Genomic DNA, 60,948 nt, shown 5'->3' on the forward strand with positions numbered 1-60,948 from the left:
CATTAACAGTGAGAGCGAGAGGAGCAGCGGGGCCATTAACAGTGAGAGAGCGAGAGGAGCAGCGGGGCCATTAACAGTGAGACAGCGAGAGGAGCAGCGGGGCCATTAACAGTGAGAGCGAGAGGAGCAGCGGGGCCATTAACAGTGAGAGAGCGAGAGGAGCAGCGGGGTCATTAACAGTGAGAGCGAGAGGAGCAGCGGGGTCATTAACAGTGAGAGCGAGAGGAGCAGTGGGGCCATTAACAGTGAGAGAGCGAGAGGAGCATCAGGGTCATTAACAGAAAGAGAGCAAGAGGGGCAGCGGGGCTATTGACAGTGAGAGAGTGTGAAAAGTAATGTGGCTATTAACAGTGAGAGGGTGCGAGAGGAGCGAGAGACCATTAAAAACTGCAGAGAGAGAGGCAAGAGATCATTAAAGACTGCAGAGAGCAGTTGACTAGTGAGTAGGATTGGTGGGTATTTCTAGTCTTTAAAGTAAAAGTAAGGTCTTTAGTTTGTGTTTAGGTCTTTGGTCTTTTTTTCTTTTGTTCTCTTTTTCTTAAAAATAGCTTGTTAAGTATAAGATCGGTACTGGTGTGCAAAAAAATTACAATAAAGTGTAAAAAGTGGGGAATTCTTCAAGTGTATAGAGCAAGGATAGCAAAGTAATTAATTAAGTAATTAAGTAAAATACGGTAGTGATGGTAGGACGGGTGATGTGTTGCTGCTGCAGCATGTGGGAGATGCTGGACACCAAGGTGATCCAGAGTGAACAACATCTGTAGTAAGTGTTTGCAAATCAAGGAACTTCGGATCCGAGTTAAGGAACTGGAGTCTGAGTTGCAGAGATTGCGCAACATCAGGGAGAGGGAAAGTTCCCTTGGCACTTTGCTCCAGGAGGTGGTCACACTCCTCAGATTAGGCAATTCAAATTTGGTCTGTGATCAGGGACGAGAGGATGTGACTTCAAGTGAAACCCAGGGGTTAGTGTTCGAGAAGTCTTGGCCCCTACAACTGTGCAACAGTTATGAGATTTTTGCAAGCTGTGTGGATGAGAGTGGGGACTGCAGGGAGGATGAGCGAACTGACAACGGCACTGTGGTACAGCGAGCCATTCAAGTTGGGGGAGGAAATAAGAATGTAGTAGTGGTAGGGGACAGTATAATTAGGGTGATAGATACTGTTCTCTGCAGCCATGAAGGCTGTGTTGCCTGCCTGGTGCCAGGGTTAAAGACATCTCCTCAGGGCTGGAGTGGAACTTGGAGTGTGAGGGGAGGGATCCAGTTGTTGTCGTCCACATTGATACCAATGACATTGATAGAATTGGAAAGGAGGTTCTACTGTAGGAATATGAACAGTTAGGAGCTAAATTAAAAAGCAGAACCTCAAGGTAATAATCTCAGGACTACTACCTGAGCCATGGGCAAACTGGCATAGGGTAAATAAGGAGCTAAATGCGTGGCTCAAAGATTGGCATGGGAGGAATGGGTTTCAGTTCATGGGGCATTGGCATCAGTACTGGGGTAGAAGGGAGCTGTTCTGGTGGGACGGGCTTCACCTGAACCATGCTGGGACCAGTGTCCTGGCGAATCGAATAACTAGAACTGTAGAGAGGGCTTTAAACTAAATAGGGTAAGAGTGGGCAGTGGAGAGAGGATATGTAGGCTAACAAAGCAAAAGGATATGGAAGCATTGCAGGCAGCTATTTAGGTATTGATAACAAGAGTATGACAGGAAGGGAGAGAGTGTACAACCATAAAACACCAAATAACGTCAAAGGAAGAAAAAATGATAAAAAGGCTAAATTATTGGCTCTTTACTTAAATGCACATAGTATTTGGAACAAAATAAATGAATTAACGGCACAAGTAGATGTTAATGGATATGATCTTATAGCCATTACGGAGACTTGGGGCGAAGCTTTACAGCAGCGGGATTTTACGTTTTGCTGAAGACAATGAGATTTAGAATGTCTTGCTGCATTTTACAGCCCCATCCCCACTGAAATGGGGCCGTAAACTTCTGCCCATGGTTACAAGGAGATCAAAGCTGCGAACTAAATATTCAGGGGTATGTGACTTTTCAAAAGGACAGGCAGGAAGGAAAGGGTGGTGGGGTAGCTTTGTTAGCACGAGGTGGAATAAGTACGATAGGAAGAAATGATCTTGGATCAGAAGATGTAGAATCCATATGGATGGAGATAAGAAATAACAAGGGAAGAAGACACTGGTGGGATAGGTCCCCTAACAGTAGTTATACTGTAGGACAGAATAAATCAGGAGATAACGAGGGCATGTAAAAATGGCAGTACATTAATTATGGGTGACTTTAATCTTCATGTAGATTGGGAAAATCAAATTGGCAGAGGTAACAATGAGCAAGAATCCAGAGGTTTTGCCCTTGGTGGGCGGGCTCGATGGGGCCAGGTGGGGACAGTCAGAAAGCTGACCGCCGCCCGCGATCAGGACTGGACCACAATTTCATGCTGGTGAGCCAATTAAGGCCTGCCCAGCGTGAAACGTGAGCAGCAGCGCTCAGCGCTGCCTGTGTGTGTGGGGGCAGGGGAGGGAGAAGGATGAGCGAGAACTTCATGCATGTGCACGAGTGAGCGCTTGAAAAATCTCCCCGAGGCACAGAGCTGCCTCAGGGAGATGAAGCATTTTTTTTAAAAAAATAAAGATTTGAAAAATGTAATAAAACATGTTCCCTCATGTCATTCTGTCACATGAGCAGGGACATGTTATTAATTAAATTTTAAAACTTTTATTTTATTTTCATCTGTTTTTGGAAATCTTAGTCCGCCCATGGATGAGGTTTTCAAAAAAATGCAAAGGCCGCTTGGACTTTTCGCCTGCCCGCCAACCATAAGGTTAGATGGGCCGTGAAAAATTTAAGTTAATTGATTGTTTAATGGCCTTAACAGGCCTTTTAGTTGTCGGCGGGCACGCTGCCAACTCCAGCGCATGCCCGCCATCCAAACTATTGCGCGACTGCGTGTTGACGTCAGCATGCTTGGCCAATGTCAACATGTGTCATGTCACATTCGAACGGTCAGGCGGCACCCGCCCGCCAAGCTAAAAATTTTACCCATAGAGTGTATTCGGGACAGTTTCCAAGAACAATATGTTGTGGATCCAACCAGGGATCAGAATATTTTGGATCTGGTAATGTGAAATGAGGCAGGTTTAATAAATGATCTCCGAGTGAAAGATCCCCCTAGGAAACAGCGACCATAACATGGTAGAATTTAGCATTCAGTTTGAGAGTGAGAAACTTGAACCGGAAACAACTGTGTTAAACTTAAATAAGAGTAATTACAAGGGAATGAGGGCAGAGTTGGCCAGAGTGGCCTGGGAAAGGAGTTCAGCAGAAAAGGCGGTTGATAAACAATGGCAGACATTTAAGAAAATAGTTCAAGACTCACAACATAGGTATATCCCAGAGAGGAAGAAGGATTGTAGTAAGGGGACAAGCCAACCATAGGTAACCAAGGAAGTTAAGGATAGTATCAAATTGAAAGAAAAACATAAAATATGGCAAAGATTAGTGGTAAGCCAGAAGATTGGGAAGTTTTAAAAACCAACAAAAGATGACCAAAAAAAAAAGAGGGAGAAAATAAACTTTGAGGGTAAACCAGCACGCAATATAAAAACAGACAGTAAGAGCTTCTTTAAATATATGAAAAGGCAAAGAGAGACCAAAGTGAACATAGGCCCCTTAGAGAATGAGGCTGTGGAAATAATAATGGGGAACCAGGAATTGGCAGAGGAGTTGAATACTTTGCATCAGTCTTCACGATAGAGGACACTAATAGCATTCCAAAAATACTATATAATCAAGGGCAAAAAGGGGGGAGGAAATAAATACTATAACTATCTCTAGAGAAAACATACTAGGGAAACTAAAGGCCGATAAGTCTCCTAGACCTGATGGGTTGCATCCTAGGATATTAAAAGGAAGTAGCTACACAAATAGTGGATGTACTGATAGTAATCTTCCAAGAATCCTTAGAATATTGGAAAACTGCCAATGTAACGCCCTTATTCACAAAGGGAGAGAGACAAAAAGCACGCAACTATAGGCTAGTTAGCTTAATATCTATCATTGGGAAAATGTTAGAATCTGTTATAGAGGATGTAACAGAGCATTTAGAAATGCATAATATAATCAAGTAGAGTCAGCATGGCTTCATGAAGGGGAAATCATGCTTGACACATTTACTAGAATTCTTTGAGGGGGTAACAAGCAAGATAGATAAAGGGGAACCAGTAGATGTAATGTATTTGGATTTCCAAGAGATGTTCAATAAGATACTGCACATAAGGCTACTTAATAAGATAAGAGCCCATGGTGTTGTGGGTAGCATATTAGCATGGATAGAGGATTAGCTAACTAGTGGAAGACAGAGAGTTGGGATAAGGGGGGCATTTTCAGGATGGCAACCTGTAACTGGTGGAATGCCACAGGGATCAGTACTGGGGCCACAATTATTTAGAATATATATTAATGACTTAGATGAGGGAAGTGAATATACTATCAACAAGTTTGCGGATGACACAAAAATAGGTGGGAAGGCAAACGGTGAGGGTGACACAAAGAGTCTACAAAGGGATATAGACAGATTAACTGAATGGACAAAAATTTGGCAGATGGAATATAATGCGTGAAAATGTGCGGTTATGCATTTTGGCAGGAAGAATAGAGGAGCTGAATATTATTTAAATGGAGGAAGACTGCAGGAAGCTACAGCACAGAGGGATTTGGAAGTCCTCGTGCATGAATCCCAAAAAGCTAACATGTATGTTCAGCAGATAATAGGGAAGGCAAATGGAATGTTGGCCTTTATTTCAAAGGGAATGCAATATAAAAATAGGGAAATTTTGTTAAAACTAAACAAGGCACTAGTTAGAACACAACTAGAATACTGTGAACAGTCTTGGTCCCCTTGTCTGAGGAAAGAAATACTGGCTTTGGAGGTAGTCGAGGGAAGGGTCACTAGGTTGATCCTGGGTAGGGAGGGATTTTCTTACGAGGAGAGGTTGAGTAGGTTGGGCCTGTACTCATTGGAGTTTAGAAGAATGAAAGGTGACCTTATTGAAACATAAGATTCTTAGGGTGCTTGACAGGGTAGATGCTGAGAGGTTGTTTCCAATTGTGGGAGAGTCTAGGACCAGTGGGCATAATCTCAGAGTAAGGGATAGCTCATTTAAAACAGATGAGGAGTAATTTCTTCTCTCAGAGGGTAGTGAATCTGTGGAATTCTTTACTGTAGAGGCTGGATGTTAAGAATATTCAAGGCTAAGAAAGACAGATTTTTAATCAGTAAGGGAATCAAGGGTTATGGGGAAAAGGCAGGAAAGTGGAATTGAGGATTGTCAGATCAGCTATGATCACATTGAATGATGGAGCAGACTCGATGGGCCGAATGGCCTACTTCTGCTTCTATGTTTTATGATCTTATGGTCACCAGCTGCAACCTTTCTGATGCCATGGGCACCCACGTAAGTTTTGAATATGCCTTGTATCTGTGATACATTGTCACATTCATGACAGCTCATTGACATGTAGTGCATTCACCTCAGTAAAGCAGCAGAGGGACCCAGCCAGTGCATGCCATAAAATAAAATGACTCAAGAGGAGATAGCCCTGTTAGGGTTATTATTTTAAAAATTCTGCAGCAAATGGTTGCAGCCATACCAGTGACTGGAACAAATAATTATAAAGATAGATAATTAGAATTTAGTTTAACCACCTATCTCAGATTCCATCCCAATCCCAAAGTGGTATTTACCAAATTGTATATGTATGCATTAGTCAGATTAATTATAAATCAGTCAGCGCACATGGCACATTTGAGACTCTCAACTGATGTGAATTCAATTCTCTGCGATAGCTGATATCCCACAACTGAATTTAATGTACTGTAGTCACTAGAGATAAAGGCTAGTGTCTCAGCTCACTATCCATTTCCCTTAATGGCTTGGACCATTATCTATGACTGCTGGATAAAGAAATCACAATACAATAGTCATTTATTAGAATGGTGGATAGTGCCAGACCCAAGACTTTAAGACTTTACTATTGTTTTGCGCGGATCAACTATTAGATTACTGTCTATCACACACCATGCAGTGAGTCCAAACATTTCTCATTTCTTGTCACTTATGTCAAGACTCATTTCTTTCTATTAGCTTCACATTCATATTTGAAACAATGTCACTTTAATGCCAATTCTCACCACTCCTCACTTTTATTTAAAAACACAAAATTTTCAGGTACATTTTCTCACTTTCATCTCCCATGAGCCAGCTGCTGAATGTTTCCAACTCCCTTCAAAAAGCCAAAATAATAAAAATATCAGCTTCTCATTAAGAAAATGTGTCCTTTTCAGTCACCCAGGAAGGTGCTGGTGGCATAGTGGTATTGTCACTAGCCTCATATTACAGAGGACACCCCCCCCACCCCCAACCCCAGGTAATGCTTTGGAGACCTGGGTTCAAATCCTGCAGGTGGTGAAATTTGAATTTAATAAAATCCTGGAATTAAAAGTCTAATAATGACCATGGAGTGATTGTCATAAAACCCCGTCTGGTTCACTAATGTCCTTTAGGGAAGGAAACCTGCTGTCCTTACCTGATCTGGCCTACATGTGACTCCAGACTCACAGCAATGTGGTTGTGTCTTAAATGCCCTCTGAACAAGGGCAATTAGGGATGGGCAATAAATGCTGGCCTAGCCAGCGATGCCCATACCCGATGAATGAATATATTTTAAAAATGCCATCCATAAGCGATAACCATTAGATGACAACAATTTTCATGTTTCAAAGGTAAATGGGCATAGTTTTTAATTGCCTTTTTGTAATTTATTAACATATCGTTCATTTGAAACCTGAATTGAGGATGTAACTTTGTTTTATCCCTATGAATCCCAAGCCTCTTGAGCAACCTTGATTTTAATCACTCCACCATCGGTGGCTGTGCCTTCAGATGCCTGGGTTCTAATCTCTGGAATTTCCTCCCTCTCTCTGCCTCTCTATCTCTCTTTCCTCCTTAAAACCTACCTCTTGGACCAAGGTTTTGGTCATCTGTTCCAATATCGCCTTATGTGACTCAGTGTCAAATTTTGTTTGATTAAACTCCTGGAAATCACCTTGGGACATTTTGCTACATTAAAGATGCAATATAAAAACAACTATTGTTGAATGACGGTTGATTAAAAATAAGTAGATTTCTGTGCTTGTTGTGTAAGTGAGAACCATCCTTCTTCTTTGCTAGAGTCAATCTCTGCAATAGAATTTTTAATCAAAAGTTTTTGAAAAATGCTGCTTGGCCAGAACAATTTCATATCGAAGCAATAGTAAAGAGAGGGAAATATTTTTTCAGTGCAATAGAGAGCACATTCATTAAAAATTGTGCCCTCAAATTCTATACATTTGGAATTACACATCTGGCTGCCAGCTACATTGATTTATTTCAATTTAGTTAGAAAAGCCTTTAGGCTGAGAAAATGATCTCAACTCTGAGATTAATTGTGCAACTCTCATCAATTTATGACAGGCTGCGTATATCAGTATCCAGTCACACATTAATATACTCCATCTTATTCAGCGCACTGAGAAGAACATGAAGTGTTTCATTTATATGCAATAGCAAAATGATAGTTTGAGTCCCAATGTTAAAAGTTGTCACATTCAGCTGCTTCTGACATTTTAGCACCGGTCCATTATTTCGATTGTTCCAATTTTACTGAAAGTATGATTATACTGGCAAAGTCTTCGTAAATTCTCCAACATAATACAGATTCAAACTGACAGGATAATTCTAATATCATTGACAAGATTAAATAATCAGCCTAAGAAGTTGTCTGGGCGGATCAGAGGATATACGCCCTGTTTGCTGTCATATTGAGCAGTGCTGAGCATGATCTGGATTCGTAATGAATTAATATCTGGCTTAAGGAAATGGCACGAATACAGTCAGAATGCTGTAAATATTTGTATGCAATTTCAAATTTACCCAATATTTTACATAGGTTTAAATTTTTAAAGTGGAAAACTAATACAGAATTCTAATCAAAGCTGAAGAATATCATAGCTTGTCACAACATTGTGGCATTGTCTACAATGCGTACATTCAATTTAACAGTATCACTAACTATCATCATGATAATTATGAACCAGACTAACTGATTAGTCAGGCTAGATCAATAGGTAACAAGTGGGAATATTATAATTAAATAATTTATCAGCTTTAATACACTTCAGTTTCCTGGAAGTATTATTATTGATAGATGTCAATATTTTTCTACTGTTATCCTTATTCCTCTTCTTTTCTCTCTCTTCTCTGCCCAATCTAGTGTCCTTTTTAATATAGAAGGTCAGATATTGCATTGGAAACCATCAATGTGCATTCACGAGTGACATGTCAGGGGAAGTGACAGAAGGTAACTCTCACAATGGCCTAGGGGATGATGCACAGCCCAGTCATTAATGTATCGCCAATGTAACGTTGAACCATCAGATCAAATAGACGCCATGTTTGATTCTCAGCCAGGCAGCAGACAGAAGTGACCTAAGTTGCTTCAGAAATGTGGAATGAAAAAAAATCAGCCAGTGCTCTTGCTCCTGATTGCTATCGTGGGACTCTTACTGAGAAACTTTGCCATTCGAATAGTTTGCCGACACTATTTACATTCATACATGAAATATGGCTATTTGTGTGGGATATTAGAGGGCTGCTGGTACTCAACAACAACTTGCATTTATATAGTGCCTTTAATGTAGTAAAACATCCCAAAGCACTTCATGGGAGTGTGTTAGCAAAGAAAATTTGACACCGAGCCACATAAGGAGATATTAGCACAGGTGAGGCAGGTTTTAAGGAGTATGTTAAAGGTGGAGATAAAGAGGCAGGCAAGTTTAAGGAGGCAATTCCAGAGCTTAAGGTATAGGCAGCTAAAGGCAGGTCTGCTAATGTTGGAGCAATTAAAATGAAGGATGCTCAAGAGGCCAGAATTGGAGGAGCACAAAAATCCTGGAGGGTTGTAGGGCTGGAGGAGATAGGGAGGGATGAGACCATGGAAGGAGTTGAAAATGAGAATGAGAATTTTAAAATGGAGGCATTATCAGACTGAAAGACAATGTCAGTCAGTGAGTACAGAGGTGATGGCTGAACAGGACTTGCTGTGAGTTAGGATAAAAGCATTGCAGTTTTGGATAAGTTCATCCTTAGAATTGTATCCCAGATTGAGTCAATGTCTTAGCGAACCAGAACCGACTTAATTGGGCCACTTTGGGAGATGTGGCCTATATTTTCTCCCTGTTGGCATTATTAGTGTGTAGCAGGACTTCTTGGCCTTGCTGTGACCATGACCGATTTTCATGGATCAGGATCATTAAGTACATAGGGTAGGCTCCCAGCAGGATCCTCACTGCCAAGGGAGAGGCTATCACTGCAAGTCAGGAAACTTTGGTCAGTGCAAAGGTGGAACCTCCACCACAGCACCAGAACAAGTGGAGGGCACTTAAAGGAGGGATGCAAGGGCCAGGGAGGGAAATCTGGCCTCACAAAGGTCCCTGGTGTCTGGGGCAGAAGGCAGGAGAATTAAGTGGCTTACCCAGCTCTACTCCCACCTTCATTTACATACAGCAGGCAGGAAAGAGGCAGCAGGAAGCCTATATAGTTCAGGATGCAGATGGGGAGGAAATGTGAACTTGGCTGGGACATGGCATTGAAACTAACTTTCCTGCCTTTTTCGGTATTATCCATCAATTTGAGGTGGGATAGCAGAGTAGAATCGAGCCAATATAATCTAGCCAAATTTAGGATGTCATTCCATCCATTATACTGCTTAAATTCATAGGTGGTGATGGGTAGCTTGATGGGTTTGTACTAAATAATAGGTTTCAGAGTTTTTACATGGCTGTGGTATTTTAGACCAACATTACACTCGAACATAGGGTAAATTCAAGTGAGTCTCAGGGCTGCTGAACTATCTCATTGACACTGGCACAACAACAGCCTACAGTAGAGTGCTGCTTTGGGTTGCATTAAAGTGTTCATGTTGGCATTTGATGAGAGAGAGAGTTTAATGAAGACGGAAGGAGGGTTCCTTTCATTGTCTACCTTGCCTCAGTAAGAAGAGCAGCATCCTTGGTAAGAGGGACCTGGTGAGTATTTCTTCTGTCCTTAATATTCCCTAAACTTGAGGAAGTTATAGTAAAGGGCCAAGTGGAATGCTCCTTCTGTGCGGTGTGGAAGTCAGGGACACTTCCAATGTCCAGGGGCGACCATGTGTGCAGAAAGTGTGTCCAGCTGCAGCTACTCAAAATCCACATTTTGGAGTTGGGGCTATGGCTGGAGACACTGTGGAGCATCCACAAGGATGAGATCTTTGTAGATAGTACAGTGAGGTGGTCACATCACAGTTAAAGAGTGCACAGGCAGAAAGGGAATGGGTGACCGCAAGACTGAGTGAAGGCACCAAGCAGGTAGTGCAGGCATCCCCTCGGTCCATTTCCCTCTCCAACAGATTTTCCATTTTGGATACTGCTGGGGGAGATGGTTTCTCAGGGGAATGCAGCAAGAGCCAAGACCATGGCACCACAAGTGGCTCAGCTGCATGGTTAGGGGCGAGAAAAAAGAGAGAGCAAAAGGGGATTCTATCATGAAGGGAACAGATAGATTTTTCTGCAGCTGCAGACATGACATCAGGATGGTATGTTGCCTCCCTGGTGCCAGGGTCAAGGAGGTCACTAAGCGGCTGCAGGACATTCTGAAGGAGTGGGTGAACAGCCAGAGGCTGTGGTCCATATCGGTACCAATGACATAGGTAAAAATAAGGATGGGATCCTGAAAGTAGAATGTAGGGAGCTAGGAAATAAATTAAAGAGCAGGACCTCAAAGGTAGTCATCTCAGGATTATTCCCAGTGCCACATGCTAGTGAGATCAGGAATAGGAGAACACACCGGATGAATTTGTGGCTGGAGAGATGGTGTAGGAGGAAGGGATTTAGATTCTTGAGGCATTCGGACCAATTCTGGGGAAGATGGGACCTATACAAGCTGGACGGGTTTCTCTCCAGAAGGATTGGGACCAATATCCTTGCAAGGGTTTTCACTAGTACTGTGGGGGAGGGTTTAAACTAGAATGGCAGGGGGGAGGGGGGAGACACAGGAGAAGGAAACAAAAAGAGAAAAGTAGAAAGCAACACTGGAAGGCAGAGGAAACAAGGGCTAGCAGCAAACAGGACCATAGTACAAAAAAAAGTGTAAAAATGTTAAAAAGACAAGTCAATAGACAGTGTATCTGAATGCATGAGCATTCACAATAAGGTAGACAAATATAGCGCAAATAGATGTAAATGGGTATGATATGATTGCAATTACGGAGATATGGCTGCAGGGTGACCAAGGCTGGGAACTAAATATCCAAGGATACTCAATATTTGGGAAGGATAGGCATAAAGGAAAAGGGGGCAGTGTGGCATTGTTAGTTAATGATGAAATCAGTGCAATAATGAGAGAGGATATTGGCTCAGAAAATCTATATGTAGAACCTGTTTGGGTGGAGCTAAGAAGCAACAACAGGTGGAAGTTGTCTATTAGGCCTCCAAACAGTAATGGTAAGGTAGGGATGGCATTAAACAGGAAATTAAAGATAACAAGGGTGCTATAATAATCATGGGTGGCTTTAATCTACATATAGACTGGGCAAACTAAATCAGCAATAATACTGCGGTGGATAAATTCCTGCAGTGTATACGAGATGGTTTTTTAGATCAGTACATTGAGGAACCAACAAGGGAACAGGCTATCCTAGTTTTGGTATTGTGCAATGAGAAGGGGATAATTGATAATCTTGTTGTGCGAAGTCCTTTAGGGAACAGTGACCATAACATGCTAGAATTCTTCATTAGGATGGAAGGTGAAGTAATCCAATCTGAAACTAGGGTCCTAAATCTAAACAAAGGAAACTACAAAGGGATGAGGCGTGAGTTAGCTGAGATAAATTGGGGAACTTGATTAAAAGGCATGATGATGGATAGGGCAAAGGCTAATATTTAAGGAACAAATGTACACATTGTAACAGTTATATATTCCTTTCTGGCACAAAAACAAAACAGGAAAAGTGGCCCAGCCATGGCTAACAAAAGAAATTAAGGATAGTATTAGATCCAAAGAGAGTCACATAAAGTTGCTAGAAAAAGTAGCAAGCCTGAGGATTGGGATCAGTTTAGAGTTCAGCAAAGGAGGACTAAGAGATTGATTAAGAGGGGAAAATGTATGACAATAAACTTGCAAGGAACATAAAAGCGGACTGTAAAAGCTTCTATAAGTATGTAAAAAGAAAAATAAATGGTCTAAAATGGGAGAATTTATAATAAAGAACAAGGAAATGGCAGAGGAATTAAACAATTACTTTAGCTCTATTTTCACAGAGACAGACACAAATAACTTCTCAGAAATGCTAGGGAACCAAGGGTCTAGTGAGAAGGAGGAATTGCAGGAAATTAGCATTGTAAAAAAATAGTGCTGGAGAAATTAATGAGGCTTAAAGCCGATAAGTCCCCAGGAGCCGATAATCTACATCCGAGGCTACTAAAGGAGACGGTCATGGAAATAGTGGTTAGTTGACGTCTTCCAAAATTCTGGAACAGTCCCAGCTGATTGGAGGGTGGAAAATGTAACCCCACTATTTAAAAAAGGAGGGAGGCAGAAAACAGAATTACAGAGCAGTTAGCCTAACACCAGTGGTAGGGAAAATGTCTATTATAAAGGATGTGATAAAAGGACACTTAGAAAAGGTCAAAGGGTTTAGTCAAAGTCAACATGGATTTATGAAAGGGAAATCATGCTTGACAAACCTACTGGAGTTTTTGAGGACGTACCTACCTGTATAGATAAGGGAGAATCAGTGGGTGTGGTGTATTTGGATTTTCAGAAAGCTTGTGATAAAGTCCCACATAAGAGGTTAGTGTGCAAAATTAAAGCACATGGAATTGGGGGTATACATTGGCATGGATTGAGAATTGGTTAGCAGGCAGGAAACAGAGAGTAGGAATAAATGGATCTTTATGGATTTTTTTTGGAGTGGCAGGTTCCATGGAAACGTATAAAATTCTGACAGGGCTGGACAGACTGGATGCAGGGATGATGTTCCCTCTAGCTCAGGGTGGTCTAGAACAAGGGGTCACAGTCTCAGGATACAGGGTAGGGCTTTTAGCACTGAGAGGAGGAGAAACTTCTTCACTCAGTGGGTGGTGAACCTGTGGAATTCTTTACCACAGAAGGCTTTGGAAGCCAAGTCACTGAATATATTTAAGAAGGAAATAGATTTCTAGACTCTAAAGGCATCAAGGGGTATGGGGAGAGAGCGGGAGTATTGCATTGAGATAGAGGATCAACAATGATCATATTGAATGGCGGTACAGGCTGGAAGGGCCGAATGACCCACTGCTGTTGGTATTTTCTATATTTCTATGTTAATACTTCAGTCACATATTGCAGGCTGGTCTCTTCCCATCACTTCAAATGCTCAAACATTTTGCTATTTCTTAATCTACTCCAAGTTTCTGAAATTTAGAGTTTGGAAGCTGTACTGAAACATTAGAATATTTTGCAGATATTGCCTTTTCATTCACATCCTGTTAACAGGTGCCTGATTGGAAAATGCCTTTGTCGAGAAACATTTAGCCGTTTTTTTAGTTATTGTAAGATTTAAGGTTATAAAATAAAATAACTCGCTTTGGGATACAGTCTCTAGAATTTATTGAATTCAGTCTTCAGGCAGTTCAGCGTTTTTTTATTACAATTTTTGTTTATAAAATAATGTTCTCGTGAAAAATGAACAAGGGGGTTAATTTAAAAAAAATGATAATGGATGATACCGTTAGCAGTACGGACACATTTGCTATTAAGTGATTCATGAAAAAAAAGCTCTGTTACGTCCTTTTTCTGGGCGTTTGCAAAATGTATACTTATTTTTTAAAAAAAGAAAAACGAAATTATTTGGTTGCCAACTCACCCGAAGGAACAATAACTTGTTGAATCCACCAGGAACTGCAATTGTATCAGGCCATACAGTCACGTTCTGTAATGTTACTGAGAAATGTTTACATACGAACATACGAATTAGGAGCATGAGTAGACCACTCAGCCCCTCGACATGAGGGACATCATTAAATACCGTTTCACTCACCGTCTTTTGCATCTAAACCATGAAGTCAAGAGGATAATCTCACCAATGCGAAACCAATCCGCATTGTGTTGTACACCAGTACAATCGGATTAACACTAATTCCATTTCTCTATTTGCACTTGTGCGGTTCTTTAAATGAAATATTGTTCATCTCAATCCCTAAACAACCTCTGCGCGCTGGACTTGTTTTTAATAAATGCTTAAATTTGCATGTTGTTACAAACTGTAGAAATTGCCTCAATTTCTTTGTCAAAAGAGCACAATTCCAATCGACAGTGTCAACATGAACTGCTCCTTGTTGCTACAATGAACAGAGAAGCGTTCAGTTTAACTGTGGCCACTTGATAAAGGCTGGAGACAATGATGCCCCGTTTAATAGTTACGGTCGACTACTTACCCAGCGTTCAGAAGTTGCAATCAGATGGCGTATGCCTGGTCTACATCTCTGCAGATATACCAGAGGATCACATAAAGAATCAGCAGGATGGCAAAAAGAAATAGTGCCACGAAAATGGCTTTTGTGACGGGAGATACGAGAGGATGCATGGCCCAGGATCGAGAAGCCCAGTGGACTGGCGGGCTGACAGACATCCCAGCAGCAAACCAGACGGTCAGATGTAATTTGGAACCATCACACGGACAAGTCTGAAGCCGAGTAAAGGGACATCTGATCGTCTACTCCACACAGTCACCAATCAGATATAAAAACAAAAAACTGCGGATGCTGGAAATCCAAAACAAAAACAGAAACAGAAATACCTGGAAAAACTCAGCAGGTCTGGCAGCATCGGCCCGATTCTTCAGGGAACTGAACTGAAGTCTTTCAATCAACTGACATTTAAATGAGCAGTCTTCCAGGATCACCCACTTCGAGACTCAGTCCCCATTTCTGTAATGAAGTCACCAGCTAGCACAGACACCCCCCTCCTCCTCCCCTTCTCCCCACAGCCACCACATCCCCCCCACACACAGCCCTTACCCCCTCCCCCACAGACCCCCACCCCCCTCATATACCCCCTCCCCCACACCCACCCACCCCCCTCATATACCCCTCCCCCACACCCACCCACCCCCATCATATACCCCCTCCCCCCACACCCACCCACCTCCTCATATAACCCCTCCCCCCACACCCATCCACCCCCCTCATATACTCCCTTCCCCCACACCCACCCACCCCCCTCATATACCCCCTCCCCCCACACCCACCCACACCCTTCATATACCCCCTCCCCCCACACCCACCCACACACATCCACACTCACTCCTCCCGTTGGAAAGGGATTTTGTTTGGAGAGTTTACTCATCCGTTCAAAATATGTTGAGGGACAATCGCGTTTGGAGAAAATCGTCTTCTTTCAGTCTGGATGTGGATCCTGACCGGACTGTCACAGACTGGGAAGGAATCCTCCCCGCAGCAAAACTCGCTGTGTTTACGGGATTAAACCTGGCACAGAGCGATCACACCCGGACTCCTCCACAACAGCGACCGAAGGGAAAGCCTCCGATCTTTCCGGAATCTCCTGGCCTTCTGTCTGCCCACCAACACCACCCCGCGCCCCCCAAAAATAATCTTTCATCATTAAGTGAAAAATGTCTTGATATCAGCCCTAAAAGCAGCCTTCTCGGGTTTAAACCCGTATCCCCTTGTCCTATTCTCACAATTTAATTTATAATAATGTTATGAATTCGTCCTTCCCAACCACTTATTACAATAATTCATGTACCTCTGCAAGATTATCTTTAAGATTGTTACCTTGAGAGCCATTAAGCCTACATTTCTGCAGTTTTCACGTGGTTCAGTGGGTAATGCTCCTGTTCCTAATTCAGGTGGTCATGGGTTCAACTCCAAATCTAGATTAATACCCCAGGGGAGTGCTGCCTCGTCAGGGATGCTGTCTTCATGATGCCATGTTAAACGGAGACTCTCTCAGTTCTCTTTATTCGTTCATGGGATGTGGGCATCACTGGCTAGGCCAGTGATTATTGCCCATCCCTAGTTGCCCTTGTTCAGAGGGCATTTACCAGTCAACTACATTGCTGTGGGTCTGGAGTCACGTGTAGGCTAGGCCAGGTAAGGATAGTAGATTTCCTTCCCTAAAGGGCATGTGTGAACTAGATGGGTTTTTACAACAACTGACAAAGGGTTTGATGGTCATTGGACTTTTAATTCCAGAATTTTATTGAGTTCAAATTCCACTATCTGCCAAATGCCAAAAGTTTTTAATTGGCTGTAAAGTGGTTTGGAGCATCCTGAGGTCCTAAAAGGAGTTAAACAAATGCAAGCCTTTCTTTATTTTTGTAGAGGTCTTCTCACATCAAAGTTCTTATCTGACTGGGCGCTATACCTAAGTAGTTGAAATCATCAGAGGTTGATGGTTTCAGAGAAATGCAGCTTATGCTGTTTGCCTTCTGATCTCCACATTCCTGATGAGGTTGTTTCTGTGGACTCCAGGTATTTGTTAAAGGTTTCGATTGGTCAAAGGCATTCAGTCTTGATTGAGCATGACCTGTAGGTATCCATGTGTTTGCTCCATGTGTCAGATCAGCTGGATAATCTGAGTTTGGTTACTAGTTGGATTATTGACTCCCACACATTCTGGCAAACTCAATTTTGCTGATTCGTTTCTGCTTCAGAGGCACTTGAGCTGTGTATCGAGCTTGGAAGGTAGTTCAAATTGTCAACTATCTCTGCAGTTTAGTTATCCACAGTGGTGGAAACAGGAGAATTTCTGACTCTGATTTGCCAGTTGACCTCAAGGCCTAGGTGTTGAGTTTTATCTTTGAGGTTCCACAGTGCCAGATTTGCTATCTTGAACATTACCGCAGGAAGAGTAGTGTTAGTGGAAGATAGAGAACGCTTTGTCCTAATGCTTTTAAAAAAACTTAGTGGTGTAATATGCTTTAAATCAATCATTCCCTGGACTCACTTATGAAGTACCACCAGAAGGCTGCCAGCTACTGTGGAACGCTGTGTCTCAGCAACAATCAGTATGCTCAAGAGAGAGGAAGAAAATGTTGCAGAGGGGCAAGTTTCGTTTAAAACTCCACAACATGCTGTGGTTTAAAGTTAAAGAGCAGTGAGTAACTGAAGCCCAACACACAGCTGCATCCTACTTTCCTCCACTGGCGTCTCCATGGGCCACTTTTTTTAAACTCGTTCATGGGATGTGGGCATCACTGACTAGGCCAGCATTTATTGCCCATCCCTAAGTGCCCTTGGTCAGAGGGCCATTAAGACTCAGCCACATTGCTGTGGGTCAGGAGTCAGGTGTAGTCAGACCAGATGAGGACGGCAGATTTTATTTCCTAAATGGCATTGGTGAACCAGGTGGGTTTGTACAACAATCAGCAATGGTTTTGTGGTTATCATTAGTCTTTTAATTTCTGATTTTTATTGAATTAAGAGTTCACCACCTGCCATGGTGGGATTCAAACCCAGGTCCCCAGTGGATTACCCTGGGTCACTGGATTACTAGTCCAGTCAGAATACCACAATACCACTACACCATCACCTCCCCTGATGCAATGGAAATGTAATAGGCCAGGAAATCCCTCAGCTCCTGGACCTGAACAGGAGCAGCATATGAAGGCTGGCAATTGGGCAGTAAAATCTGCCCTGCTGTCTTGTGATTTGGTGAGTCCCCAAGCCTTCCTCTCAATAGCACAAACTGGATATTGCTCTTCTTAGTCCAGCCTCTCTGCTGGGGTTAAACTACGTTTTATTTCAAGGAATTTCTGCTCTTTTCTATTCTGTCATCCCATTGACCATGTAATATTCATGGATAAGGCAGCTGGCTCCCTGGTTTCTACTAGCTCTGCTCCAAAACACAGTTGCTGCAAAGTTTGCACAAGTGGCCCAGGCTGATTCCACCACACTTTTCATGGTGGTATGGTGGGAGACTGGGAATTTAAGAATTCATGCCCATGCCATAGTACAGCACATCGCAGCATTGGCGTGCAGTGCCAGTGTGCTGCCTATGTACTCAAATCATTATAAATGTAGCATCTTTTTAAAAAAAAAATTCTTGGGATATGGGGGTGGTTAGCAAGGCCAGTAGTTTTAGTCCATCCCTGGATACCCTTGAGAAGGTAGTGATGAGCTTTCTTATTGAACCACTGCAGTCTGTGTGCTGCACAATGCTGTTAGGGAGGGTTTTCCAGCATTTTGATCCAGTGACAAAGAATGCATCATGACATATATCCAAGTCCAGATGGCATGTGACTTGGAGAGGAACCTGGAGGTGATTGTGCTCCTACACACCTGCTCCTTCATCCTAGGTGGTAGGGGTTGTGGTTTTGTACTCTATCAGTAAAATCGGTAATAAATAAATTCATGAAGATTTTATTTTGTGTGTTGTCACTGTATCGATTACTGTTTATAGCTGCAATGTTCCAGTTTGAGTACTCACACTTAGGTGTAGCTGTCAAAACAGCCTGAATTTGCAAAATAGTGCCCCTCTTGCCATCCATTTCTTTGCAGTAATAATTGAGTTCAGTAGCACAGTGGTATTAGTCACATCTGCACTTATAGGTTCTGCCTCTTTGGCAGACATTCAGAGAGGGAAAAGGGCAGTATGGTGAGTACACAAAGTACCCTGGTTTTAAAATCACTGCCGTACAAGATTTTAAATAACTTTTAAATACATGAAGCAAAAGACACCATTTTCCAGGATTTGACAGCTTTTATTTTCCTAACTACATATGAACAAAATTTAATTATGGGTCAACTCTGACAACTGCAGCTTTAAAAAGAAAAATCAATGCTTCCATTTAATAAAAAATACATAGTCTACACTGTAATTTTTCACTTGAAAAGACTAGTATAGCTTACATTCTATCCATTTATATAATTAAAGCACATTCACAGTGCCAATTTTGAATTATTTTACACCCTCGTGATTTGACTTGAGATCCATTCAGAGCTCAGAGTTAAATTAACTGAGATCAGTTTCCACTTGCTTCATATGTTGCCTTGTAATCCAGGGAGAAAGCAATAGGGAATTTAACTAATTTCAGTTAATTTAATTGACCTGATCTAACTTAACGATTACATTCTTCTTAATGGGACTTTAAAAGGCTTCAATGAATGTTGCATCATGTATACACACACACAGGCACCATCGCATTTATTGCATGGAACAATCGTTTGAGTGCTTCAAATGTGAAAAGCTATTGCACAATAAGGTGAACATAATACACAATAGTATCCATTTTACTAAAAAAAGAGACATTTCTAAGCTTTTCGTCTTGTACTTTTGTCTCTTCACATACAGTATAAATTGTTGTTTTTGCCTTATGTTGATATTCTTGCGAGTGTCCTGATGGGTGCAAGATGAAAAGTTTAGACATGTCTCTTTTTCAGCAATACTCAAGTTCTGTGCTACCAAACAACTATTCATTTTACGTTAGATAATATATTATACCTGGTAATTACATAAGAACATAGAATTAGGAGCAGGAGAAGGCCCTGTGGCCTCTTAATCCTGCTCTGCCATTTAATATAATGGCTGATCTTCGATCTCCACTCCACTTTCCCACTTAATCCCCTATCCATTGATTCCCTTAGAGTCCAAATATCTATCAATCTCAGCATTGGGTACAATCAATAAATGAGAATCCACAAACCTCTAGGGTGGACAATTCAAAAGATTCACACCCTTCTGAGTGAAAAAATTGTATTCCTCACCTCAGTCCAAACTGGATGACCCTTATCCCTCAGCTCTAGGCTCTCCAGCCAGGGGAAACAGCCTTTCCAGCACCTACCTTGTCAAGTCCTCTCAGAATCTTATGAGTCAATGAGGTCACCTCTCATTCTTCTAAACTCCAGAGTGTTTAGGCCCATTCCACTTAATTTCTCCTCCTAGGGGCAACTCTTTCATACCTGGAATCAATATTTGTGATCACACTTGCAGTGAATACCTACATTCAATGGATGTGTGGGACTGGAATACTATTTCCCTCATTGTCCCTGGCCTGTAGTCTTGTTCAACATGACTCTATGTTGGAAAATTGAAATCAATTTCATATACTGTCAACACCAGCTACATAAGATTCACAAAATGCATTTCTCGTGAGTAAAGGACATTAGTAAACAATCATTTCATAGTCCTTATTAGACTTTTAATTCCAGATTTTTATTGAATTAAAATTCCACCATTGACCATGGTAGGATTTGAACCCAGATTCCCAGAGCATTACCATGCGTCTCTGGATTACTAGCCCAGCAACAATACCACTACATCATCACCTCCCCATGTTGCCCAATCAGAGGCTGGCAGCACTCTTGTGCTTCGGGACAGAGGCTTGCTGTGCTGGATCAGGATTTGCATAGATTTTTGCGGGGTTTTGTCAGAAGTCAAGCTGGTAGGTCCTGGTAAGAGGTGCTGGGTTTTGAGAGGCGATGGGTGGTGGGGAACCTGGGGTAGGGGTGTGAAGTAAAACTATAGGAGAACCCTCCAATAGGCCCAAGAGACCTGTTAAGATGGGATCACACCCATGCTCGCCACCAGCCTGTAGAGGGAAACTTGCAGGTTGGCCATTTGGCTTGGGCCTCTCCCACTGCTGCTTAAATCCTGGTGGCAGTGGATGAGGCCCTTAAATGGCAGGTAGGTGACCTTCAAACCCACCGGTGAGGAACCCTATAATTTTTTTAAAATCCTAAAAAAGATTTGTGGGAGGTAGTCAATAACTAAAGATATCTAGGCTTTGGAGAGGGTACAGCGAAGTTTTACTGGGATGATATTAGAGATGAGGAAGTTCAGTTATATGGAGACATTGAAGAAACTGAGATTGTTTTCTGTTACAATGTCAGTGGGGACCAGTAGCTTTTTTCCCCAAGAGAAAAGAAAAAACCTGAAATTCCCGTTATTTACGGACTACTTACCACATGGACTGCAGTGGTTCAAGAAGGCAGCTCACTGCCACCTTCTCATGGGCAACTAGAGATGGGCAATAAATGCTGGCCCAGCCAGCGAAGCCCACATCCCATGAATGAATAAAAAAAAATTTACCGTAAGAATGAAGCTACAAGGTTCCACAGCTTAAAACAAAAGATCTTTTTTTACTATGCAAGAGTCAAACAAAGCAAACACTAAATACTATCTTAGGTAACCTCCTATACTCTAAAATTCAGAATCAACACAAGTTAAACATAAATTAACAGGCAAAGTGCAGTCAATTATAAACTATAAAATACACATTACATAGCAGATTCAACTAAGAAAGATTTTACAAATTGGCTCAGCAGTCATCAGCTCAGTCACAAAGTCCTTCAAACTCTGTTTTCCTCACAAAGAATTTCAGCTCTTCTCCTTCTAGGATTTAGCCTGGTCCCCAGCTGGCACAATCAACCCGAATTCCACGGACACGGTCTTCACCAGAAATGGCACACATCTGCAGAATCTCCTCAACCCTGCTTACAAAGGTCTGGATGGCATAGATCCACCAATGTTATCTTCAAGTAACAGAAACAGTTGCAACAACCAAATCTTTGCTGATTCTTAGCTTCCGGCTCTAGACTCTGTTTTCTTCAGTCTTCCCTTACTAAACCACAAAAATTACCATTTACTGAGCTCGTATGGCTCTGTGCCCTTTTATATGGTTTCAACCAGTTTCAGTGCCCCTTTACGTTTTGTTTCAACTCTCAGTTTCAGTCTTAATTTCCTTTGAAACTAGAAGGGTCAATTTCCTTTCTTAGATTCCAATTTTGCTTTTTCATATGGGACCATCTCAAAAAATGCAGGCTTTGAAACCATAGATTCCATCACACCTCCTTACAGCAGAGAATGTTCAGGTGAGACCTAATACAGGTATTCAACAAGAAGCGAGAAATTATTTTTTCTGGCAAGTAAGTCAGTAACCAGGGGCTCTATATCTAAAACAATTGATAAAGCAGTCCATATGCAGCAAGACCTGACTAACATCTAGGCTTGGGCTAACAAGTGGCAAGTAACATATGTGCCACACAAGTGCCAGGCAATGACCATCTCCAACAAGAGGGAATCTAACCATCTTCCTTTGACATTCAATGGCATCACCATCACTGAATTCCCAGCTATCAACATACTGGATGTTACCATTGACCAGAAACTGAACAGGACCAGTCATATGAATACTGTGGCTTAAGAGCAGGTCAGAGGCCGGGAATTCTGCAGCAAATAATTCATCTACTCACTCCCCAAAGCCGGTTGACCATCTACAAGGCACAAGACAAGAATGTGATGGAATACTCTTCACTTGCCTGGATGAGTGCAGGTCCAATAACACTCAAGAAGCTCGACAACATCTGGGACAAAGCAGCCCGCTTGATTGGCACTTCTTTCACCACCTGCAATATCCAGTCATTGCACCATTGACACACAGTGGCAGCAGTGTGTACCATTTACAAGATGCCCTGCAGCAACTCACCAAAGCTCCTTTCACAGCACCTTCCAAACTCATGGCCTCTACCACCTTGAAGCACAAGGGCAGTGCATGACTGGGAACACCACCAAATGTAAGTTCCACTCTAAGCCACACACTATCCTGATTTGGAACTATATCGCCATTCCTTCACTGTTGTTGGGTGAAAATCCTGGAACTCCCACCCAAATAGCACTCTGGGTGCTGGAATCTACACTTCATGGATGGCAGTGGTTCAAGAAGGTGGCTCACCACCATCTTCTCAAGGGCAATTAGGGTTGGATAATAAAAATTCTGACCTAGCCAGTGTTGCCCATGTCCCATGAAGGAATAAAAAAAAGAGCTAGATGGGAAATGAGGAAAAACTTCCTCACACTGAAACTGGTTAAGATTCGGAATGCACTGCTTTAAAGTGTGGTGAAATCAGATTCCATTGTATTGTTCAAAAGCCAATTGGATGTGTTCTTAGAGAGGACTAACTTGCGAGGTGACGGGGAAATAGCTGTGGTGTGCAGCTAAATTGGACGGCTCTTTCAAAGAGCCAGCATAGGTGCAATGGGCCAAATAGTCTCCTTTTGTGTTGCATGATTCTAATGGTGGAGTCATAGTCAAGGACGAGGCCAAAGCTACACAACCAGAGGGAGGTGAGTGACCTTTTCTTTTACAAATCATGTGAATTAATGGTTAATCATATTGATGGGTTTTAATATCACAATATTTTCTGAACAAACAAAAATAAGTTAAATTGGTACTTTTGATGCAGAAGGGAAAAATGCAAAGCCTCCTTTTTTTCCCACTCCATCAGTTTACATTTCTCACAGAATCAGTAACTGTAGCTTCAAAACAGCTTCTGATTGATGATTCCTTTTCACAACTCTTCCTAGGCAGCCAACAATAACTGAATGGCTGACCAGTTTCACTGATGGATTTCTAGCTGAAACCCAACTATGAGATGCACCTCTGAACAAGACAGAAACTGGAAAATTAACATAAGTGTGCAAAAGCATTGGTATATAGCTATGTCCAGAAAAAAGAAGATAGATGCTTGCTCTGTAATATACCAAAGATTTTAAACATTATTTTAGCTCTGGAAAAATGTTAAGAATCATTATTAATATCACTTCAATTTTGTATTGACACTTCGTGTATGAGAATGAATTGTTACTTTTGCATTTCATTTTTATAACTTGGCTGTGGTTTAATTGATTTTTTATCTATTGCCAGTACTCCACTTCTTGCATTTTAGAAAGGTTAAATAGTGTCTGCTGCTCAGTGGATAAATGCACAGCCCACTGTGCTACACAGAGACATGGAGAATACGAGAGCAGAATCTTTCCAACCATCTTTACATTGAATTAACCAATTTCAGCTGAAAAAATATAGGAGCCTTTCTCTCTCTTGGCTAGGTTGAACAACTTGACCTTTTGCTTCTGGTCAGTTTTAGTGCTTTCTGTTGGGAAGGGCCTGTGTGTGATCACCAAGAAATGACAGAATTGTGCTTGGGTTGCGATCTCCCCCACAGTTTAATGACTTTAACCACACCTCAATGTCCAGATTCATAAAGGAGGTAGCAGAGTTCTGCTAATACCTCTGGTGCTAAATCACAGTTTCAGGGGAGTCATTTAATAATAAAAAAAGCTAACTTAAAAGTTAAAGTTATTAATGAGCTTAATATATTTTATCTTGTTAAGTTGCACAATGTATGTCAAGGTGACATGAAACCCTTGTAATGAAATTTTTAAAAAAAATTCACAGAATGTGGGCATCGCTGGCTAGTCCACCATTTATTGCCCATCCCTAATTGCCCTTGAGGAGGTGGTGGTGAGCTGCCTCCTTGAACTGTTGCAGCCCATTTGATGTACCCAACACTCCCTGTGGGCTCGGAAGGCTCTTAGTACTGGTGAACACCACATGTTCCCTCTCTAGAGACACCCAGACTTGGACAAGAATGCGGAACAGAGGCAGACAGCCAGACCATCCCCCCACTTCTCTGCCCTCTGACCCCGATCACTGTGGGCCCCTACAGATTGCTGCTTTAGCCAGGCCCATGAAACGATGCTTCAATTTATCCACCTCTCTCCCCACTGGACACCCACAGCTTGGCAGAGTGGGGCGAAAATGTCGCCAAACATTAAGGGCAGAATTTTTCATGCTGTGGGCAGGCACACACCCAACCTGAACGGGAGTGAAATAGTGCGCGGTGGCGTCAATGCTCACTCTCGCAATCTTTTGTTCGGTGGGCACACGTGAGAGGCAGCAGCACGCCTGCCAGCAGTTAAAAGGCCTATTAAGCCCCTAAGTAATTAATTAAGCTGCACTTTTCACTGCCCACTCAACCATTCAGTTGGCGGGCAGGCAAATAGGCCAGGCGGGGCCTTTGCATTTTTAACAAAACCTCATCTATGGGTGGGATGAGGTTTCTAGTGCTTGCTAAAAAAAAAATGAAAATTTTTTAACATCCTTTATCACATGCCTCATTTCATGTGACTGAGTCACATGTGGGGACATGTTTATCTCATATGTTGAAAGTTTACTTTTGCATTTAAAATCCGTCAGCTCCCTGAGGCAGCTCTGTGTCTTCAGGAAGCAGTCAGTGCACACCCCCCCCCCACGCATGTGCACACCTCAGTGCTCGCGCTCCTCCTGCCCCCACCCAGCAGCGCTGAGGGTCCCAGCACGCATTTCATGCTGGCTGGTTGTTAATTGCCAACCAGCGTGGAATTATGCTCAGAGCTCAATCGCGGGTCAGTCAGCTTTGCAGCCGCTTGCTGGACCACCCACTGCGTCTGCCCGACAAGGGAAACATTCTGCCCTAAGTAACTGCCTCTTCAGGTAACTAACTATACATGGACTGCAAACTCTCATACGGGATATGTACATGGGCTGTGGACTCCTCATGGGGGAGATGGTGACATAGTGGCAATGTCACATGTGGTATAGGTACACCCACATTGTTGTTAGGAAGGGAGCTCTGGGATTTTGACCCAGTGACAAATTATTCTGTTTTTTATAGCTGCTTGCTGTCAGCATTGCTTATTTGTTTCTCATTTCTCTGTTCAGTGCATTCTGTGTTCACTTACTCAAACCAGAGTGGTTATGTCAGTATTTTGTTCCCTAGTAAAAATCATGGGTAAAGTTATGGCTGCACAGTGCCTCGGTCAACAATGAAGATTTCTGCCCTGAAATCATGAATCTATTATAAAATATGGACTTATGTTTTTGTCACATGGACTTAAAAGATCCCATGGCATTGAAGAGGAAAAGGAAGTTGAAAATAGTGGGCATTGCATAAAGATCATGAGTCCTTATTAATTTAAAATACTTGCAATTCATGGCAAAATTACTGTGTTGCACAAGCAGATACAGAACGGAACTAAACAAATATCAGGATGTGCTCCAAAGTTAACTGTCCTATCCATTTAGCAGCTATCAAGTGTGTTGTTCAGGTTCGATGTGTTTTCTGGCCAGTGGCCAGAATTACTGCAGGAGCAGTAATTAGAACAGAGAAATTGAATTGGTTCCTTATACTGTCCCTGTCACAAGACTTTACTTACTCCTCTTTCAACTTGAAGGCTAAAAGAACAATGTTGATAAACGTACCCCCTGTTTTCAGATGAACTGAAAGCGGTTTCATTTCACTGCTTCCAATTTACTGATCCTGAGCCTGTTTCGTAAACATTACATCATGTGGCTTCTAAAGCCTCCACTTTAACAGGAAGTCCACCACATATCCATTAGATATAATTAAATTTTAAAACAGTCATGGAGCCACTTAACTTGAGATGTAAGATCAGGCATGATCTTAAAGATACGCTGGATTTTTACACTTATATGTGAGGGGGCATATAAAATCCAGCCTGCCCACCACCTATTCACCCAACCTTACCTGTTTGAAATTTTAGGGAGAGCAGGGAAGGTATTGGGTGGTCCACCCTTCCTTGGGCTCATTGAGGTCCTTAAATGGTCAATTAATGGCCACTTAAAGGCCTTATCCTACCCCCTGCCATTATTTTACCTGTGGCAGGGGGAGGCCCATGCCAGATGGGAAGCGCAGCAGCTTTAGCTGATTGGGCTGGTGACCAGCAAGGGGGGAATCTCCGCAGGCCCATCAGAGGCACCCTCCCACCAGGTCATTCCCCCGTTAACTCTCCCCCCCTCAGTCTCTTGAACCCTGCACCCCCTCGCCATGCTGAGACCCCAGACCCTGGACTTAACTGTGCTCTTTTGCCTGTGGGAGTGCCTGTAGTCCCAGCACTGGCCACCACTCCTGGCTGGCACTGCTGGGACTACAGAGCTGCCAGGCATCCGATTGGTCGGCAGCTCTCTAAGGCAGGACTTCCTCCCAATATATGGGTGGAAATCTCGCCTTAAAGCAATTAATGCTGCTCCAGTGTTAAATTGCTGTGGGGCAGCTATTGGGATTGTGGGTGGGCTATCACCTGACTTTTAAACTGGGAGTGCGGTTAGGGACTGCACTACCCTGTAAATATAAATAGGCAGCAGCAATGAGATGTTTCCAATGAACTGATAAACAACACATGCCGGTACTCAAGGTTACTTGGGGACATAGCAGAGGTCAAAACATTGCCAAACAGCCACACAGACATCCTGTTTGATGATCTTGTGCATCCGCATGATTGGGACCCCATCCATTAACTTAAGCACTCACTCCTCCCCCCCTGCTGATGCACAGTGGCAGCAGTGTGTACCATCCACATGATGCACTGCAGCAACTCAACAGCACTTTCCAAAAACCATTCCTTCGGCAAGGCACCTTTAGCAGCATGTTCCAAACATGTGGCCTCTACCACCTAGAAGGATAAGGGCAGTAGATGCATAGGAACACCACCACCTGCAAGTTCCCCTCCAAATCACACACCACCCTGACTTGGAAATATATCGCCGTTCCATCATTGTCACTGGATCAAAATCCTGGAACTCCCTCCCTAACAGCACTGTGGGTGTACCTGGACCACATGGACTGCAGTGGTTCAAAAATGCAACTCACCACCACCTTCTCAAGGGCAATTAGGGATGGGCAATAAATGCTGGCCTACCCAGCGACGCCCACACCCTTTGAATGAATTTTTAAAAAATCCTTCACTTATGGATGGTGTATTTTAAGTGTGCACAGTGGCAGCAGTGTGTACCATCTATGGTCTCTCTTGGCAGTAATTGCTTTGCAGTCCCTCACAGTTATCACAGAATTATAAAAATGTTGTCTTCCACATATCTGCAGGGCAATTTACTCCCAACAATCTCACTGGAATATGTATTATAAATTTGACCTTTGCTAACAAGTGCAGTCTATAGGGATCTGGCAGCAAATGCAGAAAAAAGGGCATGAAAAAACTTAGCAATACAAAAGACATGTTAAGAGATAAGGAACTTTATATCTCGGCTAAAAATAAGTTATTAAAAGAACAGTGACTCCAACAGCAAATTAGCTACAATCACTGAAACATCCTAACAAAATGAAAACAAAAAAACTGCGGATGCTGGAAATCCAAAACAAAAACAGAATTACCTGGAAAAACTCAGCAGGTCTGGCAGCATCGGCGGAGAAGAAAAGAGTTGACATTTCGAGTCCTCATGACCCTTCAACAGAACTAGGTGAATCCAAGGAAGGGGTGAAAATCACTTTTGACCAAGTTACCCTGATGGAGTACAACTCACATTCTAAAAGGGACATTTCGTCAACTGGGGCTTGATTTGAATTCTTGGAGATTACATATTCCAAGACACCGAAAAACTAAGCTGGAAAGTCAAAACAAAAACAGCATAGAGAGGTGGACAACTACCAAAGAAAATTAGAGGGACCGAATGAAGAAAATAAAAGAAATATGGAAAGGAATTAAGAAAGATAAATTGAATAAAATGTGATTGGCAGATGTAAATCTAAAATTAAAGAAGACAATCCTTCCAGTCAGATCAGTGCCATATCAAAAACATAATCTTGTAAGACATAGGATAACCAACTAGTTTTATTGCAATAAAATGCCTTAATTTTTGTAGCACCTCCCAAATGCACCCTTTTCTCTAGTCTGTTCTGGAGAATTAGTATTTTCACTGAAAGCATTATTACAACATTTACAAAGGTGGCATTTTCTGGCAGCTTGTTGTAAGGGAAAAGACATTGGAAACGAGTAATTCTAAGTTTCCTCTGATACAGAGTTAATTTAATAGTTTAGATTGGACCCTGTTTCGTTAAGTTTGTGATTAAGAAGCATGGATTAAAAAAGCAAATACTCTCACTACTGGAACTTCCAGGATGTGGATCTTTGTGCTGCAGATAGTCGGCTGCATGAGGTACTTTTGGGTGGTGATGGTCTATGCTGGCGGTGGGGTTATAGATGGGGAGAAGAGGAATGAAGAGGTGGGGCAGGTGTGGAGGCCTAGAGGGGTGCGGGAGAGGTTGGGGATGGTAGGGAAAAGAGAGAGGTGCTGCGGGGGTTGTGGAATGGTTGAGGTGGTTTATGGGGCGGGAAGGTGGGAAGGGCCGTGGTGGAGTGCGGACGGTGGTAGTGTGTGCAGGCATGAACAGGCATGGGGGCGGCATGCAGGTGTGAACAGGTGGGTGGGTGAAGATGGGAAAGGGAGGAGTCCGTGGTGTCAACTGCGGGGCATACTGAGGGAATTGTTGAAGGGAAGGGAAGGTGAGGGTTAAAGGGGGCAGTGGGAGTCGGTAGGATGGGAGGGTGAGGGATCTGTGATGACAGATGAATGGAGGCTGAGGGTTGTTGTAAGAGACATGGAAGTAAAACTGGCAGGATGAGGGGGGGCTTCTCTATTGTCACAGAAATGGGCTCCTAGGGAAAGTAGAGCATGTGGACATTCACCTGCATGGGACGGGTGGTGATGGGGGGGTTGTAGGGTGACTATGAGGAGGTCAAAGGTCACACCTGGAGGATCAATCGTTATGGGTGCGAGGGTGTGTGGGTCATGGGGGAGTTGAGGGGGGCGGGGAGTGGGGGGGGGGGTGGGGGGGGGTAGGTTGGAAGGTGTTGGACTCTAGCTTAAAAATCACATGTTCCAAGGCTACTTGCTACTATCCAGAGCCTATCAAGGCGGAGATCTTGAGATGCCGCATGGGAGTTGGGTCATCGGGGGTGTGTGGAGCAGCAGGTCAGTTCAGCTGAACAACTGAAGGGAAACCCCAGCATTGACAATCTTAAGGCATTTCAACAGATGAGCACATGAAGGGCAAAGGCTCAGCATGCAGGGAGTCTTCTTGCACATGGCTTGCAAGGGCCCTGGGAGAGATCATTGCCTCCCTGCACAACCATGATTCCAGGGGGTATGTAGACCCAGCCTGGGTGTCCCCCTGAAGATGGGGCGGGTGAGCACAGAGCCTTAGAAACTACAGATCACAATTAAACCACAGAAGACCTAATTAAAGTACAAGTGTAGTTTATTTGCAGAAGTGTAAGAACATTAACAATTATAGTGCACCCATGCAACCACACGTGAAATCATAACTTCTTGATCTTTCATTCCCTCCACTTCTTCTAGGTGCTCCCCCAACATCTGCAGCATGGGGTGGAGGCAGCCCGCTGACCAGTTTGCCCTGTTGTCTTGGATGACCTTGGTGGATGCCCTCTGGAGACCCAAGGCCTAAAGGGCCCTGGCTTACTTTGGCTGTCCTGCTGTAAGGCAGCCGCTCCCTCTGCGGTCACTGAGGATGAAGCTGAAGGGGTCACAGACAAAGGGAATTCCAAAGAGTCGGACACCCTCACAGAGCCCTGAGTGATGGTTCCAGGGGTGTCCAACAGCTGCTCCTCATTCCTTTGGGTGCCTGAGGGCCCCTGTCTGAATCCTTGAGAAGAAGGGGCACCTGGAGGAAGGTTGAGGTGCCCTGTCCATCTCTTGTGTAACCACAGCAAGATCTCACCCACGGCTACAGCAATGGAGCGCAGGTCTGCGTGCATCTCTGACAGAAACTTGGCATTCTGCTGAATGAGGTTCTTCATGGCATTTGCCATCCTTCCCACGGAGACCTCCTTGTGCGCACAGGTTGGCACCACTTCATCAGGGAGCAGGCGGACAGACTCATCCGTCTCACGTGCCACTCTGTTGAGGGCCTCTGCCATCTCTGCCTGATGTTGCCCCGCCTCTCACTGCATCTCCAGCATCTTGTGCAGGGCGAGGCCCAGCCCCAGAGGCTCATCATCCAACTTGGACGTTGCAGATGCCTCTTCCCCAGCAGTCCTCTGAGTGCCGGTGAGCTTGGCTGACTCTGCCTCCTTCTGCTGCAAACATGAGTCCGTGCACTGACCACCAGAGTGTGAGATTCTGCCTGAACTAGATCTAATACTTCCAACTAGGCACTTTACAGCCTTCCGGACTGAATATTGAATTCAACAACTTTAGATCTTGAACTCCCTCCTCCATCCCCGCTCCCTTTTGTCTACCCCCTTCCTTTTGTTTTTACCAAAAATGTATATGGATTTTTCTTTTCCCACCTATTTCCATTATTTTTAAATCTTTTATGCCCTGCTAGTCTTTCCACCCCACCCCCACTAGAGCTGTACCTTGAGTGCCCTACCATCCATTCTTAATTAGCACATTCGTTTAGATAATATCACCACCTTCAACACCTCTTCGTTCTTTTGTCTGTGACATCTTTTGATTATCTGCTCCTATCACTGCTTGCTTGTCCCTACAACCACCCCCACCCCCCACTTCTCTCTCCCCCCAACCCCCCCCCACCCCCACCCCCACTACCTTAAACCAGCTTATATTTCACCCTTCTCCTAATATTCACTCAGTTCTGTTGAAGGGTCATGAGGACTTGAAACTTCAACTCTTTTCTTCTCCGCCGAAGCTGCCAGACCTGCTGAGTTTTTCCAGGTAATTCTGTTTTTGTTTTAGATCTAATATCTACCAAGGTGTGTGTCTCTAGGCTGGTGGAGAGTGCAGGTGACTGCTGTGATGTCTCTACAAGTGCATTTACTTAATCATCCCCAATGTCCTTGGTCCTCAGTGGGTTGGAGGACCTACTGGACAAGTTTCTTCTTCTGGTCTCCCCCTCTTCCTGCTGACACCTGTAAGTGAGTGAAGAGAGAGCGAGTGGCTGCATGAATTGCCTCCAACATGGAGGAGCGCATGGTCCTTGGGTTTCTAAATGACTACATTGTGCTTAGATCCTTAATGGATGGAGGCTGCCGGCTGACCTCTCCATCTGCACACGCTCGGTCCAGTACCTCCCCTGCCAGCTCGTCTGCCTGCTCCTCGAACTCAGTAAGGTTCCTCAGTTCAGGCAGGCCCCCTCCCTTCTTCTCTCTCTCTCTCTCTCTCCTTTGGTTCCACAACTTTTCTTGTGCAAAGAGAGAAGACGGGGTTGAGGGGAATTGGGTTTCAGGTATCTTCCTCATGCTTCCAATCTTACAAATAACCCACTGGATTGTGTGCCTTGTGATTAATGCGCTGCAGCAGTGGTGTGCTGCTACCACAGCACATCCCAGCGCCGCTCCGGCACCTTCTATTTAAGGCAGACTTGCCCAGCTCAATGCGGCCTGCCAAGCTTGTTGACTCATATTTGAAAAATGCTGTAAAGCTGCTCATCCAATCATGGGCTGGTTTCTCTTTGCATTCGCTGCTGAGCCCATCAATAGCAAATGCAGGGAGGGGCCAACCTGTGATTGGATGAGCAGCAAAGAACGGGAAGCTAAGTTTTAAAGATAAGTTCCAGGGCCCGGAATGCGAGGCAGCTGGAGTGGAGCCAGGTGAGCCCGAGCGGGCCCAGGTAAGCCCAAGAGGTGTGCGAGGCAGCCGTAGCAGGGCCCAGGCAGGCTTAAGCAGGGGCCCAGGTGAGACTGAGTGTGGCGTGAGGCAGCCCAAGTGGGGCCCACTGACGTCTGAGTTAAGTGAGTGATGAGTCAGGGTGTGAGGAGGTGAGGGGGAGAGAAAGTGTGAGGAGGCGGGGGAGAAAGAGAGAGAGTGTGTGAGGAGGTGAGGAGAGCGAGAGAGCGTGAGGAAGAGAGGGACAAAAAGAGTGTGAGGTGGTGGGTGAGAGAGAGTTTGAGGAGGTGGAGGAGAGAGAGAGTGTGAGACGATGGGAGAGAGAGAGAGAGAGGGTATGAGGAGCTGAGGGAGAGAGAGAGAGTGAGGAGGTGGGGCTTGAGAGAAAGAGTGTGAGGAGGCAGGGGGAGAGATAGGCAGTATGAGGAGGTAGGGAAGAGAGAGAGAGAGTGTGGGGGGACAGAGAGAATGTGGGAGGTAAGAGAGATGTGTGTTTGCAGGAGAGAGAAAGCATGTGTGTGGGGGAGAGAGAGAATGTCTGTGTGGGGGAGAGAATTTGTGTGTGGGGGGAGAGAGAGAGAGTGCATGTGTGTTGGGGAGAAGAGAGAGAGAGAATGGGAGATGAGAGAGAGAGTGTGTGTGGGGGGACAGAGTGTGGGGAGGGGAGGGAATGTGGGGAGAGAGACTGATTCACATTAATTCCTTGGCTGTGATGGCTGGAGGTTGGAAACGCAGTATAGTGTTTATATTCCCTGCTGGCAGCTTTACATGGAGTTTACAACACAGAAACAGGCCATTTAGCCCATCCCATCTGTGTTGGTCTTTATGTTCCACACAAGCCCCCTCCTACCCTTCTTGATCACACTATCAGGGTAACCTTCAACTTCTTTATTCCTCATCTGTTTATCAAGTTCCTTGAATGTATCTATACTAGAATCATAGAATGATTACAGCACAGAAGGAGGCCATTCAGTAAATTGTCTCTGTGTCAGTTCTCTGCAACAGCAACTCAGCTAGTCCCGCTCCTCGATCTTTTCCATGTAGCCCTGTAAAATCTTTTCTCTTCAGATTATCCAGTTCCCTTTTGAAAACTGCATTTGAATCTGTCTCCACCACATGCTCAGGCAGTGCATTGCAGATCCAAACCATTTGTTGCATAAAGGAGTTTTTCCTCATGTCACCTTTGGTTCTTTTGTTAATCATCTTCAGGTTCTCGGCCTTCTGCCGATGGGAACAGTTCCTCCCCATTTATCCCAGCCAGACCATTCATGATTTTGAACACATCTAACAAATCTCCTCTCAACCTTCTCGTCTCCATGGAGAACAGCCCCAATTTCACCAGTCTATCCACATAACTGAAGTCTCTCATCCTCGGAATTATTCTTGTAAATCTTTTATAAAACCAGGACCCAGTATAATTTAAGGTCAGAGGCTAGGAATGCTGTGACAAGTAACTCACCTCCTCACTCCTCAAAGCCTGTCCACCATCTACAAGGCACAAGTCAGGACTGTGATAGAATACTCCCCACTTGCCTGAATGAGTGCAGCTCCCATAATGCTTGGGAAGCTTGACACCATGCAGGAAAAAGCAGCCCACTTGATTGGTACTATATCCACAAACATTCACTCCCTCCACCACCGATGCACAGTAGCAGCAGTGTGTACCACCTACAAGATGCACTGCAGGAATTCACCAAGGCTCCTTATACAGCATGTGACAAACCCACAACCACTACCATCTAGAAGGACAAGGGCAGCAGATAGATGGGAACACCACCATCTGGAAGTTCTCTTCCAAGTCACTCACCATCCTGACTTGGAAATATATCGACGCTCCTTTGCTGTTGCTGGGTCAAAATCCTGCAACTGCCTTTGTAGCAGCACTGTGGATGTGCATTCATCACATGAACTGCAGCAGTTCAAGAAGGCAGCTCACCACCACCTTCTCAAGGGCAACTAGGGATGGGCAATAAATGCTGGCCCAGGCAGTGAGCCCATATCCCTTGAATGAATATAAAAAAAGAACCAAATGGCCTCCAAGTCAGGGTGGTTAGTGATTTGGAGGGGGACTTCCAGGTGGTGGTGTTTCCACTCACCTCTCTTCTATTTTTCCTTAGTTCTGTTGAAGAGTCATACGGACTCGAAACGTTAACTGTGTTCCTCTCCGCAGATGCTGTCAGCCCTGCTGAGTTTTTCCAGGTATTTTATTTTTGTTTTTGTTTTGTATCTATTACCCTTATCCTTCTAGACGTTAGAGGTCTTGGGTTAGGAATCTATGCCAGCTCACTTGTCGGTCCCATTCCCCCACTCTATTTTTGTAACCCTGTGTGTTTATTTCCCCCATGTGTCCATCCAATTGCCTTCATCTCAATTGTTACAAACAAAATAAAATACTGGAGGTGTTGGAAATCTGGAAGAAAATCTGAAAATGTTGGTAACACACACAGGTCAGTCAACCCATGCTGGAGAGTCACTCTTGCTGCCTGTCCGCCTTGTTTGTGACTGGGTTGCAATGGATAGGGAGCCTGCAGTACATGTTTGAGGCCTTCCACAGCCAGTGGGCACTGCAGGGGCTAGAGTGCCAGATTGCATTATCAGAGTTTACTAATAATACTGATTGCTACATGCATGATAAGCCGTGAGTAGGATGCAAAGGGTCTGCAAAGGGACATAGACAGAAAAGAGAGACATGTTGTTGAAGCTTTTCATCTTGCATTCATCAGGACAACATGAGAAAGCCAAATTTCAAACAATGGCAACAATTTCTATCACAGGGTGCTGATTGATTGGCAAATTGAATTTGATTGGCTGAGGCATTGCCATGGAGAAAGCAACAGGGAAATATAGATTCTCCATTCTCCTGGGTAATTCAAGAAAGATGCAAGGCTTGAACATATTCCTTACGTTTGCAGAAAACAGGTGCCTACATATGAATGTATGTCACTTCTAGCAAACATAATTGAGCCACAAGCCCCCAGATGTAAGTGAGGCAGATTTTGCAGGGTTGACTGGTTGCCCGGTGCCTAGAACAATATCAGATGGTCCATCCGCTTTGTTTTTATATTTAACTTTTCTGTAGCAGTTTGATACAACTAAGTGGCTTGCTAGACCATTTCAGAGGGCAGTTAAGAGTCAACCACATTGCTGTGGGCCTGGAGTCACACGTGGCCAGACCAGGTAGGGACAGCACATCTCCTTCCTTAAAGGGCATTACTGAACAAGATGAGTTTTTGCAACAATCTAGCAGTTTCATGATCATTATTAATTTATTAATGAAATGAAGTTAAATTTCCCCAGCTGCCGTGCTGGGATTTGACCTCGTGCTTATGGAGCAACAGCCTGCATCAGGAGCTTAGAGAACCAATGAGAGGGAAAAACCTACTTGATCTCTTCCACAAATATATCTGCCTGTTACAGTTTTGGTAAGCATAACCACTGCACAGAGCTCCTGGAGGCAAAGTCCATCATCTTCACACTGAGTTCACCCTATATATGTTGTGTGGCACTACCATCATGCTAATCAGATAGATTCAGGGCAGAACTAGCAGCTCAAAACTGGGCATCTATGAGGTGCTGTGGGCTGTCAGCAGTAGCAGAACTGAACTCAGCCACTATCTGTAGCCTCATTGCCTGGTACATCCCTCACTCTGCAATCCATCAAACCAGAGGACCAACCCTTGTTCAATGAGGAGTGCAGGAGAGCATGCCAAAAGCAGCACCAGGAATACCTAAAAATGAGGTGCCAACCCTGGGAAGCTACAACACAGGACTACATGCCAAAACATTCTAAACAGCAGAAGCAGCATGCAATAGACAGAGGTAAATGACCCCACATCCAACAGATCAGATCAAAGCTCTGCAGTCCTGTCATATCCAGTATTAAATGGTTGCAAACAATTAAACAACTAACTGGAGGAGCCTGCAAAGACATTTCCATCCTCAATGTTGGGAGAGCCCAGCACATCATTGCAAAAGACAAGGCTGAAACATTTGCAACTTCAGCCTTATGTTCCATGTTGATGACTCATCTCTGCCTCCTCCTGAGAACTCCACCATCATTGTTGCCAATTTTCAGCCAATTTGATTCACTCCATGTGATATCACGAAACAGCTGAAGGAACTGGATATAGCAAAAGCTATTGGCCCTGACAATATTCCAGCTGTAGTACTGAAGGTTTGTACTTCAGAACTAGCTGTACCCTTAGTCAAGCTTTTCCAGTACAGCTATAACATTGGCATTTACCTGTCAATGTGGAAAATTGCCCAAGTGCCACCAAAAACAGGATAAATCCAATTTGGTCAATTACCGTCCCATCAGTCTACTCTCAATCATCAACAAATTGATGGAAGATGTCATTGACAGTGCTATCAAGCAGCACTTATACAGCAATAACCTGCTTACCAATGCTTAATTTGGGTTCTGCCAGAGTTACTCAGCTCCTGATCCCATCACAGCCTCGGTCCAATCATGGATAAAAGTTCTGAAGACCAGAGGTAAGGTGAGAATGACTGCTCTTGACAACAAGGTAGCATTAGACCAACTATGGCATCAAGCAGCCCTGGCAAGATTGAGGTTAATGGAAAACGGGGGAAATTCTCCAGTGGTTGGAGTCATACGTAGCTTAAAGGAAGATGGTTGTAGTTGTTGGAAGCCAATCATCTCAACTCCAGGACATCGCTGCACGAGTTCTTTATGAGCAGTGCCCTAGGTCCACTCATCTTCAGTTTGCTTCATCAATGACCTTCCCTCCATCATAAGGTCAGAAGTGGAAATGTTTGCTGATGATGTCGCAGTGTTCAGTACAATTTGCAACTCCTTGGATGCTGAAGCAGCCTGAGTCCACATGCAGCAAGACCTAGACAAGATTCAGGCTTGGGCTGATAAGGGAAACTAACATTTGTGCCACACAAGTGCTAGGCAAGTACCATCTCCAACAAGAGTGAATTTAACCATCTCCCCTTGACATTCAACAACAGTACCATCACTGCATCCCTCACTATCAATATCTTGGGGGTTGTCATTAACCAGAAACTTAACTGGACAAAGAACAGGTCAGAGGCTGCGAATTCTGCGGCAAGTAACTCACCTGCTGACTCACCATCTACAAGGCACATGTCAGGAGCGTGATGGAATACTTTCCACTTGCCTGGATGAGTGCAGCTCCAGCAACACTCAAGAAGCTCGACACCATCCAAGTAAAGCAGACTGTTTGATTGGTATCCCATCCACCAGGTTAAACATTCACTCCCTCCACAGCAGTGCACAGTAGCAGTGGTGACTACCAATTACAAAATGCACTGCGCCAACTCGGCAAGGCTCTTCCAACAGCAGAAGACAGAACCTTCCAAACCCACAACCTCAACCACCTAGAACGACAAGGGTAGGAGACACATGGGAACACAAGCACATGCAAGTGCCCCTCCAAGTCACTCACCATCCTAACTTGGCACTACATCAGTGTTCCTTCTCTGTTGCTGGGTCAAAATCCTGGAACGCCCTCCCAAAAAGCACTGTGGAATGTCCTTTTAGCACATGGACTGCAGCGGTTCAAGTAAATGGCTCACCACCATCTTCTCAAGGACAAGATGGATGGGCAATAAATGCTAGCCTTGGCAGCGATGTTCATATCCCAGTAACAAATAACAAGAAATCAAGGTTGAGATCAGTAGGTTTTTGGATTCTAAAGGAATAAGGGGATATGGGTATAGGATAGGAAAGTGGAGTTGAGGTGGAAGATCAATCATGACTTTATTGAAGTGGAGCAGGCTATAGGGTTTGTACGACCTCCTACTGCTCCTATTTCTTATGTCCTTATAGATGCACAAAATATTATGATTTCGATTATGGGCAGAATTTTCCTTGCCCGCTGGCGTCGGGCGTTGATGTGGTATCTTTGATGAATGGACCACAGGAGACTCAGGTACAGGTTATGATTGTTTATTCGAGCAATTGCAAGGGGAGCACCTTCTCAATACAGCTTGAGACAGCACTCTGATAAATTACAAATGTTCACCATATTTATACATTATTGGTCACAAGAACAAGAACATCCTCCAGATTCCAATCTTATCAACATATAGGTTTACATTAAATTGACAAGTCTCTGGTAATAAAGGGTAGAAAGGTACATGCATCATCTGACCCTACTTTCACCCAGGCAGAGATCTGCCTTCCTATCTAAGCCGGGACCATCTGTCCTTCCCCTATCTGTTGAAGAGCACAAATAATCTATGTTATTGCCATTCTATGACTCCAGTCTAACTCCCAGGACCTTGCTGGTGATTGCAAACCCTGAGGGTGTACAAAGTTTGAGAGTGTATAAGGTTCATCTGGTTTAACTATTTAATTGTTGATTTACTGATTTACGCTGGCCTGCCTATATATTCTAATTTAAGTAATTCATTCCCTCATAATGAATTCTCCCTTACCATAAATTCTCATTTACTTTCTTGCTGGTGACATTGGAATTCAGCACTACAGTCATCTTGAGAGCGACTGGCATTAGGTTACCTTCAAATCCACGTCTTGTTGAAGGAGGTGAGAAGAGAAAACTATAGAGGAGATGTGCGGGGCAAGTTTTTTAAGCAGAGGGTAGTGAGTGTCTGGAATTTGCTGCCAGAAGAGATGGTGGAAGCAAGTACGATAGTGGGATTTAAGAGACAGCTTGACCAATACATGAATAGGATGGGAATGGAGGGATACAGACCCCAGAAGTGCAAAATGTTTTAGATTGACGGGCAATATGATCAGCTTGGAGGGCCGAAGGACCTGTTCCTGTGCTGTACTTTTCTTTGTCCTTTGTTCTTTTTTCCCCCTAACAGGCGTACTCAGCAGCGTGAACAAACAATATGGCGAGAAGGCCAGAAATCAGTTTCACAACATTGTGAAATCAGCTTGCAATCCTCTGCTCAGCCCATTGATGGCAGGCTGCGTTTCCCACCATTGGATATCGGGAGCTTCATTGTTATACATCTGCATATCATTATAAGGCCAGTCTGCCTGAATCATCCCCACCCCAGCTGGATCATCCATCCATGTCAGCGTGCAACACACCCACGTGTTTCACAACAGCATATATAAGGTGTGCACTTGGGGGGTTAAACTTTGAGGGGATCTCTGAGGTGAGTCCACAATAACATTGCTAAAGCTCACCCAGATAGCCTGATGGACTTCAAGGTTGAGGCACGTTGGAGAGGGGGAGGGCAAGGGCTGCCATGCGGTTGAAGGTAGCACACAAGCACGTGTGGGTGGGTGGGATGCATTAGCAGCAATGCTTTCGGGAAACCTTGCATAAAGTGACCAAACCTCTGCAGCTGAGACAGTTCAGACGCAGCTACATTGACACGCATGGAGTCGGGTCTCCAGCTTATCTGCCCACTCAAACAGCGCAGAGAGTGCCATCAAGTGCTCCAGAGCTTTTCACCCCTTGGGCACAGATTGCAAACTAATGAACATTTTAGTGGACTGCAGAACAGTTGGACGACTGGGCACGTTGTACAATCTCCTTGCTAAAGCTGCCCATGGAACAGTCACTGTTGAGGTGCTCACAGCCTCTTGCAATGTCATCATCCTGGTTTGGATTAGCCTTCCCCATTGTTCAAGTTAACAGTGTAGCCTTGCAGTGCGGGTTAGGAGAATGCCTGCGCCTGAGCTGAGAGCGCAGCATGCAGTCCAATGGGCAAAACTGCCGCCAATCGGTCAGGTGGAGTGGGGCAGAGGTGGGTGGGGTTTTGGGCAGTCATGCAGCGCACTAATTTCTGACCATCCAAGTGGAGGCCAATATTCTCCGGGATGCGTTAAGGAGCCTTCATACTTAACCAAGAGAGATTCTTAGTATACCCATGCCAACCCACGCGTTTCTCTCTTTCATCCTGTAGGAGGAGTACATCAGGATCATGGAGCCTGATGACCTAGCTGTGTGCCTCGTGGCGTAATGAGAGTGAAGACAACAGAGGAGAGGGCAATGGAGGCGCCAGGCTGTGCAGAGGAAGGAGCAGCACCCTCAGGAAGCAGGAGCAGCTGAGGCTCCTGCACATGCTGCTGAAGAGCCACAGCAACCCATCACTGGTCGCTGTCTCGCTAGACCCAGGGTCTATAGACGCAGCCTTCCATTCCTGCAGATAACTGAGAACCAGTGTCACCAAACACTGCACATGTCTAGGGAACTGGTTGGTCACATCTGCCAACTACTGCAGGATTTGGCACCAATGGGACATGGAGGGCATCCACTGCCAGGGGCCGTGAAAATGACCATGATGATCAATTTTTAAGCCAGGAGCTCGTTTCAGAGCTTCACAGGTGAACTCTGTGGGTTATCACAAGCCTCTACCTACAAATGCATCCATGAGGTCATGGATGCTACCTTCATGAGGGCACACAACTTTGTGCATTTTGCCAGGGATCAGGAGAGCCAGGATGCAAGATGATTGGACTTGCCCAGATCTCAGGTTTCCCACAGGGGTAGGGAGTGATCAACTGAACTCACGTGGCTTTCAGATCTCCTTCGCAACAACTGGTCAACTATATCAACCACAAGGGCTTCCATTCACTGTATGTGCAGCTGTTGCGCAACCACCACAAATCCATCCTGCAGGTCTGCACACAATTTCCTCTCGACTCCTACATCTTCAGTCAGTCACAGATCCCTGGAGTCTTCCAAGGTCCACAGAAGCTGCAGGGATGGCTCCTGGGGACAAGGACTACCTGTGGTGATGACACCCATGCGGCGTCACAGACTGCAGCAGAGCGAAGGTATAATGAGGCTCATGCTGCAGCTTGGTGGAGCAAACCATTGGGATGCTGAAAATGAGGTTCCTGTGCCTGGACCGGTCTGCTGGAGCCCTGCAATATAGTCCACACAAGGTGTCATGCATCACTGTCACCTGCTGCGCCCATTACAACCTGGCGCTGCAACAGGGAGAGGAGCTGAGGAGGAGATGCAGGAGCTGGAGGCTCCTCTGATGAGGAGGATGTCAACAGTGATGAGGGTGAGGAGATCCTCAAAGGCTAAGATGACAAAGAGGCCCTCAAACTGACCAGACAAGGCAGGCGTGCTTAGGAGGCCATCATAGCTGCTAGATTTGTGGAGGATGATGACGACATGTAGTGAGGAGACACCACAGATCCTCACGTTGCACCTATGGACGTTTGACTCCAGTTCGGCTTACGGCAGTGCACATACCCTTTGCGTAATGCCCCTGCCATGGAGACACAGTGTAGGCCCTAACAGTCGGTCGATTCCAGGAGGATGATGACGACACACAGTGAGGACACTCCATAGATCTTCACATAGCCTCTGAGAATTTCTCACTCCTATCTGGCTGAAGGCAGCTTGCTTGTGCTCTGTGACCAGAGTCACATCATGGAGACACAGTCATAAAACTTTAAAAGCAACTGATCCTTTGATCGCCTTCAGCACCTGACCCTTTCAGGAGCACAGCATCACTGGTTACAGTTGCTGAAGAGATGGAGGCAGCCTCACCTTAAAGGCGCTGATAACACACAGAGAATGATGGAACTCTGTGATGCCTGCCCACAACATTCTGGCAGCAATAACAAGCACTATTGAGGTACAGGCATCACTAATTTGTCCAGGGACTTTGAGGCTGAACTATCACTTTGGTCTGAAGGCTGCACAAAACACAAGGAAGAGGCCCTGGACTGAGACACTTGCCTTTATTTTGTGCAGAAATTAGAGTGACACGAACACTGCTCATCAGAAAGAAGGAGACATAGGCAGGGAGACATTGTTGAGAGTTTATTTACAATAGTGAACATTATGTACAAGTGGTTAATATCCACACCCAAGCTGTGCAATTACATCTTCTTAACCTTCCTAACCCTGCCATTAGGTCTTGGTGCTCGCCAGGCATCCATAGCAGAGGTGGAGGCAACCTGCTGACTGCTACAACCTGTCAGTGATGACCTTGATGGGCGTCTTCTGGAGGGCTGAGACCTGGAAGGCTCTGGCCTGATTTCGGGGTCCTGCTGTGTGGCAGTGGTGCCCTCCTCGGCCTGTGGAGCTGGAGCTGCTGAGGTCACAGGAAGAGGGGATTAGGATGGGCCGGACACTCCTGGAGTCACCTGGGTGGATGGGCCTGGAGTGTGCACCTGCTGATCCTCCTCCCTATGGGTGCTCAAGAGCCCCTGGCTGACTCCTTGCGGAGAAGGAGAAGCTGGAGTGAGATCAAGCTGCCCACACCCCTCTTGTGTACACACTGTTGGAGGCCGACTATGACGTCAGCGTTGGAGTTCAACCTGCACAGCAGTACAGGAGCGATGTCCTGGAGCAAGGTCTCCATGGCCACCATCTGACCAGTGCTGGCATCGGTGTGTTGGCATGCCAGTGCTATCACTTCAGCCTGAAGACAGACTCCTCCATCATGCCCTGCAATCTGAGGAGAGCAGCAGACATCCCTTCCTGATGTTCCCGAGCTTGCCTTTGCAGCTCCAGCAACTGTGACATGACCGAGTCCAGAAGCTCCTCATCTGACTTGGATTCAGCAAATTTCTGGCCTCTAGGAGTCCTCCGAGTGCCAGAAAGTTGGGAAATCCCTGCCTCCACCTGCTGTGGATCAGAAAGTGCGATATGCTCACCAGATTGTGATCCCGAGGCTACTCTAAAGCTAGGTCCAACCAAGGTGTGTGTCTCTGCACTGGTGAAGGTTGTGGGTGAACGTGAGCATTGTGATGGGACTTCAGGGAAGGTGCCTTCAGATCCCTCTTCAGAGGTTTCTTCGGGGCTTGATTGGAGGCCCTGGACTGTGGACTCAGTTGGCTGTTTCCCAGATGTGCCTGCAAAAGCAAGTGGAGATAATTAGTGCATGGCAGTGGCCTCTGAAACAGGACACATCACTCACAACATGGTTGTCTGATGAATGTTGCACTGCTGGATCCTCACTTGGCAGAGCAGCACCAACCTCACCGTCAGCACAGGACCGATCCAGATCCTCGCCAAACAGCTGGATGGCTCTGTTTTCAAAGTCCGTGAGGGCCTTGATTTCAGGCGTTCCTCCACCATTCTGCAACCTCTCCCTCTTGATGTGTGCCAGTTTGTCCTGCATGAATGGATATAGAGACAGGGTAAGCAGGACGCCTGCCAGGTCAGATGATAACTATGCTTGACATGCGTGGGTGGTGAGTGGTCCCACGGATGGGATGAGGACAATGAAAGTGTGTGTGAGAGAGTGAATGGTGATGTTGCTTGAACTGGCAGTGAGTGGGGGCCCTGTGGATGTGTGATGGGTTTGTGAGTGTGTGAGTTGAGAGTGATGAGAAGAGTAACTTACCTTGGCGGAATGCAGGAGATCATTCATCTTCTTGCGGCACCGGGTGGCTGTCCTCTTTTGCAGGGCATTGGTGCTGACTACCACTGCCACTGCCTCCCAAGCCGGATTAGTGATGTTCCTGCCCATTCTGTGGCCAGAGTGGTGGTAGAAGACATCACGGCGGGCCTCCACCATGTCCAAAAGGCACATCGTTTTACAAGGGAGCTGCAGTCTTTTTACCTTTTGGGGCCATGTCTTCCATGCAGCAGTCCTGGGCTGGAAGCACTGAGAGGTGTGCATACGGCTGCACTTTTAATATGGCACATGGAATGATGAAATGGTGAGGTGATGGAGTGGCGGGAGGATGAGACCCCTACCACCATCGAAACAGCGTGTTTCCCGGGAATGCATAGCTCATGCGGCAGGTTTAGGACGATACAGCACAAGAAGCTGCCATTGCAGCTGGTGGGTCAGTTTTCCTTACCCACTACCACACCTAGTGCAAATCTGGGACGATTCTGCGCTATGTTTCAGTTTATTTTTGCTCAAATCTGACTTCATGTTTAAATTGTCTTATTAGTTGCACCTCCAAGGGTACACTGTGCATTTTGTTTTCCTAATAATGCCTTATTTGATTAATTTAAAAAAGGCATCTATTGAGAAAGCAGACAAATTTTGCGTCTGAACCCATCTTCAAAACTGAAAAATAGCAGGCCAATAAGCAGATTAATTTAACCATAAAAAAGGGAAGCAGGAAATATACATAAACAAACAACACCTTGTATTTATATAGTGTCTTTAACATTTTAAAATGCTCCAAGGTACTTCATAGGGACATTGTCAAATAAAATATGATACTGAGTCACGTGAGATACAATAATTGGAAATGTAATATACTGAGGATGCCAGGAATAGAGTTGCCAACCCTTCAGAGTTGGCCTGGAGTCACCAGGAGTTGAAGATCAATCTCCAGGACACCATTGTGTGCAATCCTGGAGAAAAATTAAAAGGACATTAAAAGAAATAGATTTTTTGTCATTTCCTTTGAACATTTCTCTTTACCAGCTATAAGGATATTGAAAATGAGAAAAAATGCTTTTTGGCTGATGGTCAAGCATCATTCAATTGGGAAATGAATCTTCTTTTAGGGTTTGTAGGGGTTTGATACAAATGAGTGGCTTACTAGGCTATTTCAGAGTCCACCACATTGCTGTGAGTTAGTCACATGTAGGCTAGACCGAGTAGGGATGGCAGATTTCCTTCCCTGAAGGATATTAGTGAATCAAATGGGTTTTTACAATTGTTTCATGGTCACCATTGAACTAGCTTTTTAATTCAAGATTTATTAATTGAATTTAAATCCCTCCAGCTGCTGTGGTGGATTTAAACCTTTGTACTCAGAGCATTACTCTGGATTATCAGTCCAGTGATATTACCACTATGCTACTGCCTCCCCTGCTTTCCAATTGGCATAGAAAGGCAGTATTGTCATGAGGATGGATGTGTTGGCAGAATAATTAATGGCTGCGGCATGAGGGCAAATCACGCGATGAAACCTCTAGGAATACAGTAAATCGCAGTTGGCCACATAATTAGCTGGGAAACTGAAATAAGAACAGAAGATGCTGGAAACAATTTATATTTCTATTTTTTAAGAATATGCTCAGTGGCTGGCAGGGACACGATGGGCCGAAGGGCCTGTTTCTATGCTGTATAACTCCATGGTTCTATTTTATATTTTGTAAGGAGATACGAGGGTAGTTGACCAAATAAATGAGCCCCATAAAGAAACTTCGAGTGGTAAAATACGAAATATTTCTTTACCCTGGGAACAATGGCTGTTTTCCGTTCCTGGGTGTATTTTGGATGGGGGAAGGCGGAAGGGCCGATTGCTGGTGCATGCATTAGTTTTGATCTCTTGCTCTCGCCGTAATCGGCTCTGAGTCTGCGCAGTTGGAGGGTTGAGGGGAGGTGGAGAAGGAGGAGGAGAAGGAGGAGGGGGGACAGGGCCGGTGGCGGCTGTAATTAGGGGGAGAAAGGGCCCGCCATGTCGTACGTCTTCATCAATGACTCCTGCCAGACCGGAGTGCCGCTGCTGCAGGCCTGCATCGACGGCGACCTCACCTACGCCAAACGGCTGCTGGAGAGCGGCTTCGACCCCAACATCCGCGACGGCCGAGGCCGCACCGGGCTTCATGTGGCCGCCGCCCGGGGCAACGTGGACATCTGCCGCCTTCTGCACAAGTTCGGGGCTGACCTGCTGGCCACTGACAACCAGGGTAACACCGCCCTGCACCTCTGCGGCCATGTCGACTCCATCCAGTTCCTGGTCTCCAACGGCCTCAAGATCGACATCTGGTGGGTGCTGACCGAGCTCTGTCCCTGGGGCCGGGGTAAGGGGTCTCTGGGGATCCTGACAACAGGACTAACCCCCCTACAAAAGCCTGTTTCCCTTTTGTGTCAGCATCACGGATTAACATCAGTACGCCGCCAACCTTACTGAATGAACAGCAATGTGATAACTACCACATAATCTGTTTTATTTTTGTTGTGATGATGGAGGGATAAATGTTGGCCAGGACAGCTCCCTGTCTCTTCTTTTGAAATAGTGCCACAGGATTAACATCAGTACACTGCCAACCTTACTGAATGAACAGCAATGTGTTAACTACCAGATAATCTGTTTTATTTTTGTTGTGATGATGGAGGGATAAATGTTGGCCAGGACAGCTCCCTGTCTCTCTCTTATTTGAAATAGTGCCGCAGGAACTTTTACATCCACCCAAACAGGCGTTTCTGATGGAAGGTTATCACGATCTGAAACGTTAATTCTGTTTCTTTCCGCTGCTGCTGGCTGACCACCTCAGTATTTCCGGCATCTGCATTATTTTGCTTTTGTTGCAGGCACATAGGACCTCATCTGAAGGTGCAATGCGCCCTTCCCAATTGCAATCAAGTGTCATTTCTGTATTCAAGCCCGGGAGTGGGAATTGAACCCAGAACCTTGTAGTTTATAGGTGAGTGTGCTGCCAACTGAGCCACAGTTGACACCAACTCAGATGAGCCTGTTCCTCCATTCAAATAGATCATGCCTGCCTGCCTTGGTTCCATACTTCCTCAATACCCTTGCCTAAAAAAATTGAGCAGTTTCCGTTTTGCAATTTTCATACAAATTAGGAGCAGGAGTATGCCAGTCGGCCCCTCAAGCCTGCTCTGCTGTTCAATAAGATCATGGCTGATCTGATTGTAGCTTCAGCTCCGCATTCTGCCAACCCCCGATTAATCTTTGATTCCCTTGTTAGACAAGAATCTATCTGTCTTTGCTTTAAAAATATTCGGTGACCCTACCTCCACTGCACTCTGGGCAGGAGAGTTCCAAAGATGCACGACCTTCTGAAAGAAAAAAAATCTTCTCATCTCTGTCCTAAATGGGACACCCCTTATTTTTAAACTGCGTCCCCTAGTTCTAGTCTCTGCCATGACGGAAAACATCTTTTTGGCATCCACCCTGTCAAGATGTCATGATCTGTCAAGCTTCCTCAAGATCTTATATGTTTTAATAAAATCACCTCTCATTCTTCTGAACTCCAATGGATATGGACCCAGCCTGTCTAATCTTTCCTTGTTAAGGTAACACCCCTATCCCAGGTATTGGGCAAGTGAACCTTCTCTGAACTGCTTCTAACACGGTTATATCCTTTCTTAAATAAGGAGACCAAAACTGTACACAGCACTCTAGATGTGGTCTTACCAACAGCCTGCACAACTGTAGCAAAACATTAAGATAAAAGTAAAATACCGTGGATGCTGGAAATCTGAAACAAAAACAAAAATTGCTGGAAAATCTCAGCAGGTCTGAAAGCATCTGTGGAAAGGAAGACAGAGTTAACGTTTCAAGTCTGTATGACTGATGAAGGGTCATACGGATTCGAAACGTTAACTCTGTCTTCCTTTCCACAGATGCTGTCAGACCTCCTGAGTTTTTCCAGTGATTTTTGATTTTGTAGCAAAACATCCCTACTTTTCTAAAAACAGAAAATGCTGGAAAAACTAAGGTCTGGCAGTTTCAAATCTAATATGACTTTTCTGAACTTTTTTATGCTACTTTTACATTCCACTTCCTTAGCAATAAATGACAACGTTCCACTTGCCTTCCTAATACAATTGACAGCCCCCCCTTGTGAGAGAGATGTTTCCAAGTTTATACTACCCTTTGCCTGAAGAAGTGCATCCTGACATCACCCCATAACAACCTAGCTCTAATTTTAAGGTTATGTCCCTTTTGCGCTCTCCCTCCAATTCCTTTAATCATCTGAAATGGCTGTTACATCACCCCTTAATCTTCTATACTCAAGGTAATGTATTCTATGCAGCCTGTCCTCATTTAAACAATTTAGCTCCAGAATCATTCGGGTGTATCTGTGTTGCATCCACTCCAAAGCTAGCAGAACCTTTGAAGTCTGGTGCCCAGAATTGAATGTGGTACTCCAGATGCAAACTAACTAAAGCTTTATTGAATTGAAGCATAACTTCTACTGGTTTGTATTCTAACTCTCTTGAGATTCAGGCCTGCATTCCATTCCAGCATCCCCCCAGAAATGTCAAAAATATTAATTATGCACAAAAAATACTTTAAAAAAATCCCACCGGTTATTTGTCTGTTTTATTAATTCGCTCACTGAACATTCATAGTCTGTTACCCTTAGTCATGATCAGCTTGATTTTGGAAAAGTTGGTAACCTTTTTTTGGTGGATTCTCAGTTTGCAAAAGCAGCTGTTGTTGTCTTACTCTTACTGCTGTGCGTTTTGTAGCATATTTTAATCCTTCAGAAATATTCCCTGGTTTCATACCGCACCCTGCTTTTGCAAATACTGTGCAAGGTTTAATTATGAAGCATCTTTTTAACAGTGATCTGTTGAGGCAAATATGAGCTGTCATCTCAATGTTTTATACCAATGTTTACGCATGCAAACAGACTGCATTTTGTTATTCAGCATGGCATGTTTTCATATACATGGTTGAGTTAAATTACCTTTTAGTTGCAACAGCTCAACAGATTGTTTGCCTTGAAATTGGCAGTAGGACAGCTTGTGCCAATAATTTGCCCCTTCCCCCATACAAAGGTATATTTGTTTATACCTTTGGTGATTCTGGGATGTGAAGAGTGGATGTCGTTTTCCCATTTGGACAGAGGTAACAGATGTTTACTGAACATCATTGGCAAGTGTCTGAGAAGCAGGATTCCTGAGAAGACTTAACTGTGATGCGGTGAGCAGGAGGAGACATGTGGCTAATTAGTTCACTTTCATTTTAAAGATCAAATTGTATATCAGCAGAAAAATGCAATCTGAAACTATTTGCATATAAACATGGCATTTGTAACTCAGTATTATGGACACAGACAAAGCTCTATGAAGCTGTGCTAATCATGTGTGCCACCACTGCTACTTATAGTTTTCATTGTACCCTGAAAATAATATGGGACTATCTGCTGTTGCATGTTTGTTCTGTATTTGCTAGATGCATATTTACATTTTCATATTTAATACAACACAATTTTTAATGTTGCAATCACTATCCTGGAACTATCAATGAGCATTTAGAACATATCAGGTGGAAGTGTTTGTCTGATACTTGTATTTGAAATGTATCATATCTGTACGACCTGGTTTGACTGCGTTTAAAGCAGAGAACAAGGAATCTGGGCAATGAGCTCTGTCAGGCAATGGGTTTCATTACTCTAAGTAGGCGTTTCTAACAATAGCTAATGTGCTGTTAGCATTAAGATTGACAAAGTAGCAGCTGATAAAAGTTACACAGCTTGTAGTTATCTTAAAATGCTTGATCATGTTATTTGCCTCTTGTAAAGGTGAGGCAGCTTTTGAGTTTTATTTGGAATTTACTCAAAAGATCTATGACCTAGATTAACTCCAACTCAATTTTTGTTTACAACTGCTCCATTTTGTTTCCCTATTACAGCTTGTCACTATTATTTTGTTCACATCTCCCATTCAACTCCAGATTCCTTGTGAATGAACAATGTCCCTCATTGTCTGGGCACTTAATACATCCGGCTGTCTGAAAACCAAATTTTTTTTTAAGCTACCATGCGTGAATTTTTATTATTATTAGATGAGTAGAATAACTTAGCGGTTTGGTGGCTGGGTGCTGCATTGGTGCAGTGGCACGCTGACTAGTTATCAGCTTCACAGTCCTGTCTTTTCCCACGCTCCAAGTGGTCTGAGTGACCCTTGACCTGACCTGAAAACCAGCAGGATCCAAAATCCGGCACGGATTTGGTCCTGAGGTTGCCGTGTTTGAGACACTACTTGTATGGCACAGTGGTGCACTTTTCTTTATTCTCTTCAACCTCTTGGAGGTCTTGACCTGGTCAATTGTGCCATTCTCTTCCGTGGTTTTTCTTCCTTAATACTGCCCTATCTTAATTCCATTCCTACCTATCCTGTGCTTCCACACAGCCTGCTCTCATAGTATTCTGAGGTTCCACCCTCTTCCTTTCTCTCTCTTTCCCTACATGACATCATCCTTATAAATGGGGTTGAGACACCCAGCTCTGCAACTGCCTTTGACTCCACAACTATTGAGGTAGTGATAGATATGAGGTCCTGGGTGAGATTCTCCAGCTCAACAACAGCAAGATGGAAGCTATTATGTTTGCCATAAATGCCCATGTCAGGTGTGCCAATTTCAGTATCCTTTCTTAACTGCTTCCTCAAGGTGATATTCTGTTTAATCTCGCAGTTTCAAACCAGCAATCGGTCTGCCACCAAAACTGCCTTGGCAAAACTGCTGACTTTTCTTTCCATAGCATCACTTATTACATGATTGTTATTGTTTAGCCAAACTCAGCACCACTGGAAACCCTCATCCATGCATTTGCACCTCCAGGTTTAGTTTATCCACCACTCACTGCAGAATTATTGGAATCTTTGTTCAGGAACTGATGCCTTATAATCTTTGCATTTGAGAACATAGTTCCTACTCACTTGGATCATAGTCTTTTAATCAAGAATGAAAATAACCTTGCTGTAGTCTTGCAGGCCCTCACTTCCCTATTTTAAACTTGGAAAAGGAGATTCCTTTTACTGATAAAATATATATATACACACACACACACACACACACACACACACACTACTCCTGAGACCTAGAAGAGGAGAATCTAGTTTTGAATAGTCTGTAATGTTTACTTGCTGACCTGGCTTATCCCCTGAGTACAGTAGAGGGAACCCAGGTAAATGTAGCTGTTGGTAAATTCTTGGGTGGATTAGAGATCAGTAAATTGCAGGTAAGAATTCATGACCAGAATGACTGGCATTCTTAGTTATTACAATGATAAACGTATGAACAAGCTTGCTGAAACTAAATGTTCTTTTTTCACACTCATACCCTCTAGTACTGACTTTCAGTTCAAGTTATAAATCCTGCAACACTCCCCATTTTGTTTTTGTACCTACAGTACTCATTACAATTCCATCTGTAGTATATAATCTCTTGTTTTAAGAGACTATATGTCTTCTAGTCTAAATAGTTAATGTCCTAAAGCATTCCCTTTCAGCAAGTAGATTTAATATTCTAGTGCCACTTTAGATTTGACTTGTATCTGCAAGAAATGCACAAAAACAAATCCAATGTGTGAGCAGCTGCTTGACATCCACATTATCCTAATCAGTAATGCTTCTTGCTTGCTGTGATTTCCTTGGAGAGTTTAGCATGGTTGCCAGATTTTAAATGGCTGATGTATGTATAGTATTTGGGGTTAACACCTGAATTAATTCCTCCACAGTCCTACTGTGGTTACAGAAGCTTAGATCTATCGAGGTGGCCGAGCAACATTTTACGATAGCAGCCAAGGATCCTTACTGTTTATTTCATAGAAAAGTAAGTCAAAATATGAAAATGTAAAGCAAAAAATGGCTGAAATGCTCAGAAGCTCAGTCAGCATCTGTGGAGAGAACAGCTTCAGTAGTGCTTCAGACGTAGAACCTTTGTCAGAACTTGGTAAGATTATGCAAAAGGCAAATTTGTACTGGTTTCTGTAAACTTCTAGCTGAAAGGATTTAGCTGGTGCATTTATGTGTTTGAATCCAGACCACATCTATCTGAGAGGATTATAATGTAACACTGTATGAGGAATTCATTGACTTTGAAAATTTGGATTCGCTCTTTCACCCTTTATACTGTACTGTACTAATCCTTTATAGAACAGTGGATGGTTAATTTGCAGTTCTCTATCAAACACCTTGTTATTTAGGACCAAAAAATTTATACCCGTGACAGAAATAGTTAAAAGAAAAATGCTAGAAATTGGAAATAAACAGTTGGGGTACAAAAAAAGGGCAAGCCTAAGTTTTCCATAGCTTGCCACCTTAACTCTCCTCCCATTCTCATTCTGACCTTTCTGTCCATGGCCTATTGCACATTGTAGCAAGAAAGTTTAATATAAGATACAGGAATAATATCTCAAACTTTCTTCTAGAGCTTGACACTCCATTGTCCATTTGACTTCAGTAACTTTTCCCTCACAACAAGCAGTGGTTCCTGGTAATTGGGGTGAATCTGTTGGTGTCTAGCCAAGTGGAACGACAACTTGACATTTTGTGAGGTGCCGTGATTTTGTTCAGAATGTGGAGCTGGCCAGGGTTTAGTTTTCTCCGAGAAGAGAAAGGTAATCAACAGAGGAGCTGCTTTATCATGCTAGTGCCGTCTGTTTTAATTTCCCCAAGTTTTTTCAATCTGTCCCAATTTCTTGTATTTGTCTTAGACCTCTGACACTCTTGGGTATTCACAATTCCTTTGTTTCTTTACTGTTTTGTTTCTTTCAGTTACTTCACTGGGATAAGAAAGAAGAACTTGCATTTATATAGCACCTTTCACAACATCAGGATGTCCCAAAGTGTTTCACAGCCAATGAAGTATATTTGACATGTAGTAACTTATAAGGTGGAAAATGCAACAGCTAATTTGCACACTGCAAGGTTCCACAAACAGCAATGAGATGATGAACAGATAATTTGTTGTTTTTAATGACATTGGTTGAGGGATAAATGTTGGCCGAGACAACAGGGAGAACTCCCCTGCTGTTTTTTGACAGTGTCATGGGATTGTTTACGCCTATCTGAGGGGGCAGGCAGGGACTTGGTTCCAGCATCCCATCTGAAAGAAAGTACCTCCGAAAGTGTGGCACACTCCCAGTACCGCACTGTTGTTAGCCTAGATTTTTGTGCTCAAGCCTTTGGAGTGGGATACAAACCTACAACCACCTGGAGAGAGTGCGAACCATTGAACCATGGTTGACAGGTGATGTTACACCAGCCAGAGATTGATCCTCCGATATTTTCTCTGCTTGTTTGTCAACCAGTTTGTCTATCTTCCCCACTCACCCACCCTTATCCATAGCCTTTTTTTGGGAAGAGTAAGAGTTGAAATATCAACTGTTTCCGCCACAGGCAGTTGATCCAGATTAACTATTCTTGTCAACTACCTATGCTTAACACATTGTAGTTATAATTGTTCTGGGCTGTGGAAAGATTCAATCTAGATATGTTTGCAACCCTTGATCAGTGCAGTTACATCAGGGTCCTGCTAGCATTAATCTCACAGTTTAATTTTGCCTTGAAAATATATGAATTGCTCCAGTCGCACATCCTGAAGACTGCAGTTCTATTTCTTGAAATAGAACATGTTTTGACAGTTTTATAGCCAGAAACTGCCTGTATTTGCGGATAAAAATGTCAGCGGTCTCTCCAGTCAGTCAGGTCACACAATTCCATTATTCTTACAGTTGGCTGCAGTGAAGCAAAGCTCCTTTACTGCAATGACCCATGATCTTTGTTTTTAAAACTCTCAAAAGATGTTTATGTTGATTGTAAAGCACTTTACTGGTGAGAACATGAAACAGAAAATGAAGGAGGGCCCATATTGTAGCTGATGGTTGATGCCTTAGATATGGTTACTGTTTTTTTCCCTCAGTGGCACTGTAGGTAGGTAGTTTCGTATGGGCTTGTAAAAGTACCAATAATATATTGATGTTTTTCAGTGCAGCATACAAGAACTAAATTTGGATGTATGTTTCGATTTTCTGTTTGATCCTCAGGATTAAGCCTGGATTGATTTTTGTTATCTTGTTCAGAAATTATACATGAAAAGGCATTGGTAGCTGTGACCAAGGTTTTATTTTTCCTAAGCAATTATTGGCAACAACTGAGGGTGGTCTGTTGCAAGGATGTAAATCATTATTTCATGTTTTTTTTTGTAACTCAAGCAACCATCATGGTGCCACCCCACTTGTTTTGGCAAAACGTCGAGGAGTAAACAAAGATGCCATCAAATTGCTGGAGTCCTTGGAGGAGCAAGAGGTGAAAGGATTCAACCGTGGAACTCACTCTAAACTAGAGATCATGCAGACTGCGGAAAATGAGAGGTAATCATTGAATAGTAAGGAAAATCTGAAAAGGAAAGACAATTTTGTATGTTATGAATTAGAAAATATTTTAGCACTATGATTATCATTAGCTTTTGATTTTAGAGACGATTGCATTGTTTTAAGGGTACTTTGTTTCTTTTCATTAAGTTGGATTAAATGACTTGCAAGTGTATGAATAATTTAGCTTGCAAACCTAACCATATAGCATTCTAGGGTTTCTTGTTATGATTGAAGCTATTCCTGGACTAATGCCAGATCTCGGCTAGAACTGCCACTCATTTGAATGCTTAGAAATAGGCATAACTTTCACTACTCCCACCTCAATTCCCAGTCCTTAATTCCTGTTCCTCATGAAATGATGCATCTCCTTGACTCGATGGCCCGACTGAGATCAGGAACCTGCTGTGAGGCATGTGCAGTATGTAATTTTGGAAAGCATGTTTCTTGCTGCTCAATTTGTTTTGCCTATTGTGATTTGGGAGATTTGTTTTACACCAGTTCAAAAGTGCAAGAAAATGAGACATTTTCGGTTAAGATTTGTAGAGTAATTACCCTAGTCATTGGTTTAGCTGATTAAAGCAGTAAGTCACTCCGAGCCATGGTAGCAGGACAGTCCCAGTTTTGACACCTAACCTGATCAGAGCTGTGGTACATCTGATTGTTGGCCACATCATTATGGGGTAGAGGCACATAAAAGGTTGAGGAGCAATTTAATTGCTTTTTAGGATTTAGCCAGGAATTGATGCGATAGAGAAAGCTTTTTCTGCTGGTGGTCCAGGATAAAGGGCCATATCCTTAAAATTTGGGCCAGAGCATTCAGGAGAGAAGTTCAGAAGCACTTCTTCATGCAAAGGATAGTAGAAGTGTGGAAAACTCCCACAAAAAGCAGTAAATTCCAGCATTCACATTCACATTCACTAAGGGTAATGTGAAAATTGCAAAGTAAGCTTTTGAAATTATTTTTCAAAATATTTTTTTAAAGAAATCATATAAAGATTGGAGCTTAATTGTGCTACACTCAGTAGCTGCTGCACAGAGTCTTGCCATAAAATGCAGTGGTACTTTTTTATGGCAGATATACAGAGTAAATGTTGTGGACTTCAATATCTCAGTTGCTTGTTTTCTCCGCCCCCCCCCCCCACCCCCGCTGTCTTTGCTCACAAAAGTTGCAGATATCACTTTAAAAAAAATCTGTTTTGTTTACCCTCAAGTTTTTAATCTAGCCAGATTTTCTTGCCTTTATGTGCCAATATATGGCATTGCAGGATCCAACGTGTAGGTTTTATGGAGTCCCTGATCTCAGTTGCACATTATAAGAATATACTGAGTTAAGGATTGATGCTTCCCCACAGGAGGGGGAGTAATTCCCTAACTACTCTCTTGCATCTTCTAGCGAGCAGGAGAATCAGAACAACACCATCAGAGGCTGGGAAACAGACCATCAGCCCCTCAGGTAAAGTTGGTGTGTGGCTTGCCGAGAAAACTAATTTGAACCTATCTACGAGAAAACAGCTCTTGTTTTCAAATGATTTAAAAAAGAAGTTAAATAGAATTTCTTGAATCTTAAATGTAATATTTTCCTTCATACCAAGTGAAGATTTATAAATAACTTATGATTGCTTAAACTCTGAAGTTGTATTAATGATCCACATGCAAACTTTATTATTTTTTCTTAAGTGCCATGGAGAGCCACTCACTCCTGAATCCGAATCTTCAGAATACGGACGGTGTCCTTTCTAGCTTCCGATCCACCTGGCAGGAGTTTGTAGATGATTTGGGCTTCTGGAGGGTTCTGCTGCTCATTATTGTCATCGCACTGTTGTCTCTTGGCATTGCCTACTACGTCAGTGGCGTTCTGCCTTTTGTGGAAAACCAGCCTGAACTGGTGCATTAAAACCTCAACACCATCCAGTATAACTGAGTTTGAGTTCTATCCTTGCTGTCTACACTAGTAGTTGCGAATGCTAGCAGACCTGTCAGCCTTTGGTAGTCAGCATTCCAGTTATTAAAGCTTTTTGCTACCAAAACACAACATTCATAGTCTTGGCATCCATTTTAATATTTTGGGCTTGAATTCCAGTTGTTCTCACTTTGATTACAGCCAATAAAACAAATTACTTTTGAGAATCATTACATTAACAAAGTCTAGATATGCATTTGAGCCCTGTTGTGAAAAGTAATCTGAAGATAGAGTTTCAAACTGATGTGCTTAAATTGTTAAATGAATAATTTTACCATTTATTGAACTCCCTATTTGTACTGTATAGAGGTGAAAATATCTGTTGAAATGTGCTTCTATTGCCTAGGTCACTTCTTTAAGAAAATGTAGTAAATCACATTCCTATGTACAACTTGAAGAATTTAGAAATATGCCTTCATGTTTTAAGATTAATGCTGATCATAGTGAAGCAATGACAAGTACAACAGAACACTGATTTTAATCACTGCGATATTTAAAAATTGGTCAGTAAAATTTAAAAGCCTTGATCCATGTCTTGTTTTGCAACTAATGTTTTTTTTCAGTACAGACCTGCATAAACCTACATGTAGAACACAAAATATGCACTTTTAATTGTAATAATGTAAATTTTAAATGTATTCAAACAAATTGTTATACTCAGTATAATGCAGTAAATACTAATTACATGAATTGCTTGTGTTTGTATTATTTGAAGCAGTATAGAAACTCTGTGTATCATCCAATCATCCATAAGTATATTTTAGGTTTATATATTTGAAGTAGTAAATTATGAAGGAATGAGACTCCACATTTGGAGTTAATTTTCAGTGTCACAGGTTGTTAGTCAGTAGTTAACAGTTGACTCATTGTTTCAAGGATACTTGGACTTGAAATGATTTGTCACAGAAAGTTCCTACCTACCATGCCCCTCCAGCAACTTCATAGCGTTCAGTGCATTTCAGTAATGAGGCAAGATGCTACTTTCACGAAGCTAACTTGGAACAGCAACTTTTGTATCTGTTTTACTGCATATCTGTTCTTGCTTGAAGTTGCTATATCATTTCTGAATTTTAAAAATCTACCGTTTGAAAGCAAGATCTGGCTCAATCACTTACAATTTAAGCAGAAAGTAGATACATTGATAAGCAGCTGAGAGGAAAAAAATAGTTCATTTTTTGTAACAAAGAAACTAGGAGCAGGAGAAGACCATTCAGCTCTTTGACCCTGCTCTGCCATTCAATATGATCATGGCTGATCCTCTAACTCAATGCCATATTCCTGTTTTCTCTCCATACCCCTGATGCCTCTAATGTTCAAAAAATTATCAATTTCTTTCTTGAATATACTCAGTGACCCGGCCTCCACAGCCTTCTGTGATAGAGAATTCCACAGGTTGAACACCCTCTGAATGAACAAATTTTTCCACATCTCAGTCCTAAATGGCCTGCCCCGTATTCTGAGACTGTGGTCCCTGGTTCTAGACTCCCCAACCAGGGGAAACATCTTCCTTGCATCTAGTCTGTCTAGCCCTGTTAGAATTTCATACGTTTCAATCAGATCCCATCTTATTCTTCTAAACTCTAGTGAATACAGGCCCAGTCAAACCAATACAACAGGTCCTGCCATCCTTGGTACCAGCCTAGTGAACCTTCACTGCACTCCCTCTATGGCGAGTATATCCTTTCTTAGGTAGAGAGGTCAAAACTGCACGCAGTATTCCAGGTGTGGTTTCACCAAGGCCTTGTATAACTGCAGTAAGACACCCCTACTTTTGAACTCAAATCCTCTTTCAATGAAGGCAATATACCATTTGCCTTCCTAATTGCTTGCTTGCACCTGCCTGATTACTTTCATTGACTGGTGTACAAGGACACCCAGATCCCTTTGTACATCCATATTTCCCTATAGATCACCATCTAAATAATACTCTGTCTTTCTGATTTACATACCAAAGTGTATAACTTCACATTTATCCAGGTTATATGGCATCTGCCATGTGTTTGCCCACATGCCCAATTTGTCTAAATTGCCCTGAAGCCTCCTTGCATCCTCCTTACAACTTACAACTCCGCCCAGTTTTGTGTCGTCAGCAAACTTGGAAATATTGCATTTGGTTTCCTCATCCAAGTCATTTATATATATAATAATGTGAATAGCTGACACTAGTTGCTGCCTGCCATCCAGAAAAAGACCTATTTATTCCCACTCTCTGTTTCCGGTCTGTCAACCAATTCTCAATCCATGCCAGTGTATTACCCCCGATCCCATGTGCTTTAATTTTGCCCACTAGCCTCTTATGTGGGACCCTATCAAAAGCCTTCATGAAATCCAAATACACCACATTCACTGGTCCTCTCTCATATATTCTACTAGTTACATCCTCAAAAAATGCCAGTAGATTAGTTAAGCATGATTTCCCTTTCATAAACCCATGCTGACTTTGTCTAAACCTGTTAATGCTTTCGAAGTGTTCTGTTACCAAGTCTCTTTATAATAGACTAGCATTTTCCCCACTACTGATGTTAGGCTAATTGGTCTGTAATTCTCTGTTTTCTCTCTCCCTTTTTTAAATAGTGGGGTTACATTTGCCACCCTCCAATCTGTAGGAACTGCTCCAGAGTCTAGAATTTTGGAAGATGACTACCAATGCATCCAATGTTTCTACGGCCACTTCCTTTAGTACTCTGCGATATAGATTATCAGGCCCTGGGGATTTTTCAGCCTTTAACCCCAATAATTTCTCTAGCACCATTTAATTTTTACTAATACTGGTTTTCTTCAATTCCTCCCTCTCACTCGACCTTTGGTTCCCTAACATTTCTGGGAAATTATTTGTGTCCTCTTTTGTGAAGACAGAACCAAAATATGTGTTCAATTCTTCTGCCATTTTTTTCCCCATTATAATTTCCCCCGTTTCTGCCTGTAAGGAACCTACATTTGTCTTTGCTAATCTTTTTCTTTTCACATATTTATAGAAGCTTTTGCAGTCAGTTTTTATGTTCCCTGTAAGTTTACTTTCGTACTCCATTTTCCCCTTCTTGATCAATCTTTATGTCCACTTTTGCTGAATTCTAAACTACTCCTAATCCTCAGGCTTGCTGCTTTTTCTGGCAGTTTTATATGTCTCCTCTTTGGATCTAAAACTATCCTTAATTTCTTTTGTCATCCATGGTTGAGCTACCTTTCCTGTTTTATTTTTGTGCCAGACAGGAATGAATAATTGTTGTAATTCATGCATACCTTCCTTAAATATCAGCCATTGCCCATCCACCGTCAACCCTTTTAGTAAGCTTCCCTAATCCATCATTGCCAACTCGTGCCTCATACCCTCATAGTTTCCCTTTATTTAGATTCAGGGCCCTAGTTTCACATTCACTTCTTCACTCTCCATCTTAATGGACAATTCTATCATTTCATGGTCGTTCTTCCCCAAGGGACCCTGCACAACAAGATTGTTAATTAATCCTTTCTCATTGCACAATACCCAGTCTAGGATAGCTGCTCTCTGGTTGGTTCCTCAACGTATTGGTCTAAAAAAACCTCACTGAATGTCCTCATAGTTTACATCAGCAATGTCCAACTGGCAGGCTGATTACAGCCCATGTAGCATTTCCTCTGGAGCGATGTAACATTAAGTCCAATAAATAACTGCTTTCCGGAATTTGTTCGATCCCACACTGCTGTCACGGCATTTGATGATGCATCAGTATGAGGTTATTAGCAGTAAAGAAATTGTAAAAATGGAAAAGGCACAATTGACCACTGTAGTTGTCTTAGGTAGCCTTATAAAAATATGTCTAATGAGAGGTTAACAGTTTGCAGAGTCAAAGCATGCAGCAAACTAGCTGATGTCAGTTTGCATACATTAGTGTGATTTCACTGTTTGCAGAGTTGTGTTCCTTCAAGTAGGGATTAACAGTGTCACGATGATGTAAAAGGCGTTTCCTCAAAGTCTATGAACTAAGAATTTGTGTGCATATATAGCCCCCTTTTAATTCGCGAGTGATTCAATTTAATCAGCAGCAAAACAAGATTACAAAATTACTGCTGGAAGTTACTTAAGTAAACTAGTAAAGTTATTAACTAAAATACAGATTAAAATTTGGTTAAAGAGAAAAAGATACTGAAAGATAAGATTTCAAATCAGTTTCTGTGAGATATCAGTGCAAGCTCATTGCTTGAATTCTTTCTGAAGTGAAGGGGTTGAAACTATAATGGCTTGTGAAGTTGAAGAGTAAAAGTTTTCCTTTGTAGGTGACCTTGATAAGTGGAGCAGATGCTGGGACAGGGTATAGGTTGCTTTTCTTACTGGAAACTGCAGGTACCAACGCTTGAAGATTGCCTGTGTTTTTTCTCAGCAGATCAGCGATGATTCTCTGGATAAAAGCAAAAAAACTGCGGATGCTGGAAATCCAAAACAAAAACAAAAATACCTGGAAAAACTCAGCAGGTCTGGCAGCATCTGCGGAGAGGAACACAGTTGAGCTTTCGAGTCCGATTGACCCTTCAACAGGTCATTCGGACTCAACGTTAGCTGTGTTCCTCTCCGCAGATGCTGCCAGACCTGCTGAGTTTTTTCAGGTATTTTTGTTTATGATTCTCTAGATGCCTTACTGTAACTGTCGGTGGCAGAGAGAAACCACAGCTCTCACGTGCTGCTTGGTTAGTTCAGCTGAGAGCTGTGGGCTGGAACTGACATCCTGAGGTCTTCTGGTTTCTCTGAACATTGCCACACAAAATGGCTTTTGACAGCCTCCTTTATATAATCCAAAAACACAATATAGCTGCTATTGCAAAACTTTTGAATCATGCTTCAATATTAGGTAAAAGCAAAATACTGTGGGATGCTGGAAATCTGAAACAAAAACAGAAAATGCTGGAAAAATTCAGCAGGTCTAGCTGAATCTGTGGAGAGAGAAACAAAGTTAACGTTTCGAGTCCGTATGA

The 60,948-nt window shown here is 43.4% G+C and overlaps 1 protein-coding gene across 2 annotated transcripts; it reads left to right on the forward strand.

The window, feature by feature from the left end:
• The first annotated feature begins 45,558 nt into the window (after positions 1–45,558).
• Positions 45,559–56,691, forward strand: LOC121282503 (ankyrin repeat domain-containing protein 46). 2 transcript variants are annotated; one of them, XM_041196205.1, is made up of 4 exons: positions 45,559–45,951; positions 53,880–54,038; positions 55,435–55,494; positions 55,719–56,691. In XM_041196205.1, exons 1-4 carry the CDS (start codon positions 45,641–45,643, stop codon positions 55,933–55,935), a joined length of 747 nt encoding a protein of 248 aa, XP_041052139.1. In that variant the 5' UTR covers positions 45,559–45,640; the 3' UTR covers positions 55,936–56,691. The 2 variants fall into 2 exon arrangements, with proteins under 2 accessions (XP_041052139.1, XP_041052141.1); XM_041196207.1 differs by lacking the exon at positions 55,435–55,494 and having other exon boundaries at positions 45,560–45,951.
• The last annotated feature ends 4,257 nt before the right edge of the window (positions 56,692–60,948 follow it).

Source organism: Carcharodon carcharias, chromosome 9 (assembly GCF_017639515.1).
Source record: "Carcharodon carcharias isolate sCarCar2 chromosome 9, sCarCar2.pri, whole genome shotgun sequence".
Lineage (NCBI taxonomy): Eukaryota > Metazoa > Chordata > Chondrichthyes > Lamniformes > Lamnidae > Carcharodon > Carcharodon carcharias.

What these genes read in the sequence shown, in the direction of transcription:
- LOC121282503 (XM_041196205.1), top strand. Translation starts at nt 45,641, where the DNA reads ATGTCGTACGTCTTCATCAATGACTCCTGCCAGACCGGAGTGCCGCTG. An exon ending in GGCCTCAAGATCGACATCTG is followed by an intron (nt 45,952 to 53,879) that starts GTGGGTGCTGAC and finishes TTGTAACTCAAG; the next exon opens with CAACCATCATGGTGCCACCC. An exon ending in ACAGACCATCAGCCCCTCAG is followed by an intron (nt 55,495 to 55,718) that starts GTAAAGTTGGTG and finishes TTTTTTCTTAAG; the next exon opens with TGCCATGGAGAGCCACTCAC.